Source organism: Apodemus sylvaticus, chromosome 1 (genome assembly GCF_947179515.1).
Source record: "Apodemus sylvaticus chromosome 1, mApoSyl1.1, whole genome shotgun sequence".
In the NCBI taxonomy this organism is placed as follows: domain Eukaryota; kingdom Metazoa; phylum Chordata; class Mammalia; order Rodentia; family Muridae; genus Apodemus; species Apodemus sylvaticus.
The window spans coordinates 199547591-199619679 of NC_067472.1; the positions used below are offsets into that span (position 1 = coordinate 199547591).

Consider the following 72089-nt stretch of genomic DNA (forward strand, 5'->3'; position numbering starts at 1 on the left):
TTATCTTTGTGTGTACAGGAATGTGCGTATGTTCTTGTGTACAAAATTTGTGTGTATGATTATAATGTGTGTTTATTACTTATGTGGAGGTTACCAAGAACAGTTTTTATTTTAAAAGCTCTAAAGTATTATAATTTCAATGGACGATAAATATGAAAGTTGTTGAATGGTGTGGATGCATTTTTATTGATACAAAATATTAAAAATCTAAAATTTGGAAATGTTTAACTTGTGAGAATTCCAACTGGATCAGGGATTCAAAAGCCACGTAGCTCCAATATATCACAAAAATCACTAGAAAGACATTTGTTAAAAAGAACATCTGGGCATCATATCAGGCACCAACTGCTCATTGACAACAGGTAATTTTCAGTATTGGTAGGGAAGAAATACACTGTAAAATAATTTTATTAGTGTTCATCCATAGAAATGTGCAGAGTGTAGGTTAAAGGACGCCATGATTGCAATCATTGCCCCCAAACTTAGTTCTTTCATGTGTGTAAAACTTGTCATAGAGAGTGGCCCTCCTACCAGATCACTAGGGAGTAAAAGTGGTCTTTAATAACAATAAAAACCACAGAAAGCCCACATACACATGGAAACTGAACAATACTCTACTCAATGATACCTTAGTCAAGGAAGAAATAAGGAAAAAAATCAAAGATTTTTTAGAATTTAATGAAAATGAAGGCACATCTGCCGCGGTGGCCCAGTGATGTCTGTAAAAATGGTATTTTACAGACAGAGGCGGAAAAGAAATGCCTCCTGGGGAATAACGGAACTCTCTGGAAGCTGTGGAAGCTGATTATCTCACCTGGCAATTTACTGTACTCTCTTACTTTCTGGCTATTTAAGATGGGCCCCTAGTTCTTAAGCAGCAGTTTGCCCTGACTTCCTCCTTTTCTCTCTTCACTGGGATTCCTAAAGCCTGGCTGATAATCCGGTCTTTGAAGTCGACTCACTGACTGCCAACCCCCGTTTTAGAATTTCAGTGCCTTGCCTCATAGTTGTTTACATAATTACTACCTTCCAACTACATGCAGGTTTTTATGGCTGTGCGTATGTATATGAGGATGGCTCGGGCACTCCGGTACTGAAAGCATTAATTTAGTCAAGAAGTTTATTGTTTTACAAGGTAAAAGGCTAAATGTTAGATAAGGATTTCTCACAAGAACTTGTTAAGACCCAGGTGGTATAAGAAACTTCAAACTCTTTGAAGGTTTGCTGTAAACTATGAGTGACTCTGTATTCTAATCAGGAAGTTTGATGGCATCTGTAAATTGATCCTCTGTATCTGTTACTTGAGAAACTTTGTTCCTGATTGATGTTACATTTCCTTGTACCAAATGGCTATGATAATTGTACCTGCCTCACTGGCTACATCTTTTGAAATGGTAATACCAACTCTTCCTGTATAAAAATCCTTGCCTTAGAGCTCCAAAATACATTCAGTTCAATCCGCCTCTGTGTGTGTGTGGTTTGTTCTGTCTGTCATCTCAGCCGGACTTGTGCCTTCCTGGACCAGAGGACCCTGGTTATCCCACAGCAGACCCACGGTCTGTAACACACATCATACCCAAATCTATGGGACACAAAGAAAGCAGTGCTAAGAGGAAAACTCCTAGCTTTGAGTGCCTCCAAAAAGAAGTTGGAGAGAGCATACACTACAAGCTTAACAGCACAACTGAAAGCCCTGGAACAAAAAGAAGCTTATTCCCCCAGGGGGAGAAGAAGACAGGAAATCATCAAACTCAGGGCTGAAATCAATCAAGTACAAACTGAGAGAACCATAGAAAAAATCAACAAAACCAGGAGCTGGTTCTTTGAAAAAATGAACAAGATAGATAAATCCCTAGCCAGACTAACCAAAGGGCACAGAGACAGTATCCAAATGAACAAAATTAGATATGAAAACGGAGATATAACAACAGAAACTGAGGAAATTAAAATATCATCAGATCCTACTACAAAAGCCTGTACTCAACACAACTGAAAAATCTGGAGGAAATGGACAATTTCTTAGATACCAAATACCAAAATTAAATCAGGATCAAATATATCTTCTAAACAGACCCCTAACCCCTAAAGAAATAGAAGGGGTCACAGAAAGTCTTCCCACAAAAAAAAAGCACAGGACCAGATGGTTTTAGTACAGAATTCTATCAGACCTTCAAAGAAGACTTAACACTAATACTCTTCAAACTATTCCACAAAATAGAAACAGAGGGAACACTACCCAACTCCTTCTATGAAGCCACAATTACACTGATACCAAAACCACACAAAGATCCAACTAAGAAAGAGAATTTTAGGCCAATTTCCCTTATGAATATTGATGCAAAAATACTAAATAAAATTCTTGCCCACCGAATCCAAGAAGACATCAAAACGATCATCCACCAGGATCAAGTAGGCTTCATCCCAGAAATGCAGGGATGGTTCATTCATTATACAGAAATCCATCAATGCTACCCACTACATAAACAAACTCAAAGAAAAAAACCACATGATCATTTCATTAGATGCTGGAAAAGCATTTGACAAAATTCAGCATCCTTTCATGCTAAAAGTCTTGGAAAGGACAGGAATTCAAGGCCCATACCTAAACATAGTAAAAGCAATATACAGCAAACCAGTAGCCAACATCAAACTAAATGGAGAGAAACTTGAAGCAATCCCACTAAAATCAGGGACTAGACAAGGCTGCCCCCTCTCTCCATGTCTTTTCAATATAGTTCTTGAAGTCCTAGCTAGAGCAATTAGACAACATAAGGAGGTGAAAGGAATACAAATTGGAAAGGAAGAAGTCAAACTATCACTATTTGCAGATGATATGATAGTATACTTAAGTGGCCCAAAAACCTCTACCAGAGAACTCCTACAGCTGATAAACAAATAACCCTATTAAAAAGTGGGGTACAGAGCTAAACAAAAATATCACATAAAGAACTTTGGATGGCTGAGAAGCACCTTAAGAAATATTCAACATCATTAATCATTAGGGGAATGCAAATCAAAACAACCCTAAGATTTCACCTCACACCAGTCAGAATGGCTAAGATCAAAAACTCAGCAGGTGTTGGCGAGGATGTGGAAAAAGAGGAAGACTCCTCCACTGCTGGTGGGATTGCAAGATGGTGCAACCACTTTGGAAATCAGTCTGGCAGTTCCTCAGAAATCTGGGCATGACAATTCCAGAGGACCCTGCTATACCACTCCTGGGCATATACCCAGAGGATTCCCCAGCATGCAATAAGGACACATGCTCCACTATGTTCATAGCAGCCCTATTTGTAGTAGCCAGAAGCTGGAAAGAACCAAGGTGTCCCTCAACGGAGGAATGGATACAAAAAAAGTGGTATATTTACACAATGGAGTACTATTCAGCCATTAGAAACAATGAATTCATGAAATTCTTAGACAAATGGATGGAGCTGGAAAACATCATACTAAGTGAGGTAACCCAGTCTCAGAAGATCAATCATGGTATGCACTCACTGATAAGTGGATATTAGCCTAGAAACTTTGAATACCCAAGACATAATCCACATATTAAATGATGTCCAAGAGGAACAGAGGAGTGGCCCCTGGTTCTGAAATGACTCAGTGCAGCAGTATAGGGGAATTCCAGAACAGGGAAGCGGGAAGGGGTAGATGGGGGAACAAGGGGAGAGAAGAGGGCTTATGGGACTTTCGGGGAGTGGGGAGCCAGAAAAGGGGAAATCATTTGAAATGTAAATAAAGAATATATCGAATATATATATATAAAAGTGGCAAAGTTCAGTACAGCAGTGTAGGGGAATAGCAGAACAGGGAAGTGGTAAGGGGTGGATGGGGGAACATGGGGAGGGAAGAGGGCTTATGGGAGTTTCGGGGAAGGGGGATCAAGGAAAGGGGAAATCATTTGAAATGTAAATAAAGAATATATCGAATAAAAAACTGAAAAAAAGAGTGGCAAAGTTGTTCATCAAATAAAAGAACACAAAGCAGTTTATAAGCAACAGGATTCTGTGAGTGGCTTTGAGTTCAGGAGACAACTGGGAGGAGAGGCTTGAGTTGCAGAGATGCTGGGCTTGCTTGTGGTGCCTGTAGAGGAGGGTCACCATGTAGAGGCTGGTCCATACCATGATGATAATACTCAGGAATAATCCTAGGTTTGGGTACTTGAGTGGAAGACTTCCACAGTAAACATGAGAATATCCATAATCAACATCAGTGTAATTGGTTTTTGCTATCATGGTCTCAATGAGGTGCACATAATATGACCATGTTGACAAGCCAAGAAAACAGGAAGGAGCAAAAAGTCCACTTAGAGAGTTTAGTCTTAAGCCACGCCCACTTAGGATTACTGAGAGTAATGGTGATGTAACCCCAGACAGCAGGCCCAGCATAGCTACATGCAATCACTGCTGTCTTGTTGATCCAGGGTCCTAACCACTAACACTGCAATTTGCTTTGAGACCTTCCCTCTCCTGGGTACTAGGTGCTATGAAGTCAGCTGACAGAAGCATCACATGTCTTGGACTGATGCCACTACTCAGTTTATTTATATGCAATTCGAGCCATTTAAAGACCAATAAAATTCCTTTTCTATTAAATAAAAAAAGAAGTGATAGAGATGGACATAATCCGGGTGACTCTGTAGATATACTCAACTGCCTTACAGCCAGCATCATCCAGAAAATTGGGCACTCCAAAGGATGACATGATAAATGGTATCATAGCAAATATGATTGTGGACATATTAACTATCATCAGGTGCATACAAATGGGATCAATGGGTCTGTTAATGCAAGCTTTGAGCAATAATTTGTACACATACAGCATGAAGAGCAATGAGTTCCCTATGACACCTACACAGAACTCAGATAAGAAGAAAACCCCTAAGAGGATGTTGCTTGGAAATGACATCTCAGGCCTTCAGTGAAAATGAATCAGATTGATGTATAAAGCTAGCTACATACTGAGGTTTGTGGGAAAATTTACTGAATGACACTTCAGGAGGAGGGGTTTAGAGAAATGTCCAACTCCCTGGTATTTCAGACCCAGATGCTGTACCACTGGGAACTGCATTCCAGGGAGCCTTGGGAACTTCAGAAGATAGAAAGTATTGAAGCAGGTGGATTCAAAGCAAAACTCTTCTAAGTGCTATTATATTAAGAAGAAGAATGTTAATGACCTGAAAGGCAAACTTGCATGTTATAAAGAGCTTTTATTCACTAGGTCACAGCATATAATTTTTTAAAGAATCATGTTTGTCTTTTATGTATAGAGTATACTGTAGCTGTCCTCAGACACACCAGAAGAGGGCATCAGTTCCCATTACAGATGGTTGTGAGCCACCAAGTGTTTGCTGGTTTTGAACTCAGGACCTCTGAAAGAACATCTAGTGCTCTTAATTTCTGAGCCATCTCTCTAGCCCACACTATATATTTTTAAAGTCCCATTTACATATCTGAACACTTTTGGAGAGTTCTAGTCTTAAACACTTCCAAGGTATTTATGTTTTATTTCACAACAGGGATGAGAGATGGTTCTGTGGTTAAGAGCACCAGCTGCTCTTCCAGAGAGCCCAGAGCAGAGTCCAGCACTCACGTGGAAGCTAACCACTGTGAGCACATTTCCAGGGGATCTGGAGCCTTCCTCCTGTGTCTGTGGCACCAACGTGCACACACTGCACAGACATACAAGCAAAACACTGTACGTGTGAGAGAAAAGAATGAATTAAAAACAATTCTCAATAAAGGATTGTTTCACTTGGGATTTGTTCCTGAGTCCAACCCTTGGGTTATTCTGGGGTCCCAATCCATGTATAGAGCTTCTGTTACTAAGAACACAAAGAGACAAGTTGCTACTATGCAAGGCCCAGTGTTCAGCACATTCTAGGAGAAATATATTTTTCTGTCACTCTTTTATTATTTGTACGAAAATTAACAGAATTGCAGATCATTGTATTATCTGAAATAAAGCAGTCTCACACAGATAAACATGATACATATATGGAATCTGGAGGAGAAATTCACAAACCCAATGGGGAGACTTAGCCATGTGTGAGAAATGGAAGTGGTAGAGTGCTACAGTAGGGAAATATGGGCAAATGTCATGAAAGTCATGCTTGTGCGTGCAATCAAATTCATAATACAATGTACAGATAGGATGTGTACCTGTCAATAAGACCTCATAAAGATTCAATGAATCAACAACAACGACAATAACAACAACAGCAAACCCGAAATTGGACTAAATACACTAAATGCATATGGTTTTCTATTATTATTTCAAATATGTCATAAATCATGACCAAAACATTACATTTCAGTTACCTAATAGTATGTCCATAATTTAACAAAAACACAAACATAACAGTGGTAATTGATGGGTAAAGTGTAAACACTAACGAGCATGTAGCTCCAGTGTTCAAAGGAACATTACAGATGTACTTTACTACACTGCATATGCCAAACGAGATTTAACTCTAATGAAAGTGGAGGTAGTTTAGGTGGAAACACAAGGACAAAGGGCATGGGGAGATGTCTTCAACAGATGCAAGTCAATTAACCAATCAATAAGCAAATAAAAGTAGGAAAATAGTGAGAATATTGTGAACTAAACACAAGGATTGGTAAGAAACACAAGAATGATATAATTTAGTTACTTGGAAAGAAAAATAGAAAAAAAAAGTAATCTGAAGGAAAAAAATGTCCAAAACCTAAGACAGGACAGATGTGGGAAGAGGATCAGTGTGGAACTTTCTCTGGCTCTGAGTGCTGAGCACTGGGAGCCCTTCAGGGCTGTGTGAATCCCACTGATAGGATGTCTTAGAAAGGCTGCCTAGCAAGAGGCACAGCTATACCAAGGACAGGATGACAGGACTCTTCCTTCCAGTGGAACAGCTTGTCACCCATGGGGGTCAATGAACTTGTTTACTGCACATTACTTAGATGTACCCAGAGGAAAACATCTCTCTCCCAGATAACTTTAACATGTTGAGTGTAAAATCTATTTCTGAAGCTGTGCGTTTTCCCAGGATGAACCATATCAAAAAGTAAACTTGAGGAGTGAGGAAGTCATTAAAAGTTTTAAGACAGTGGTGAGATGTATCACAGCTGTTAAAACAAAAGATGAACTCCAAGCAGGACCACAAGGAACACTCAAACTGTTCCATTGGAGACCACTGTGCCTTCCTCTCTTAAGGTTTTAAGGTTCCACAGAGAATACAACACCGTACTTGGAGTTTTAATTTGGTCACGTAGTACATGGATTAGTTATGGTTGTATTACATCTTGAGCTACATCTCTACTCACCAATAGAGTTTGACTCTAAGATTGCTCAGTTTTGCGAAACACACACTAGTCAATCTGCCTTCCAAGTATTTATGCTTATACCCACAGGCAAGTCTCAGTCCAGCCCAGATCACAGAAACTTCTTATTAGATGCCAATGTTTGATACAGAGATTTACAAGTGTTAAGTGCTTGAAATAACTTTAAGTCTGGATCCTAAACATGACATCTATTATATCTTCTTCCAGACCCAGGAACACTGGGAGGAGAGGGCAAAGATTGTAAGGTCCAAAGGAACAATGTCATGAAATACTGTCTCCTGGTTATGACATGGCTGTGACAACCATGAACACTCCATAGTGGTGTTCAACTACTCAAGACCTGAATACAAAAACAGAAAGCAAAAAAGTAGAAGTGGCTGGGTGTAATGGGTCACCTTATTCCCAGTACTTAGGAGGCCGATGCTGAGGCAAGGGCAGGGACATGCAGGGATGGGACAGGGGCAGAAACAGAGAGCTAAGTTCAAAGTCATACTGTTCTATATCAGCAAGTTGAAGGCCAGCCAATGCTGCAGTGAGACTCTGATTCAGAAAAAAAGGAATGGAAATAGGGGTCAATGCGGATGAGAAGAAAATTAGAGAAGGCAATAGGAAGTATACAAACACAATAATGATATATATGACAGAAAGACAGAAAAAACAAAAACACAAAATTTTAGCTGGGTGGTGGTGGCTCACACCTTTAATCCCAGTACTCCAGGGGCAGTGGCAGGTGGATCGCTGAAGCCAGGCTGGTCTACAGTGTGTGCCAGGGCTACCAGGGCTACACAGAAAAACCTTGTCATGAAAAGACAAAACAAAAAACAATGATCCCCAATTCATAAAAGTTTACCTGATTCAGGTGAATCACCAAGCTTTTGTTTTTTTAGTCAGTTTCTCTGTGGAGTCCTGGATGTCCATCCTTGATCTCACTCTGTAGACCAGGCTGGACTCCGACTCACAGGGATCTTGCTGCCTCTCTGCCTCTTCCTCCAAAGTCCTGGAATTAAAGTTGTATACCATCACACCTGGCTGCACCATTAAATTATTAATTTGATATTTCTCAAAATAGTTTTTGAACAAAGATAGGACACATTCTCAAACAATGTCAGAAAAGGTTCACTCAGACAGATTTGGTGGAGATCACTCTGTTCTCACACCCGTTTTCTCTTGAGTAATCACCTAGGTCAGCTTTGAGCACCTCACACAGGTGCCTTCTCCAAGTACCCACACCCCATCAAGGACGGTCTTTTTCTTTTATGGCAAGGTCAGTTTTGACTCTCAGCAGGATCCCAACCTCCATCCCGATTAATACTGATCTCTGCTGAGTTTCAGGGATCACAGAAATGCTTTTCTGGGTGAGGGAGTGGGTATAGGACACTGGGGGACTATGTGAGGATGTCTTGAACCTGGTGCACCACAGCTCCATACAATCCTCCACTCCTTTGACTGTGGTTCCATTTTTGCCTCTTCCCCTTGGGTTTCCGGGTACTCGCTGCTGCACACCAAGTGGGGAAAGATGGAGAGGAGCTGAGTTCTGGGGTCTGAGTCTTTTTTACACATCAGGAAGGAAAGGGTGAAAGTCTGGAATAAATGCTGGGGGTCAGATGGGGATGGAAGGTGGAGGCAATGTGTGTGGTTTGGGGATGTCCATGTTACAGCTTTCAGAAAACAGCTCTCTTAGACCGTAGTCAGCAAAACAGCTTGTGCTCTTTATTAGGGGTGAACAAGGACTACATAATCCTTGGAAAGTGGGAAGGGGTCCTTTTTAGGGTGGAGATTCATTAGCTAAGGTTGACGGTTCTGTGGATTCCTCATTTTCATGGAGAGGCTTTCCAGGAGGTTGAACTTGTAATTTTGCCAAGGATTATATGACATTCCTTAGGTAGAGTGTGAGGGTTGGGATTCCCTGTAAGGCAGAGAAGAGGAAGCCCTGCAGGGAAAGGCTGAGCTCAGGGGAGCTATCTGGACAGGATAGCTTCAACCTTAACTAGCAACACTTGATCTGTTGCAAATGAAGCATTCAAAGCTGCACGTGAAGGTCATATGAACCCACTTCTCTACCTCATCTATCCTGTCTCTCCCCAGGCCACTGGGAGAGCCTTCACCACCAGCAACCCCACCTTGTTCCCGGTGACATTAGCACTCTTTGCAATTCCTTCCAAAGAGAATGTTCATGTTCATCCATTTACCTGCATCTTTAAAAAAAAAAAATTCACTCATCAGTGTGTGGAAAACTAGTTTGATTCTATTTCATAGCTTTTGTGAATAAAGTGTATTGTTAAAATTGCATTAAATTTCCCCTAATCTTGGCTTTTTCTCAGTTGTATAAAACCAGTAACTAGTGACAATTCAATTCAAATGTTAAAAGAATCCAGCAACAGCCTGCTGGGTGTGGCTTCTGTCCAGTAGACAGCTGGAGGAGAGGCCTGAGAGAGACTTCTCATCAGTATTTTAAGAGATAATCCTCATGGTGGGACAAGTGGCTCAGCAGTTAAGAGCACTTGTCGCCTGTGCATTGGATATGATTCAACACTTAGCACTCACAAGGTAGTTCACAATCATCTGTAATTCCAGTTACAGGAGGACCTTGAGCCCTCTTCTGGCTTCTGTAGGTACAGCACAAAGTGGTAAAGGTAAACCGCTAATACAAGTTATGTCTAAAAATGGATATGCTGGATTGCTGTAAAATCAGTCTTCCTGGTTTCACAATAAACATGAGAACGTCCATGACCAGCACCAGTGGAGTTGCTTTTGGGTCTGTGTGTTCATATGCACATTCATGCATGGGCATGGGGGAGCCAGAAATCAATCTTGAATCCCGATTTTTTAAAAAAAATAACATTTGGCCTTCTGTCTCCAGCTCAGGACCATCCTCTGACACAGTGCACCATATCCAAGTGGCACAGGGAGGTAGCTGATCACCAGGAGTGCAGAGAGGCCTTACAGCACAGATAGAACCACCCCTGCTGTTCAGAGGATTACATCCAGAACCCTCAGCCTTGTGGTTTCTGTCTCCAGCTTGGTAACATCCTCTGCCATCCAGGTGGTACAGGGAGATAGCTAACCACCCAGAAGTGCACAGAGTTCAGACAGCACAGGCAGAACATCCCCTGCTGCTCAGAGCAAACAGCTGGAAACCCTGAGGTCACAAGAGCCTAGGAGCAGCCTGGAACAGGAGTCTTCTGATTTCCCTCCACAACCAGAGCTGACCGAGGGCCACAGAGCTACATACAAAAATACCACCATAAGAGAGCTGTTCTTCCAGGAGTACCTACATATCCGTGTACACAGAGAGAACAGGTCTCCTAGGAGCACAGAAAAAAAAGCTTGCAGGATAGTTAAGCCACGGTCAGAGACAGCAACACCAGCTAATACCAGAGATAAACAGATGGCAAAACGCAAATGCAAGTATATTACCAACAGAAACCAAGGCAACATGGCACCATCTGAACCAAGTTCTCCAACAACAGCAAGTTGTGGATACCCTAACACACCAGAAAAGCAAGATCTGGATTTAAAATCACACCTCATAATGCTGATAGAGGACTTCAAGAAAAACATAAATAACTCCCTTAAAGAAATACAGGAGAGGGCTGGAGAGATTTACTCAGTAGTTAAGAGCATGCACTGGGACAAAGCAGCCAGCTCAGCCAGGTATGCAGAGAACACCAGAGTGAAGGATTGCTCAGGACACAGCCCACCTGGGTTCCTTCTGCTCGAGGGAGCTGGACAGCTCTACAGCTGTCTGGGCACGTATCCTGCTGGGGAGCATCTGACCTGCAGGAAGTTCCATGGTTAAAGGGAGCCCTGCTGTCTGAGGTTGCCACCATCTTGGCTCCTGTGGCCGGGCAGCCAGCTGGGCTGGGTGCGCAGGAAACACCAGAGTGAGAGATCGCTTGGGACACAGTCTGCCTGGGTTCCTTCTGCATTCAGGAGCTGAGCAGCTCTACAGCTGTCTGGGCTCCTGTCCTGCAGGGGAGCACCTGACCTGCAGGGAGTCCTGCAGTTAGAGGGAACCCTGTGGTCTGAACTCTCCGCCATCTTGGCTCCTGTGACCAAGCAGCCAGCTCAGCCAGAGACCTGTGGCACATCTGACACAGGGAGGATACCACTTCCTGATACTCCCTGGAGAACCAGCAGGAGCAGGTTAATCACCACTTCCCCTTTCCATCAGATATGGTAGACCTGTGCCACATCTGACATGGGGAAGATTCTACTTCCTGATACTCTCTAGAGAATGGATGGGAGCAGGTTATTTGGTAGAAGCTGAGCATTCGAGAACCAGCATTAGCAGATCATTTGAAATCCAGAAGCAAACCCTATCCTGGGCTGTTTGCCATGCAGAGTGATCGGCACTTGGAGGGGGACCTCAAGGTGTCCACCATCTTTGCTATCGGGTGGACCAGACAGGCAACAAAAGGTACACAGAAACAACTCGAGTATAGCATTGCTTGGGACAAGGCATATCAGGGCTCCAATGGCACCCAAGAGTAGAGCAGCACATCAGCAATCTGTGCCAGGGGAAACACAGTCATCCAGTGGTGCGGAAATAGCCTTATAGGCTCACAGGAGGTTCAAGCACCACCCAGTGACAGCAGGACTGACTAACACCAGAGATAACCAGATGGCAAAAGGCAAATGTAGGAATGTTACTAACAGAAATCAAGGCAATATGGCAGCAACTGAACCGAATTCTCCAGCAACAAGTACTGGATACCCCAACACACCAGAAAAACAAGATTTGGATTTTAAATCACACCTCATAATGCTGATAGAGGAAAACAAAAGGACATAAATAAATCTCTTAAAGAAATACAGGGGAACATGAATAAGTTAGAAGCCCTTACAATGGAAACACAAAAATCACTTAAAGAAATTCAGGAGAATATGGGTGAACAGATAGAAGCCAATAAAGAGGAAATGCAAAAAAACACATAAAGAAATGCAAGAGAAATTGAGTCAACAGGCAGAAGTCATGAAAGAGGAAACACAAAAATCTCCTAAAGAAATACAGGAAAACACAAACAAGTGAAGGAACTGAGAAAAACCATTCAGGATCTAAAAACAGAAGTAGAAACAACTAAGAAATCACAAAGGGAGACAAATTTGGAGATAGAAAACCTTGGGAAATCAGGGGACATAGATGCAAATATCAACAACAGAATACAAGAGATAGAAGAAAGAATCTTAGATCTGAAGATTCCATAGAAACCATTGAATCAATAGTCAAAGAAAATACAAAAAGTAATAAGCTTGTAACCCAAAATATCCAGGAAATCCAGGACACAATGAGAAGACCAAACCTAAGGATTATAGGTATAGATGAGAGTGAAGATTTATGACTTAAAGGGCCAGCAAATATCCTCAACAAAATTATGGAGGAAAACTTCCATAACCTAAAGAGAGAGATGCCCATGAATATACAAGAAGCCTACAGAACTCCAAATAGACTGGACCAGAACAGAAATACTTCCCGTCACATAATAATCAAACCCCCAAATGTACAAAACAAAGAAAGAATATTAAAGGCAGTAAGAGAAAAAGGCCAAGAAACATGTAAAGGGAGACCTATTAGAATCACACCAGACTTCTCACCAGAGACGATGAAAGCTAGAAGATCCTGGGCAGATCTCATACAGACTCTAAGAGAACACAAATGCCCACCAAAACCAACAAAACTCTCAATCACCATAGACGGAGAAACCAAGATATTCAATGATAAAACCAAATTTAAACAATATCTTTCCAGAAACCCATCCCTACAAAGGATAATAGGTGGACAACACCAATACAAGGAGGGAAACTACACCCTGGAAAAATCAATATAGTAAACTTCTTTCATCAAACCCAAAAGATAACCATTCAAATATAAAAATAACATCAAAAATGACAGGAAGTAATAATCACTATTCCTTAATATCTCTTAACATCAATTGACTCAATTCCCCAATAAAAACACATAGACTAACAGACTGGATACATAAACAGGACCCTACATTTTGCTACATATAGGAAACACACCTCAGTATCAAAGACAAACAGTACCTCAGAGTGAAAGGCTGAAAAACAATTTTACAAGCAAATGCTCTCAGGAAACAAGCCAGAGTAGCCATTCTAATATCAGATAAAATTGACTTTCAACCTAAAGTCATCAAAAGAGACACGGAAGGACACTTCTTACTGGTCAAGGGAAAAATGTACCAAGAAGAACTCTCCATTCTGAACATCTATGCTCCAAATGCAAGGGCACCCTCATTCATAAAAGAAACTTTACTATAGCTCAAAGCACACATTGCACCTAACACAAAAATTGTGGGTGACTTCAACACTCCACTCTCCTCAATGGACCAATAAGGAAAACAGAAACTAAACAGGGACACAGTGAAACTAATTGAAGCTTGGGACCAATGTGGGAAGCTGTCCTGAGCTATTCAGATTTAATGCTTACTCACCGCCCTAAGGTGGTGGCTGCTAAAATATGAGAACAATTAACTAGAGCCTTCCCCATGAGCTGTCGGTGCGAGAAGATTCCAAGAATACCACAAGATGTTCCTGCCCTAACCGCGGAATGTTCCTGCCAGTGTTAACTCCAGGTGTCCCCACCGGATGACTTCTTCTCTTCCTGCTTCAATCGCCAGGGGTGTCTCCGCCCTTCTCTCCTTTGTTCTTTTGTGAAGGTTGTTTCTTCTCTGTAAGCCTTAAAACCTGTTAGCCTCCCCCACATTAAATGAGACCTTGACATAAAGACACCCCATTGCTTGGTCTCCCTTTCTTTCTCCCCCCCTTTTGACCCTCAGGTAGCACCTCTTCGGGATCCTGGAATAACTGGACCTGCCGGATGGGTCAAACCAATTGGATTTAAGATATATATATATATATATATATATATATATATATATATATATATATATATATATATATATATATAGAGAGAGAGAGAGAGAGAGAGAGAGAGAGAGAGAGAGAGAACCTTTCATCTCAAAGCAAAAGGATATACCTTTTTCTCAGCACCGCATGGTACCTAATCCAAAATCGACCATATAATTGGTCACAAGACAGACCTCAACAAATATAAGTAGATAGAACTAACCCCATGCCTCCTATCAGATCACTATGGATGGAGTAAGAGTGGTCTTCAATAGCAACAAAAACAACGGAAAAACCCACATACACATGGAGGCTAAACAACACTCTACTCAATGATACCTTTGCTAAAGAAAAAATAAAGAAAGAATTCAAAGGCTTTTTAGAATTTAATGAAAATGAAGGCACAACATACCCAAATCTAAGGGACACAATGAAAGCAGTGCTAAGAGGAAAACTCATAGCCCTGAGTGCCTCCAAAAAGAAACGGGAGAGAGCATATACTAGCATCTTAACAGCACACCTGAAAGCCCTGGAATAAAAAAGAAGCTAATTCACCCAGGAGGAGAAGTCAGGAAATCATCAAACTCAGTGCTGAAATCAATCAAGTAGAAACAAAGAGAACCATACAAAGAATCCAAAAAAAAAAAAAAAAAAAAAAAAAAAAACCAAAAAAACAGGAGCTGTTTCTTTAAGAAAATCAACAAAACAGATAAACCCTTAGCCAGACTAACCAAAGTGCACAGAGACAGTGTCCAAATTAACAAAATCAGAAATGAAAAGGGAGATATAACAACAGAAACTGAGGAAATTCAAAAAATCATCAGATCCTACTACAAAAGCCTACACTCAACACAACTGGAAAATCCAGACGAAATGTACAATTTCCTAGACAGATACCAAATGCCAAAATTAAATCAGGATCAAATAGATCATTTAAACAGTCCCATAACCCCTAAAGAAAGAGAAGGGGTCATAGAAAGCCTTCCAATGAAAAAAAGCACAGGACCAGATAGTTTTCATGCAGAATTCTGTCAGACCTTCAATGAAGACCTAACACCAATGCTCTTCACATTATTCCACAAAATAGAAACAGAAGGAACTCTACCAAACTCGTTCTACAAAGCCACAATTACACTGACACCAAAACCACACAAAGATCCAACAAAGAAAGAGAACTACAGGCCAATTTCCCTTATGAATATCGAGGCAAAAATATTCAATAAAATTGTTGCCAATCGAATTCAAGAACACATCAAAACGATCATTCACCATGATCAAGTAGGCTTCATCCCAGGGATGCAGGGATGGTTCAATGTACGGAAATCCATCAATGCAATCCACTATATAAACAAACTCAAAGAAAAAACCCACATGATCATTTCATTAGATGCTGAAAAAGCATTTGACAAAATTCAGCATCCTTTCATGCTAAAAGTCTTGGAAAGAACAGGAATTCAAGGCCCCTACCTAAACTTAGTAAAAGCAATATACAGCAAACCGGTAGCCAACATCAAACTAAATGGACAGAAACTTGAAGCAATCCCACTAAAATCAGGGACTAGACAGGGCTGCCCCCTCTCTCCATATCTTTTTAATATAGTACTTGAAGTTCTAGCTGGAGCAATTAGACAACATAAGGAGGTCAAAGGGATACAAATTGGAAAGGAAGAAGTCAAACTATCACTATTTGCAGTTGATATGATAGTCTACTTAAGTGACCAAAAAACTCCACCAGAGAACTCCTAAAGCAGATAAACAACTTCACCAAAGTGACTGGTTATAGAATCAACTCAAGCAAATCAGTACCCTTCCTATACTCAAAGGATAAACAGGCTAAGAAAGAAATTAGGGAAATGACATCCTTCACAATAGCCACAAACGATATAAAGTATCTTGGTGTGACTTTAACCAAACAAGTGAAAGATCTGTATGACCACAACTTCAGGTCTCTGCAGAAGGAAATCGAAGAAGACCTCAGAAAATGTGTAAAATTCTTTTTGTCATGGAATACCTTGGTTTCTCCATCTATGGTAATTGAGAGATTTGCTGAATATAGCAATGTTTGGGCTGGCATTTGTGCTCCATTAGGGTCTGCATGACATCTGCCCAGGCTCTTCTGGCTTTCATAGTTTCTGGTGAGAAGTCTGGTGTAGTTCTGATAGGTCTGCCTTTATATGTTCCTTGACCTTTTCCCCTTACTGCTTTTAATATTTTTCTTTGTTTTTACATTTTGTTTTACATTTATTATTACTTAATTAATTAATATACATTAATTATTATGTGATGGGAGGAATTTCTTTTCTGGTCAAATCTATTTGGAGTTCTGTAGGCTTCTTGTATGTTCAAGGGCATCTCTTTCTTTAGGTTAGGGAAGTTTTCTCCTATAATTTTGTTGAAGACATTTATTGGTCCATTCTCTTCTTTACCTGTAATCCTTACGTTTGGTCTTCTCATTTTGGCCTGGATTTCCTAGATATCTGGGGTCAGGAGCTTTTTGTATTTTTCATTTTTCTTTTACTGTTGTATCAATGCTTTCTATGGTATCTTCTGCACCTAAGATTCTCTCTCTTTTTTTTTTTCTTGTATTCGGTTGTTGATGCTTGGATCCATGACTACTGACTTCTTTCCTAGGTTTTCTGTGTCCTGAGTTGTTTCCCTTTGTAATTTCATTATTGTTTCAACCTCCATCTTTAGATCCTGGATGGCTTTGTTTAATTCCTTCACCTGTTTTGTTGTGTTTTCCCTTAGTTCTTCAAGGGCTTCTCCCTGTTTACTTGTGTTCTCTTGTATTTCTTTAAGAAAGTTATTTATGTCCTTCTTGAAGCCCTCCATGAAGCCCTCCATCAACATCATGACCTGTGATTTTAAATCCAAATCTCCTGCCCCTCCTGTTTGCCTGCAAGCCTATCTAAGCAACCTTGGGTGACCTGCTTTCCCCTGGCACAGATTTCTGTGGTGCTGCCAAGCTCCTGGGTACAGGCGGAGTCCTGGTGGGGGTGGGGTCCCATGTGATCCTCTACTCTGGTGATCCCTGCCTACCAGTCTGCCCCTCCACACTGTCATAGGAGCAAAGATGGTGGCACCTCGCCTCAAAGTGCAGGACTCCCTCTGACTGCCTCCCTGCAGAGCAGACAACCCACGGCAGGTTAGGTGCCCAGCTGGCTGACTGTGAATCTGCCGAGCTCCTGGGTGCAGGGGGAGTCCTGGTGGGCTGTGTCCAGAGCAAATTTTCACTCTGGTGTTCCCTGGGTACCTGGCTGAGCTGGCTGCTTGGTCACAGGAGCAAAGATGGTGGCAGCCTCACCTCTGAATGCAGGACTCCCTCTGACCATGGGACTCCCTGCAGGTCAGATGCTCCCTAGCAGGATAGGTGCCCAGACCGCTGTGGCGCTGCCAAGATCCTGGGTGCAGGTGGAGTCCTGGCAGGCAGTGTTTGAAGCGATCTTTCACTCTGGTGTTCCCTGCGTACCTGTCTGACCTGTCTGCTTGGTCACAGGAGCAAAGATGGCCAACACATTTCTTTCTTAACTTCATGTGCTTTCTTTTTTAAAACTTATAACTCATTTCACCTCTTCAGTGTGGTCATGTGCTCATGGGTCTGAAGCCATTCTCTGGGGCTTGAGCAGTCTGCTGGGGGCCAGAGGTCTAAACAAAATGACTCTCCTCTCATAGTAGCCATCAACTGCCAATGTACAACTGGGTCTTCAGGAGCCTCTCTCTCATCCCTGCTTGGGTTTTAAACATAATAATAATAATAATAATTAATAATAATATCATAATCATCATTATTTGGTTTATTGAGACAGAGTTTCTCTATGTAGCCTTTTTTCATACAATATGTATTCATTATTTTTTTCCTTTCCACCAACTCCAAGATTCTTCCTACATCCCTACCCACTCACCTTGATGCATACTTGCTCTTGCTCTCTCTTTCTGTCTCTGTCTCTGTCTGTCTCTGTCTGTCTCTGTCTCTGTCTCTGTCTCTGTCTCTCTCTCTCTCTCTCTCTCTCTCTCTCTCTCTCTCTCTCTCTCTCTCTCTCCAAAACAAAAACAAAGAACCAGAAGCAAACGTGGCTGCTGTGAGCCCGCACGTGGGTTCTGGGAACTGAACCTGCATCCTCTGAAGAGAGAAGGTGCTCTTAAAGGATGAGCCATCTATTGAGCCCCTTGGAACTCTTTTCTTTTCTTTTTTTGTGGAGGAAAGCGTTTATTTGGCTAACACTTCCACATCACTGTTGATCATCGAAGGAAGTCAGGACAGGAACTCAAGCGGGGCTGGAACCTGGAGGCAGAAGCTGATACAGAGGCCGTGGAATGTTTGCTACTCGTGACTTGCTCAGAGTGCTTTCTCCCAGAACTCAGGACCACCAGTCCAGGGATGCTTCTACTCACAGTGTGATGGGCCCTTCCCCATCACTCACTAAATAAGAAAATGCCTTAAAACTGGATCTTATAGAGATATTTTCTCTTGTTATTATTGAAAAAGGAAGTAAAAACATTTTATGATAAAATTTAAGATTTACATGGAAAATATTTGACAAAATTGAAAAAATATAAAGAAAAACATTTTAAAATTGACAATTTTCATGGAAAATTAAATAGTAAAATGATAGACATAAGTAGAAACATTTTATGATACAATTGAAGATTTATGTGGAAAATATTTCTGATAAAATTGCAGAAAAACATAAAATAATATGTTAAAATTGAAGATTATCATGGAGAATTACACAGATAAAATGGTAGGCATAAAAATATTTCTAAGTTGATTGAAAGTGGAAAAAACATTTTTCTGATAAAATTGAAGATCTACATGGAAAATATCCCTGATGAAATTCAAGAATATGTAGAAAAATGTTGAAATTGACTATTTCATGGAAATTATACAGATAAAATAGTAGGCATAAAAATATTTCTATGTTGATTGAAAGTGGAATTATAAACATTTTCTAATAAAATTGACAATTTGCATAGAAAATATTTCTGATAAAATTGAAGAATATATAGAAAACATGTTAAAATTGAAGATTATCATGGAAAATAATACAGATAAAATGGTAGACATAAAAACATTACTATATTAATTGGAAGAGGAATTACAAATATTTTTGATAAAATTGAAGATTTACATGAAAAATACTACTGTTAGTCTATGCCTTTTTATTGGTTAACTGAGTCAATTGATGTTAAGAGATATTAAGGAATAGTGATTGTTACTTCCTGTTATTTTTGGTGATATATTTGTGTGGTTACTTTATTTTGGGTTTTTTGGAAGAAGATTACTTTCTTGCTTTTTCTAGGAGGTAGTTTCCCTACTTGTGTTGGAATTTTCCATCCATTATCCTTTGTAGGGCTGGATTTGTGGAAAGATACTGTGTAAATTTGGTTTTATAGTGGAATAACTTGGTTTCTCCATATATGGTGATTGAGAGTTTTGCTGGGTATAGTAGTCTGGGTTGGCATTTGTGTTCTCTTAGGGTCTGTATGAGATCTGCCCAGGATCTTCTAGCTTTCATTGTCTTCGTTGAGAAGTCTGGTGTAATTCTGATAAGTTTGCCTTTATAAGTTACTTGACCTTTTTCCCTTACTGCTTTTAATATTCTTTCTTTGTTTAGTGCATTTAGTGTTTTGATTATTATGAGATGGGAAGAATTTCTGTTCTGGTCCAATCTGTTTGGAGTTCTGTAGGTTTCTTGTATGTTTGTAGGCATCTCTTTCCTTAGGTTAGGGAAGTTTTCTTCTATAATTTTTGGAAGATATTAACTGGTCCTTTAAGTTGTAAATCTTCACTCTCTTCTATACCTATAATCCTTAGATTTGGTCTTCTCATTGTGTGCGGGATTTCCTGGATGTTTTGGGTTACACGACTTTTGCATTTTGAATTTTCTTTGACTGTAGAGTCAATGTTTTCTTTGGTATCTTCAGCACCTGAGATTCTTTCTTCTGTCTCTTGTATTCTGTTATTGGTCTATGACTTCTGACTTCTTTCCAAAGCTTTCTGTCTCCACAGTTGTCTCCCTTTGTAATTTCTTCATTTTTTTCTACTTCCATTTTTAGATCCTGAATGGTTTTGTTCAGTTCCTTCACTTATTTGTTTGTGTTTTCCTATAATTCTTTTAGAGATTTTTGTGTTTCCTCTTTAAGTGCTTTTGCCTGTTTACCCATGTTCTCCTGTATTTCTTTAAGGGAGTTATTAATGTCCTTCTTGAAGTCCTCTATCAGCATCATAAGATATGATTTTAAATGTAGCTCTTGCTTTTCTAGTGTGTTGGGATATCCAGGACTTGCTGTGGTGAGAGAACTGGGTTCTGATGTTGCCAAATAGCCTTGGATTCTGTTGACAGGGTTCTTGTGCTTGCCTTTCACCATCTGGTTATCTCTGGTGTTAGTTGGTCTAGCTGCCTCTGGCTGGAGCTTGTCCCTCCTGTGGCCCTGTAAGCCTGTGTCTGTACTCCTGGGAAACCAACTCTCTTCTGACAGGGTCTGTGCACAGAAGGCTGTGGAAGTGCCTGGATCCCTACTACAAGTGGTGAATAGAAGACTCTTGTCCCAGCAACTCCACTGATCTTATGCCCTGGTATGCTCCTAGCTGTTCCCCTCCAGAGAGAAGGCGGAGATCTCATCTCTGTGCTCAGAAGTGAAAGCACTACTAGGAGATCCCTCTCTCCTGGCAGGCCTTGCACTGAAGGATGTGAAGCCACCTGGCTCCCTGGTGCAAAAGGCAGCCAGAAGAGAACTCTTTTCTTATGTTTGTTTTTTTTTTTATTTCCTGCATTTGAATATTTTGCCTGAATGAATGTATGTGTACCACATTTGTGGCTAGTGCCAGTAGAGGTGAGAAGAGAGGTCAGTAGCTTATTATTAAGGGATGGTAACACATGTGTAACCCCCATGCTGAAATTTTTCTTATTTATTTATTTATTTATTTATTTATTTATTTATTTATTGAGTTTACATTCTGATCTCAGCATCTTTGTCAGTCATACCCTCAAAAACCACTCCACCAATTATTCCTCCCCTTCTCCACAGAGAAGAAGAAACTCCCATGGATCCCAAACCACTCTGGCACATCATCTTGCACAACTTTTCCTACTGAGGTCTGACAAGCCAGTCCAGCTAAGGGAAGGGGATGGAAAGTCAGGGAACAGAGTCAGAGAGAGCCCTGCCCCAATTGTTAGGGAGCTCATGAAGACCAAGCTGCACATCTGCTACACATGTGACACAGGTCTAGATCCAGCACTTGCATGCTGCTCCCTTGGTGGTTCAGTCTCTGTGAGCCCCATGGGCTCCAGTTAGTTGACTCTGTCAGTCTTGTGGTGGCCTTGACCCCTTCCACTCCCTCAATCCTGTCCCTCACTCTTCCACAAGACTCTTAAACTCAGTCTAATGTTTACCTGTGGGTCTCTGCATTTGTTTCCATCAGCCATAGGATGCCATGCTGGGATTTTTTAGTGGCTTGATCTTGTGAAGGTCACTATAAGTACCGTGAGTTTCTGCTTGCACAGCGATGTCCTGTCCAGTAGTTCACGCTCACAGAGCTCTCCCTTGTTTTCCAGCCTTACATCCTTTATGAGCCCTCTTCCTTGTTCCCTCCCGAGACAAGATCTCCCGTGGGTCCTGAGTGTCATCAGTTAGTCTATGCTGACTGTCCTGGTAAAACCAGAAATCCTGCTGTCTTCACGTTCCTATAGCTGCAGCTAAAACACAAGCTCCAGTGGCTTGGTCTTTACCTGGGTGCTGGGGCTCACACTCAGGCTCTCCTGCGTGTGTAGAAACAACTGGAAGTTATTCTTTAAAATTCATGGCCTCTTTTTTCATTAATTGTTGCCACAATATAAAGAGTAGGAAGCATTTATGTGTTTAGGAATACCTCCACACTTGCATGCACACACACACACATACACACACACACACACACACACACACAAACACATACATAACAATTAAGGGAAAAGGCCATGAAATTGAAAGAGTGCAAGAACAAGCACACAGCAGAGTCTGCAAGAGGAAAAGGAAGAGGAAAATTATCTAACTATGCCATAATTTCAAAAATAAAAGAAATAACTAAAAATAATAAAATAGTATAAATAATTATTGATGACTCAAAGTCAGCTATGGTAAAAGGACAGCCATTGGATAACTACTATTTGTTACACATAAGAGTCCCACCCACAGCAATATTTCTGGTAGTTGGTACTTAAGAAACAGAAATTTGTTCAATGTTTAAAAGGTGTTTCATAGAACAAAAAACACCATAAAACACATAACCCAAGCTCCAAATGATATTTCCAAACTTTTATTATAAGTATTTAAATAGAAAAAAATCAGAAAAAAAATTGCTCAAAATATTTAAAATATGTTCATTTTGGACAAAGTGTCATAGTTGGAGTGAGTAATGAATATTAAAATTACTAAAATTATGCACATGGATATTCAAGAAAAATGTTAATTACCTGAATTTGTAATAGTGTACAGAATATCTGAATTATAACTAAGATCTGTTCGGGTATTCAAGGTCCACATTCAAATTTTTTATTCCATGAAAAATCATTAAGACAGTGTTTAAACGCCAAAAAAGTGTGGTGTTCAGTTCAGCCATGGGATGAACTTTGAAAACAGGTCATTCTCAGTACAGAAAATGAAGAAGTGAATTGCAAAATAACTTTGTTATTCCTCATGAGTAAAAAAGGGCAGATGGTTGGGTAGCATGTTGTAAAAATCGCATTAATCGACTCCAGTCTTGGAATTTTTTCTTTTGTATAAAACCCATAAAGGGTGATGGAGTTGTTCAACCAATAAATTAACACAAAGCAGCTCACCAGAGATAGGATGCTGTGAGTGGCCTTGCGCTCAGGAGATGGCTGGGAGGAAAGGCTTTGGCTGTGGAGATGCTGGGCTCTCTTGCGGTGTCTGTAGAGGAAAATCACCATGTAGAGGCTGGCCCACATCATGATGGCCACAAAGAAGAGATCGTGAGTGATAATAATGGTATTAAATGACCCTGAGTTTTGGTTCCCAAAGTGCTTGTTTTGACAGTAACCATCTGAATATCCATAGCCAACTTGAGTTTTATTGGTTTTGGCTATTACCATTTTAACCATATACCCATAGATAAGTAGGTTAATAAGCCAGGAACAAAGTAAGGAAGAAAGAATCCATGTGGAGAGTCGAGGCTTCAGCCAGGAGGCCCACTTAGAACTGCTGGGAGTGATGGTGATGACTTGGAATGTGCTTAGAACAGAGGTGGTGCAGATGGACAGACCCCGGCTGACTCTGAATGAAAACAAAACTGCCTTACAACCAATATCGTCCAGAAAATTGGGTACTCCAAAGGATAACATGATATCTTTAATCAATGTGAACATGATCGTTGACATATTAACTATTGTCAGGTGCATGAAAACTGAATCTATCAACTTTTTGGAATGAGGCCTGAGGAAGAAACTGTATATATATAACATTAACAGTAATGAGTTCCCTATGACACCAAGACAAAACTGGAATATCAGAAAGATCTGGAAGACGGTGTCATTTGGAACCATGATGTAAAAGTGGCTCAGGTTTGTTAGGTCTAGAGTACCAAATGAATGGTCTGTATTTTAAAACAATTTTAAAACGGCGTTTGTAGAAAAATATACTGAATGACAGCTCAGGAGCAAAGAGAAGTGATGAAATGTCCAACTCTTTTCTTTCCTTTCTTCCTCCTCCTCCTCTTCCTCTTCCTCCTCCTCTTATTTCTCTTTGCTTCTTCTTTTTGAAGTCAGGGATTCTCTGTGTTGCTCTGTACAGAACTTGCTCTGTAGTCCAGGCTGGCATTGAACTCACAGAGATCCAACTACCTCTACCTCCCAAGTACTGGGATCTAAGTTGTGCACCACAACTGACTGAAGAAATATACAATTCCTTTCTTTGTTAGGTCCAGAGATGACACTTTAGCAACTACAATCCTAGGATTCTTGAGCATCTTAGAAGTTAGAATTAGGTGTTGAGAGTAGTAAAGAGTCAAATCTACCCAAACATCCTTATTTCTGTTATGTCAGGCAGAAGGATGCATTGACCTATGTGAAAGTCAAATTTGCATGTTATGAGGAATTTAAAAATTATGTATTCTATGTGTATGACTGTTTTGTCTGCATGTCTACATTATATACATGCCTCTGAATCAGACCGTGAATCTCTGGAAGAGCAGCTATTGGTCTTTAACTGTTGAGCCATCCCTCCAGCTCCAATAAATTTCTATTCATCAGTCAATACTATTTCTTTAACCTAAGTATCAATGTTTTCATGTTTACAACATTTGCTTCTAACACATACAGAGTAATGTGTGTACTTGATTTTAGTATTTGGGCTGCACATACATTTCTATCAACTTAGTGATGACTAAATTCTTAGACTTTCCATATTGGACTCTTTGCCTCTCATTCTACTCTACATGCTGACTAGCAATGTTCTGAGGCATATCAATTCATTTTATCTATTTATTTTGCTCACAACTTAGAGTTGGGAACTCTAAGGCAGAACACAAAGGCCAGGGCAAGACTACATATCCCATTTTATTGGGCACATCTTCGCAAAAATGTGTTTTCTGTGATATTTGGTGACCAAATGAATCAAGCTGGTTTTGATTGATAAACCCACTCTAACAAAGCTTTGAATATTTTATTGTTACAAAGTCAGGATGCTATTTCTGCTTGAAGGTTCTTTTGTATTTGTGTTATAGAGGCAGAGTTCTCAAAGCCACAGTTACACAGAGAATGACAATGACACAAGATTCATGAACGCTGATCTTGAACTTCACAGTATTGTTATGCCACCCATGTTGTGTGGATTTGGGTGTATGTGTGTGAACTTGCTATATATTAACTTTAGACACATTCCTCCACTTATCTAATTATTTTTGTTACCTGAAATACAAACCTTTGTTCTTTGCTGGATATTTATGGATTCCCCAACAGTCTCTCTTATACTGACAAGGTCTGTTGGACTTTTTCCAATGTGCTGGTCTCAATTCTTGTTACATACCAATAATCACTATGAGTACCTAGTACAGTGTCAGGGAACAACATTTGAATTACTTAAGGAATGTGATGTATAGACACAATGCTTATCTAAGTAACAAAATTAATTTCAAATTTTGCATCGATATACAAAGATATATACCAGTGATATTTTAAACTTGTATCAATATATAAATTTTGCACCGATTTAAGAAAATATAACTTCAATTTTATGTCAAAATTTAGATATTTTCATTAATGTAAGATGATGGTTATAAAATGTTTTCTTTAAGTGTAAATTTAGTAATAGTAATACATTCCCACAAGTCATTCAAGAACACAAGGCTTAAACGCAGTCCTTCTAAAATTTACTATTACAAACTGTTTAATATGATTACATAATACAGGTCAGATAATAAATCATGGTGGTATAAGACTCTGATTTAATTACAATAAAGTGTTTTCAATATTATTCAAGGAGTAAATACATAGGAGTAATCATTATTTGACAATTCAGTTATGCTATATATGTAGATAGATGGCTTTCAAAAATGTCAGTGATCCACACAATGTAAGACTTACAATCATTTCTTTATTGATAAACCTTTTGACTAGGAGACAGGTCTGCTCTTCTGAGTACACCCATCCTACTTCAGAGGAGATATTGAACATCATTATTTCCATATAGAGTTACTCCGATTGTGACAAGCCAGCCACTGGGCAAAAATTGCTATAATTCATCTACAGACAAAAAATACTGTCCAGGAAAGGACATATAATGCGGGATAATCAACAGCTTAGCTCTGCAAAGACAGGATAAAATAGTTCTTCATAATTCCTACTTTGCATAAGGTCTGTTATATGTTTCTGGGCCAGAAGGCTAAGCACAGATGATGCAATGTTATGAGGAAATGGGAGACTGTCAAGGCAGTCAGCTATTTAAGTTGGAAGCTATGTCTTTGTGCTTCATACATAGTCAGGTAATATGTACTCTCAGATTTCTGGAGGGTTTGAAGACTAGGTATAGTATAGTCTCATAATCAAGCTTAACTTGTTTAGAATTAAAATAGATGTTCTAGATTTGAAAGAATGGTTTTCAGATGGTAATACAAGTTAAAAATCAACTTAACTCAGACACAAAATTATAATCTCACTAAGTTAGGATAGATAATAGAATACTATATTTAAATGGACAAAATTGATGGACGAGGTGTTAAGTGTATATCATAAGTTATAATTTACATAATTGTCATAGTTATGTTCAATTTATATCTGAGAGAAAAGAGTCTTTTAAAGTGGGCAAGACGGAGGGCTTCATACCCAGGTGGCACAGGGAGATAGCCAGATGGTTTTAGTGCAGAATTCTATCAGATCTTCAAAGAAGATTTAACATCAATACTCTTCAAACTATTCCACAAAATAGAAACAGAAGGAACACTACCCAACTTGTTCTACAAAGCCACAATTACGCTGATACCAAAACCACACAAAGATCCAACAAACAAAGAGAATTTCAGACCAATTTCCCTTATGAATATTGATGCAAAAATACTAAATAAAATTTTTGCCAACCGAATCCAAGAACACATCAAAATGATCATTCATCACACTAAAGTAGGCTTCATCCCAGGGATGCAGAGATGATTCAATACAAGGAAATCCATCAATCTAATCCACTACATAAACAAGCTCAAAAAACACATGGTCATTTTATTAGATGCTGAAAAAGCCTTTGACAAAATTCAGCATCCATTCACATTAAAAGTCTTGGAAAGATCAAGAATTCAAGGTTCATACATAAATATAGAAAAAGAAATATACAGTAAACAAGTACCCAACATCAAATGAAATGGAGAGAAACTTGAAACAATCCCACTAAAATAAGTGACTAGACAAGGCTGCCCTCTCTCTTCCTATCCATTCAGTATAATATTTGAAGTTCTAGCTAGAGAAATTAGACAACAAAAGGAGGTCAAAAGGATACAAATTGAAAAGGTAGAAATCAAAGTATCACTATTAGGAGATGATATGATAGTATACTTAAATAACCCCCCCCCCAAAAAAAAACTCCATCAGAGAACTCCTACAGCTAATAAACAACTTCAGCAAAGTGGCTGGATATAAAATTAGCTCAAAAAAAATAAGTAACCTTCCTTTATTCGAAGGATAAACAGGATAATAATGAGAGAAATGACACCCTTCACAATTGTCATGAACAATATAAAGTATCTCAGTGTTACCCTGACAAAACAAGTGAAAGATCTGTATGACAAGAACTTCAAGTCTTTGAAAAAAGAAATTAAAGAAGGCCTCAGAAGATGGAAAGATCTCCCATGTTCATGGATTGGTGGGATTAATATTATAAAAATGGCCATTTTGACAAAAGCAATCTACAGATTCAATGCAATCCCCATGAAAATTCCAACTCAATTCTTCACAGAGTTAGAAAGAGCAATTCCCATATTCATCTGGACTAACAAAAAACAGGATAGCTAAAACTATTCTCAACAATAAAAGAACTTCGGGAGGAATCAACATCCTGGCCCTCAAGAAATACTACAGAGCAATGGTAATAAAAACAGCATGATATTGGTACAATGACAGGCAGGTAGATCAATGGTCACACCTATGATCACTTGATCATTGACAAACGGGAGCTAAAAACATACCGTTGAAAAAAGATAACCTTTTCAACAAATAGCGCTTGTTGAACTGGTGGTTAGCATGCAGAAGAATGCAAATAGATACATTCTTATCTCCTCGTACAAAGCTCAAGCCCAAATGGATCAAGGACCTCCACATAAAACCAGACACACTGACACTAATAGAAGAGAAACTGGGGAAGAGCCTTGAGCACATGGGCACAGGGGGAAATTTCCTGAACAGAACACCAAGATTACTCTAAGATTAAGAATTGACAAATGGGACCTCATAAAATTACAAAGTTTCTGTAAGGCAAAGGACACTGTCAATAGGACAAAATGGCAACCAACAAATTGGGAAAAGATCTTTACCAACCCTACATCCAACAGAGGGCTAATATCCAATATACACAAAGAACTCAAGAAAGTAGACTACAGAGAACCAAATAACCCTATTAAAATGGGGTACAGAGCTAAACAAATAATTCTCAACTGAGGAATACTGAATGGCTGAGAAGCACCTAAAGAACTGTTCAACATTCTTAGTCACCAGGGAAATACAAACCAAAACAAGCCTGAGATTCCACCTCACACCAGTCAGAATGGCTAAGATCAAAAATTCATGGAACAGCAGATATTGGAGAGGATGTGGAGAAAGAGTAACAATCCTCTATTGCTGGTGGAATTGCACATGGTACAACCACTCTGGAAATCAGTTTGGAATTTTCTCAGAAAATTGGACATAGTACTGTACATAGTACATAGTACTACCTGAGGAGCCAGCTATACCATTCCTGGGAGTATACCCAGAATATTCTCCAACCTGTAAAAATGGCATATGCTCCACTATGTTCATAGAAGCCTTATTTATAACAGACAGAAGCTTTCAAGAATCCAGATGTCCCTCAACAGAAGAATGGATACAAAAAAATGTGGTACATTTACAAAATGTAGTACTACTTATGAAATGCTTAGGGAAATGGGTGGACTAGAAAAGATCATTCTGAGTGAGGTAACCCAATCACAAAGGAACACGCATGTTATGCACTCACTGGTAAGTGTACATTAGCCGAGAAGCTTGGAATACCCAAGATACAATTCACAGACTAAACAAAACTCAAGAAAATCGACCAGAGTATGGATACTGTGTGAGTTAGGGTTTTACTGCTGAGAACAGACACCATGACCAACAAGTTTTATAAAAGACATTTAATTGGGGGTGGCTAACAGTCTCAGAGATTCAGTCCATTGTCATTGAGCAGAAACATGGCAGCATCCAGACAGATATGGTGCAAGAGGAGCTGAGAGTTCTACATCTTCATCTAAATGCTGCTAGTGGAAGACTGACTTCCAGGCAACTAGGAGGAGGGTCTTAAGCCCACTCCCACAGTGACACACCTACTCTACCAAGGCCATACCTACTAATAGGGTCATTCTCTGGGTCAATCATATGTGAACCATCACAGATAGTTTGGTCCTTCTTAGAAGGAGGAACAAAACATTCATGGGAGGAGGTACATAAACAAGTGTGGAGCATATCCTGAAGAGAAGACCACCAAGAGACTTCCCCAACTGGGGATCCATCCCATATACAGTCACCAAACTCAGACAATATTGTGGATTCTAACAAGTGCTTCCTGACAGGAGCCTGATATAGCTGTCTCCTGAGATGCTCTGCCAGTACCTGGCAAATACAGAGGTGGATGCTTTCAGTCAACCATTGGACTGAGCACAGGGTCTCAAATGGAGGAGCTAGAGAAAGGACGGAAGGAGCTGAAGGAGCTGAAGGAGCTGAAGGAGCTTGCTGCTCCATAGGAGGAACAACAAAATGAACCAACCACTACCCCCCAGAGCTCCCAGGATCTAAACTACCAACCAAAGAGTACTCATGGAAGGACCCAGGTGCATATGTAGCAGACATCAAAGGGAGGAGAGGCCCATGGTCCTGAGAAGGCTCGATTCCCCAGTGTAGGGGAATGCCAGGGCCCAGAAGCAGGAGTGGGTGGGTTGGTGGACAGGGGTTTGGGGAATGGGATAGGGTGTTTTCAGAGGGAAAGCCAGGAAAAGTGATGACATTTGAAATGTAAATAAAGAAAATAATCTAATAAAAAAGAGTGGAAAATGGGCAAGACGTGGGAAATGTAGTAGGTTTGGCCTAATGCTCTTTATATTGTATTTATTTTGGTACCCAACTTTGTTTGCACAGAATCTGCAGGTCCCTACCTAAGACACTGAGGGACCCTGCCCCCAGTTAGTTGTGATTGATAAGTTAACGTGCTGGCAACCAGTGGCTGGGCAGGGCAGGCAGAGGCAAGACTGCTAGAATTCCCAGACTAGGGAGAGAGGGGAAGGGGGAAGGAGACCCACTATGCGTGGAGAAGGAATTTAAAGGAATCATGCCTGAGAATATGCAGGACAAAGAGCATAGCTACCATATCGGACCAGGAAGAGAGCAGCCCCCAAGAGGGGCTCAACTGGGTGCAGGGCAGCAAAGATGGAATAGAGAATTTAGTATGTAATAACTTGGGAATATCAGAGGGAGGCGGAGTAGCCATGTGGAGGTTAGGAAGTAGCACAGGCGTTGAGCTTTTGAGGCATATTAAAATAAAAAGGCTAACTGTCTTTCATTTGAGAACCTAGAACTTTGGGGCAGGTTGTGAGGAGTATGCCACCAGAGGGCCTGATTTGAGTGATTACTTGGGTACTGCTAATATACCTTATACAGTCAAACAGTGCCCACCGTCCTCTAAGCTTGGAAAACTCATCTCAGCTCTCCGTGCCTTATGGGGTTCTTAGACACACATTGATTTCTTTGGATTCACTCACAGCTTCCCAAGTTTTATCCCAGATTGATGTTTCCCTCCTCAGTGTTCAGCAGAAATTTGTTTTCACTCATCCTTTCTCCTTGTTCTGTATCTACCCTCAGATGTCCCAACTTTGCATTTGTTTGTCTTCTAGCACAATCCTGAAAATTCCCTCCACTAGCCATGTCTTTAGCATTTGCTTCTGCTAAGAATAAGAAGTATTGGATAGAATGCCAGACTATCATCTGAACAGAAATGGAACACACTCACTCTATGACCAGCACAGAAGATACCATCAAAGGACAATGAAATCACAGAAAATTAACATGCACTATTTTTGACAAGAAAATGGAATTTAAATACAGATAAACAGATAAAGAAAAAGAAAAAAGAAAAGAAAAAAAAGGAACTGACTTTCCACATGGCAAAAAAGTGATGAATTCAAATTAATATTATCATATTGTCATATTTAATTGTATGAATGTGTGAAATCCTCAAGCATAAAGAAAAATCACAAAAAAATTAAACCATAGCAAATATACAGATGTGGTCCAAAAAGTGAGTGATGAGCTATCCAGTTGTACAAAAACACATGTAGGTGTGGAAAATAAGGGTGAGAATTTCAATTCACTCACACTCGCAGTCCACAAAATACAGATGACACATATGATTTACAACAGGCTATTTAAAGTTTACTGAGAGCAAAATTGGAAATGTTCTTTTTTTCTGTAAATGAAACTTTCTGCATGTTGGCATGTTGGACAAAGAAGGAAAAAGATCCACATATTAGCTAAGTGCTGAAAGATTCACTGCTTGAGACCACTGCAAATACATCAAGATAAATTAAGAGGGGAAAGGTCCCTTTTGTATATGATCAGCAGCTGGAGTGTCCCAATGAATATCAGAAAAATTAGTCTATAACATCGCATACACTGTCTGTTATGAGATTCAACTCTCAGGAAAATGTAGAAAGATTCAAAATAAAAAAATGGAGGAAGAATTTTAACTTAAGTAACAGGAAATTTTCACCATAAATGAATTATATTTCACAAAACAAAGGTTAGAGAAACACATTTCCTGCATGTTAACAACCCTTTTTCTGCAGCAAGATAAAACTTAAATTTGAGCATAGAAATATGTGTAATATCATCTATACATAATCAATCTTAGAATATTATAGGAGGTATAACAATCATAACCAATATGACAGAATTTTTTGAGACAGGGTTTCACTATGTATGTAGCTTTAGCTGTCATGGAACTCACTATATAAACCAGGCTGTCCTTGAACTCACAGACATCTGCCCACCTCTGCATCCCTGGTGTTACAAGTGAAGGTATGTGCTGAAATGGTCACCTTGATGGAAAATCTTAAAGTCATCTAGCATCAAGATAAAAGAAACAATGGGGTGTAAAAACTTGAGCTAGAGAAAGCCCCAGTCACAGTAAAGCAGAAATCATTTGCCATCAGGCACGTATGCATTAAGGAATAAATGTGGCCATGAAACCAACATTAAAGAAAGGATCATCAATGGTTTAGTTTGTTGTAGACAAAATTCTATGACCACAATATTGTGTTATAAAAAACATCACAGGACTGGAAAGCCAACTCTGAGAATAAAGTGCTTCTCATGTAAGTTGCAGAAAGTGAGTTCAGCTATCAATCCCCAATGTAAGGTTGAATGTGTTGGGCTGGGCAGGATGGTGACAGGTGCAGCCCTGAAGGCCACTGACCAGCTAGTCTAGACAACTGATGTACTCCAGGTTGAGCAAGAGGTCCTGTCTCAAACAATTTGGAGGAGACAGAAGAAGACACATGATGCCAATGTCTATCCTTACACATGCATGAACAAGTGAGCACACACATACATGCACATGCCTCACACAAAAGAAAGTGAAAACCCTCCTGATTCCCAGCAAGGTAAAAATGAATGCAAATCTTGGCAATCACATAATGAAAATAATCCATTACTAAAATAACCTGCAGTGTGTCTCCTATAGGAATGTGTGTGTAAAATAGATACGAGATGTGAGAAAATAATAGCATATTTAAGAGGAAATTTAAAATGAAGTCTAAGGTGAAGGAGTTAAATAAATAAAAGTAGAACAATAGCAAGCAACAGACATACAGTAAAAACAAAACTGCAATAGCGTAGAGAATAAACTAACATTCCTCCGTGAGACTGCACTGTTGTCCCTAAGGAAAGACACAGCTCCAGGATCTAATGTTGTATACAGCAGCTGGGAAACTCCAAATGCCTGTTAAAAGATTACACTATGACCACCTGTGGCAATGTGGGGCTTTAAGAGAAATGTGCAAAATTCTATAAGAAAAAAATTCTTAAAAGATTTTTAGAATTGTAAAACTCCAGATGGGCGTTGTTCTCATGAGACTGAATCATTGGATCAGATGCAAAATTATTAACAAAGGAAAACATGGGGGTGTGAGATGGATCAGTGGTTAAGAGCACTGGCCGGTCTTCCAGAGAGCCTGGGCTCCATTCCCATCACCATAGGGAGGCTCTTACCTGTCTGTACGACCAATTCTAGAGGATCAGACACCTTCTGCTGGTCCTGGAGCACTGCACTCATGTGCTTCACAGACATACATGTAGGCAAACCAACATACACCTAAAATACATGAATCAAAACATTAAAGAAGAAAATACATTTATGGAGTCCAAGAGAAGTAGTGTACAAAAAAGTAAGAAAGGGACAGAAAATAGGAGAAAAGCATATCTGAAAAACAAAACCAAACCCCGAAAGTGTAAGGTACTGAAAGGTGTAGGAAATGGAATGGTAGACTAGAGGAGAAGAGAGACACAGTGGGAAGGTTGCCATACCTCCTCTCGCTCTGAGTGTGGAGTGCTACAAACCCTTGAACAGGGCAGGGTGAATCCCAGACATGAAGCGTCACAGGCACGAAGTGTCTTGGAAAGGCTGCCCAACAGGAGCCATGACTAAATAAGGGACGGGTAGGAGGACTCTCCCTCCCATGGCGTCAATGACCTTGTTTACTGTGCATCATTTTAATGCACTCCAAGGAAAACATTACTCTCCCAGATACAATGTGATTCTCACGGTAATTGATTAAGCCAAGTAAATAAGAGCTCATTCTCTGCCTGAAGATGTGCGTTTTCCCAAGTTGAACTACATCAGAAAGGAAACTTTACTATCTGGAAAATCATTAAAAGTTTTCAAGCAGATGTGGACATTATCACAGCCATTATCATCTGACACCAGAAATTTCTACATTTCCCTCTTGATTTCTGCAATGATGCACACTGTTCGTTCAAAATTGTATAATTCGATCTTCAGATCTTTGTGCAATTTCTCTTGCTATTTATTTCTACTTTTATTATACGATTATCTGAAAGGGTACAAGTGATTACACTGGTTCTTTAGTCTTCCTTTATATTATTAGAAGTAGTAATACTAGCATCATTACTATTAATATTGTGTGTGTCTGTTTAAATGCTGCCAGCATGTTATCTGTGCACCACATGCATGCAGTGCGCATGGATTCAGAAGAGGGCTTTGGATTCCCTGGAACTGGTTTCAGATGATTGGGAGCCACCATGTAGGTTCTGGGGATCAATCAAACCAAGGTCCTCTGGAAGAGCAGCCAGTGTTGTGAATCATTGGGCCATGTCTCCAGCACCCTTATATCTAATTTTATTAATTTGGATCTTCTCTTTACACGTTTTCATTGCTTTTTGTAAAAGTTGCAATGGTGAAACACACCTTTAACCCCAACACTCAGGAGGCAGAGGCAGGTGGATCTGAGTTTGAGACGAGCCTGGTCTGCAAAGCTACTTTTAGGAAAGCAAAGGCTAGGCCCGAGAAACCTATCTTCAAACAACAACAACACAAACAAACCAAAAACCAAAAAACGAAACAAAATAATTGTCAATGTTGATTGTTCTTAAAGAACTGACTCTTCATTTCAGTGATTCTTTGTATTCTTGCTCTTGTTCCTAGTTCATCATTTCAGCTCTGGGTTTGTTTTTTTCTTGCAGTATTCTCTTTTCTGGTGTTATTTCTTCTTTTTGTTCTAGAACTTTGAAGAGTGCTACTAAGTTACTTGTATGAGAAGACTCCAGGTTTTTTATTTAGGTACTTAGTGCTATGATCTTGTTTCTTAGAACTGCCTCCATTGTATCCCATAAGTTTGTGTTTGCTGAGTATTCATTTTTATTCAATTTTGAAACCTTTCAAATGTCTTGATTCCTGTATTGAGTCAGTTTTCATCTAGTTGTTCAGTTTCCCTCATCACCACCACCATCATCATCATCATTATTTTATTATTATTATTGTATTTTGAGACAAGACATTTTATATCATACTGTCTGCCCTGGAATTCATTCTGTAGACCAGGCTGACCTTGAACTCAAAGAGATCACCTTGCTTCTGCCTTCCAAGGTCTAGAATTAAAAGTGTGTACCACCATGGCTTGGCCCTAGTTTTCACTACTTTGTATTCTTTCTCTTGTTTATAGTTGTTCAGACAATATGGTAGTCAGATAGGATGCAGGGTATTATTTTGATTTTCTTATATCTGTTGTTTAGACTTGCTTTGTGTCCAGTCGATTTGTGTACGCAGTAAATTTTGGGGCATGTTCCATGAGCTGCTGAGAAGAATGTGTATTCTTTTGTGTTTGTGTAAAATGTTCTGTATGTTTCTGCTAGGTTTATTTGATTTATGACATTACTTCACTAATTTGTCTGGGTGACCATTTGCTTGGTATATCCTGTTCTATCTTTTTACTCTGAGGAGATGTCTATCTTTGACTGTGAGGTTCATGTCTTAAAAGTACCTGAAGGATGAATTCTGTTTCCTAATCTAGTTTGTTAATCTGAGTCTTTTTTAATTGAGGAATAATTGAGATCATTAATATTGACAGTTATCAATGAACAGTGCAAATTGATTACTGTTTTTTGGTGTTGTGGTGTGCCCCCTCCTTTGATGTGGTGAACAGGTATAATGTGTGCCCCCACTTTGATGTCCTGAACAAGTATTATTTATTTCTTGTGTCTTCTTGGGTGTGACTAAACTTGTCAGGTTAAAGCTTAATTTGTAGGTAGAAAATGTTTAAATTTTTATTGTGAATTGTTTTTCCTTTTTTCTATTGTACCTGAGAGTTTTTCTCAGTAAAGTAGTCTAAGCCAACATCTGTGGTCTCTTACAGTTTGTAGAACATCCATTTAAGCCCTTCTGGTTTTGAGAGTGTCCATTGAGAAGTCAGGTGTTATTCTAATAGGCAGTATTCATATGTTACTTGGTCTTTCCCCCTTACAACTTAAAGAACTTAATATTCTTTATTTGTTTTGCACACTTAGTGTTTTGAATATATCCTGTGGGGAATTTCTTTTCTGGTGCTGCATTTTTGGATTTTGTGATTCTTGTATCTTGAAAGGAACTTCCTTCTTTAGACTTGAAATTTTTATGATTTTGTTAAAAATATTTTCTGTAATGCTGAGCTGGGTTTCTTCTCCATCCCTATCCCTATCATTCACAGATTTGGTCTTTTCATAGTGTCCTGGATTCCTGGATATTTTATGCCTGCACGTTTTTCTTTTTTTTTTTTAAATTAAAGATTTACATGGAAAATATTTCAGATAAACATGTTAAAATTAACAATTTTCATGTAAAATTAAGGAGTAAAGTGGTAGACATGTATAACATTGCAAAATGAATTGAAATATGGGATAAAAACATTTTATGATAGAATTGAAAATTTGCGTGCAAAGTATGTCTGATAAAATTGTAGAAAATGTAGAAAAACATTAGAATTGAAGATTATCATGGAATTATATATATATAATTATATGTATAATTATATATTATATAATATATTGTATAATATTATATATTATATATAAAAATATTATATATAACATATATAATATTTTTATGCCTACCATATATATATGGTAGGCATAAAAATATTCCTAAATTGATTAAAAGTGGAATTATAAACATTTTCTGAAAAACTTGAAGATTTACATGGAAAATATTTCTGATAAAATTGTAGAAATATATAGAAAAACATGCTAAAATTAAAGATTATCATGGAAATTATATAGATAAAATGGTAGGCATAAAGATAATTCTAAGTTGATTGAAGGTGGAATTATAAACTTTTTCAGATAACATTGAAGATTTACAAGGAAAATATTTCTGGTAAAATTCAAGAAATAAACAGACAAACACATTAAAATTGACTATTTCATGAAAAGAATTTACATAAAAATGGTTGATGTAAAAACTCTTTCTAAATTAATTGAAGGTGGAATTAGAAACATTTGTGATAAAATCAAAGATTTACATTGGAAACATTTCTGATAAAATGTAGAAAGTATATAGAAAGACATTAAAATTGAAGATTATGATGAAAAATAATGCAGATAAAATGGTAGACATAAAAGAAATTACTAAATTAATTAAAGGGGGAATTAGAAACATTTTCTGATAAAATTGAAGATTTACATGAGAAATATTTCGTTAGTCTATATCTTTTTATTGGGGAGTTGAGTCCGTTGTTGTTAAGAGATATTAAGGAATAGTGATTGTTGCTCTTGTTATTTTTAATGTTATTTTTATGTTTGTGTGGGTATCTTCTTTTGGGTTTGTTGAAAGAAGATTGCTTTCTTGTTTTTTCTAGGGTGTAGTTTCCCTCCTTGTGTTGGCATTTTTTATCAATTATCCTTTGTAGGGCTGGATTTGTGGACAGATATTGTACAAATTTGGTTTTATCATGGAATATCTTGGTTTCTCCGCCTATGATGAAGGAGACTTTTGCTGAGCATAGTAGCCCAGCCTGGCATTTGTGTTCTCTTAGGGTCTGTATGAGGTCTGCCCAGGATCTTCTAGCTTTCATCATCTCTGGTGAGAAGTCTGGTGTGATTCTGATAGGTCTGCCTTTATAAGTTACTTGACCTTTTTTCCTTACTGCTTTTAATATTCTTTCTTTGTTTAGTGAATTTGGTGTTTTGATTATTATGTGTCGAAAGATTTTCTGTTCTGTTCCAGTCTGTTTGGAGTTCTGAAGGCTTCTTGTATGTTCATGGGCATCTCTTTCTCTAGGTTAGGGACGTTTTCTTCTACAATTTTTTTGAAGATATTTACTGGGTCTTTAAGATGTAAATCCTCACTCTTGTCTATACCTATAATCCTTAGGTTTGGTCTTCTCATTGTGTCCTGGAGTTCCTGGATGTTTTGGGTTACTAGCTTTATGCATTTTGCATTTTCTTTGACTGTTGATTCAATGTTTTCTATGGTATCTTCAGCACCTGAGGTTCTTTCTTCTATCTCTCATATTCTGTTGTTGACTCCTGGATTCTTTCCAAGGTTTTATTTTATTTTATTTTATTTTTATTGAGTATCTTCTTTATTTACATTGCCAATGGTAAAACCTTTCCCAATTTCTCCCTCCCAAAAGCCCTCCTCCCCAAAGATTCCCTACCCCTCCTCCCACCCCCTGCCTCTGTGTATATGCTCCTCTACCTGACACACTCCCACTTCCTCCCCCTCTCCCCATCCTTATGAAATATTATTTGGGACTATTGTGAAGGGTGTCATTTCCCTAATTTCTTTCTCATCTTGTTTATCCTTTGAGTAGAGGAAGGCTACTGATTTGCTTGAGTTAATTTTTTATTCAGCCACTTTGCTGAAGTTGTTTATCAGCTTTAGGAGTTCTCTGGTGGAAGTCTTGGGGTCGCTTAAGTATACTATCATATCATCTCCAAATAGTGATAGCTTGACTTCTTCCTTTCCAATTTGTATACAGTTTCCCTTTGTTGGGGCCTCTATTGAGCCTTTACCTGACCAAAGACCACTCCTCCTCCCACTAATGCCCAACAAGGCATTCCTCTGCCACATTTTTGGCTAGAACCATGTGTACCCCTTGGTTAATGGTTCAATCCCTGGGAGTCTTGGGGTGTCTGGGTGTCCAAAAACATTGCTCTTCCCATGGGGCTGAAAACCCCTTCAGCTCCTCCAGGCCACCCTCCAGATCCCCCATTGGGGACCCCAAACCCAGTCCAATAGTTGGTTGCTAGTTTCTGTCTCTGTATTTGTAGGGTTCTGGTAGGGCCCCTTTGGAGACAGCCATGGCATGCTCCTTTTGGTACATGCTTTTTGTCATAGTGTTGGGTTTTGGTGACTGTTAATAGGATGAATCCGCAGGTAGGGCAGTCTCTGGGTGGCCTTTACTTCAGTCCCACTTTGTGATTTCTTTATTGTTTCTACTTCCACTTTTAGATCCTGGATGGTTTTGTTCAGTTCCTTCACTTGATTGTATTTTCCTGTAATTTTTTAAGGGATCTTTGTGTTTCTTCTTTAAGGGCTTCTGCCTGTTGACCCATGACCTCCTGTATTTCTTTAAGGGATTTTTGTGTTTCCTCTTTAAGGGCTTTTACCTGTTGACCGATGTTCTTCTGTATTTCTTTAAGGGAGTTATTTAAGTCTTTCTTAAAGCCCTCTATCAGCATCATGTGATATGATTTTAAATCCAAATCTTGCTTTTTCTGTGTGTTGGGGTATCTGTGACTTGCTGTGGTGGGAGAACTGGGTTCTGATGTTGCCATGTGGCCTTGGTTTCTGGTGGTAGGGTTCTTGTGCTTGCCTTTCACCATCTGGTGCTAGTGGGTATTGTTGCCTCTGGCTGGCGTTTGTTCCTCCTGTGCGCCTGTAAGCATGTGTCCTTACTCCTCTGAACTCAAAAGTGAAAGCACTGCTGGGGGAATCTCTCTCTCTCCTGGTGGGCTATGCACAGAAGACTGTGGAGTTTCCCGGCTCCCCAGTGTAAATGGCGGCAGGCAGAAAGACTTCCTTCCCAGCTGCTCCACTGATCTTAGGCCCTGTGTGCTCCTAGATGGGTCCCCTCCAGAGAGAAGGTGGAGATCTCACCTCTGTTCTCTAAAGTGAAAGCCTGCTTGGAGATCACTCGCTCCTAGCGGGCTAAGCACAAAAGGCTGTGGAGTTTCCTGGCTCTCCCTGGTGCAAATGGCGGCAGGAAGACTTCTGTCCCAGCTGCTCCACTGTTCACAGAAGGTTGTGGAGTCTACCAGATTTCTGGTGCAAATGGCAGCAGAAAGACTGACCTGCACGTTTTTCATTAACTAATTTATTTATTCATAAATCAGGTACCCTAATCACTGCCTCCTCCTGACCCCTTCTCACACAATCCTTTCCCCTTCCACTCCCCTTCTCTGCTGTGAATGTGAGGACTCCACTGCATATCTCCCTGTTCTAGTCCATCAAGTCTCTGCAGGGTTAATGCCTGTGTTTTTAAAGGACTTAATATAGTTTTTGACTGAGCTATCCATTTCTTCTGTCTTCAACTCCCAAGATTCTATCTTCTCTGCCTTGTACTCTGTTGGTGAGGTTAATGTGTGAGATTTTTCCTTGAAATCCTTAATTTTTCATTTGCACTTTTACTTCAGTTTGGATTTTCTTTAGTGATTCCATTTCTACCTTTATATCTTGAATTGTTTTCATTATTTTATTCAACTATTTCTTTGTGTTTTCACGGACTTAATTAAGGGAATTATTTATATTCTCTTCAAATTCCTTGAACATATCCATCATAGTTATTTTGAATTCCTTGTCTACTGCTTACACTATATTGCAAATCTCAGGCCTACTATACTGGGTCATAGTGGGAACGTATTGTTTTGTTAATTCATGTTTGTATTTTGAGCATGTGGATTTATGATGTTTGAGGTCTTTCTTGATGTTGACATCTGGTCTTGTCTTTGTTGGGAGGGTTTTCTGCTCTTTGATTTCTATTGCCCTCTCTAGATCCTAGGCAGCTATAGAGGCTGTGGAGGCCTTGCTAGAGAATGCTTCTGTAGGTCAGTGTGAGGCAGAAAGAGAGTGAGATGAGTTAGGAGGAAATGCTAAGAAGTGCTGTGGAAAAGAGGCATGGGTATCAAGTCTGCACCAAGAAGTGGAGTACACAGGGAGTGGGCCTGTGGTGGGAAGAGGGGATCCTGCAAGCAGCCTGCTACAGGATCGGGACACAGTGTGATGGAGAATGGAGAGAATAGTGAGAATCTCCTTTCTGAATCCCAGTCCAGTGTGGCCCTGAGTTTTCCTGAAAGTGTTTCTGCAGATCAGTGGCTGACAGAAAGAAATGAAGATGGCAGGAAGGCAAGGCTGAGAGGCTCAGCAGGAAAGAGCTAAGGTGGGACTGACAGGTATTTTACTCTCAGGTTACCATGATTGGGAGTTTTCTCCTAGCTTGATTCTGAGCATGCTCGTTACTATTGCATATAAAGGTTACTAACTTTTGTTTCTTGATATTGTACCTTATTACCTTAAAGTTATCAAAAACAAGGAGTTTTCTAGTAACCTCATTAAGGCATTTTAATTATAAAGTCATGTCATCTGTAAACAGGGATCATTTGCCTTCTTTTTCTATTTGTGTTTCTTATTTTTTCCTCATTTCTTATTACTTTGTCAAAGACTTCAAACACGACATCCTGTAAGAGCTAAATGGTCACTCTTGACTCACTCCTGATATTATTTTTTTTAATTTTATTTCTATTTTATATATTAATCATTCCATTTGTATTCCTCACAAATGATATCCCACTTCCCAGTTACCCCTCCACAAAATGCACATCAAATATCTGCTGTCTGCTCCCCTCCCCTTTGCCTCTATGAGTGTGCTATTCCAGACACCCACCCTCTCCAGCCCCATCACTACAACATCCCCTTACACTGGAGCAGAAACCTCCACAGGAGCAATGGCCTCCACACTCATTGCTGTCAGGCAAGGCCATCTTCTGCTACTACATATCTGGAGTCATGGATCCCTCACTGCACACTTCTTGGTTGATGGTCTAGTCTCTGGGAGCACTGGGTGGTCCTGCCAGACATTGTTCTTCCTATAAGTTTGCAATCCTCCTCCACTCCTACAGTCCTTCTGCTAGCTTCCTGACTGGGGTCCTTGAGCTCAGTCTTATGGTTGGTGACATGCATCCACATCTGCATTGGTCAGTGGCTGGCTGGACTTCCCAAGGAATAGCCATGCCAGGTTCTTGTCAGAAAGTGCCTCTTGGCAAAGGCAACAGTATAAGGTTTGGTGTCTGCAGACAGGATAGATATCCAGGTGGTGCAGTCCCTGGATGGTCCTCCCTTCAGCCTCCATTTTTTTGTCCCTGGTCTTCCTTCGGACAGAAACATTTCTGGGTTTAAAACTTTGAAATGGGTGGGTGGGCCCATCCCACCACTGGGGTCCATGCCTATCTATTGGAGGTGGTCTTTATAGGTTCTATCTCACACTTTCTGTGCATTTTGACAAAAGTCATCCCCTTTGGGTCCTGGGAGTCTCTCATTTCCCTGGTGTCTGGGATCCTCCAGTGCCCATCTCCAATGTGACAGAGGATTGCCTTGTCAGGCATCAGAGGGAGGAGAGGTCCTTGGTCCTGTGAATGCTCAATAGATGTCCCAACAAAGGAAAAGGGGGGAGAAATGGGAGTGGGTAGTGGAGAGGGGTATATACTTGGAGGCAGGGAGTGGGAGGAAGGTTTGAGAGTTTCAGGGAGGGGGAAAACTGGGAAAGGTTTTAGCATTTGAACTGTTAATGAAGATTATATTCAATAAAAAAGAAAGACCTCAAACATCATAATTCCATATGCTCAGAAATACAAACATGAATTAGCAAAACATATGTTTCCACCACAACTCAGTTATAGTAGGCCCTGAAATTTGTAATATAGTAGAAGTAGACAAGGACTTCAAAATATCTATTATGGATATGTTCAATGAAGAGAATATGAATGAAGTCTGTGAAAACACAAAGAAATAGTTGAGTAAAATAATGAAAGTAATTCAGGGTATAAAGGTAGAAATAGAATCACTGAAGAAATCCAAACTGAAATAGAAGTGTAAATGAAAAATCTAGGATTTCAAACAAATAATCTTCAAAGTTAACGTCATCAACAGAGTATAAGGCAGAGTACAAGAAAGAATCTTGGGGGCTGAGGACAGAAAAAATGGATAGCTTAGTCAAAGAAATTGTTAAGTCTTTTAAAAATACAGACATTAACCCTGTGTTGACTTGATATGCTTGGATAGGGAGATAGACAGTGGATGCCCCAAACTCATAGAAGTGAAGGGGAAAGGATTGTGTGAGGAGGAGCCAGGAGGAAGCTGTGATCAGGGTGTAAAATGAATAAATAAATTAGTTAATGGAAAACATTCAGGCATAAAATATCCAGGACACCATGAAAAGACCACCTCTGTGAATAATAGGGATAGGGAAGGAAAAGAAACACAACTCAACATTACAGAAAATATTTTTAACAAAACCATAAAAAAATTCCAAGTCTAAAGAAGGAGGTTCCTATCAAGATACAAGAAGCACAAAACTTGAAATATGTAGCACCAGAAAAGAAATTCCCCACAGGACATAATCAAAACACTAAGTGTGCAAAACAAATAAAGAATATTAAAAGTTGTAAGGGGAAAGACTGCAAAACATATGAGAACAACCTATTAGAATAACACCTGACTTCTCAATGGACACTCTAAAAACCAGAAGAGCTTAAATGGATGTTCTACAAACTGTAAGAAACCACACATGTTGGCCTAGACTACTTTACTCAGAAAACTGTGAGTTACAATAGACAGAGAAAGAAAAACAATACACAATAAAAACAAATTAAGCAATTTCTAGCTTTAACCTGACAAGTTTAGTCACACCCAAGAAGACACAAGAAGTAAATAATACTAGTTCAGGACCTCGAAGGGGAGCACACAACATATCCACTCACCACATCAAAGGAAGGGGCACACCACCACAGCGGAAAAACAGGAATCAATGCACAGTGATCATTGATAACTGTTAATGTTAATGATCTCAATTCCCCAATTAAAAAAAGATTAATAAACTAGATTAGGAAACAGAATTCATCCTTCAGCTACTTTCAAGAAATGAAACTCACCACCAGGAATAGTCATCACCTCAGAGTAAAAAGATAGAAAAGGATATACCAAGCAAATGGACCCTAAAAGCAAGCAGGTATAGCCATTTTAATACCTGACAAAATTGACTTCAAACCAAAATTAATCAGGAGAGATAGGGAAGGATACTACAAGCTCATCCTAGAAAAGTCCACCAAAAGGACAATTATAAACATTAATGCATCAAGCACAAAGGCACCCAAGGCCATAAAAGAAAAAATAAACTGACAGCTTAAATCACATATTACAGGTTTCCGCCTATGGATCGGGAACACCCTTGACAACAGCACATCATCTCCAAGCAGTGAAGGAATCCAGCTATACACCCACAGTCAGGGAGGAAAAGGTAGCCTGCACAGGTGAGTCCAGCCCTGCAGAGCAGAGGATCCAGTCCAGAGGCCTCTGGCAAGAGCCTTCCAGTCTCCGACTCTAGATCGGGAACAGCCCAGGCCACAGCATGGCCCCTCTAAGCAGTGCAGGAAGCCAGCTATACACCCAGCAGACAGTGAGGAGGAGACAGCCAGCACAGCCTGCATCCAGAGCTGATCATGGCCCAAACACAACTACAAGAGAGTGGATCTTAACTGCCATCTTTGCTTCTGTGACTGTGCAACAGATTGGTAGGCAGGTTTCACTAGAGTAGAGGATCATTTGGGACACACCGCACCAGGACTCCACCTGCACCCAGGAACTCTGCAGCACCATAGCAATTTGTGTCAGGAGAAAGCAGCTCACCCAGGGTTGCTGAGATAGGCCTGCAGGCACACACACAGGAGGGGCAAACACCAGCCAGTAACAGCAGGCCCAACTAACACCAGAGATAACTAGATGGCAAAAGGCAAATGTAGGAACATTGCTAACAGAAATCAAAGCAATATGGCACCATCTGAACCCAATTCTCCCACAACAGCAAGTCCTGGATATCCCAACACACCAGGAAAGCAAGATTTGGATGTAAAATCACAGGTCATGATGCTGATGGAGGGCATCATGGAGGGCTTCAAGAAGGACATAAATAACTCCCTTAAAGAAATACAAGAGAATACAAGGAAACATAGAGAAGCCCTTGAAGAACTAAGGGAAAACACAACAAAACAGGTGAAGGAATTAAACAAAGCCATCCAGGATCTAAAGAAGGAGGTAGAAACAATAATGAAATCACAAAGGGAGACAACTCGGGACATAGAAAACCTAGGAAAGATGTCAGGAGTGATGGATCCAAGCATCAACAACAGAATACAAGAGAATGCCAGAGGCCTCCAGACTGGATCCTTGATCTGCAGGGCAAGTCGCCTGTGCAGGCTGCCTCCTCCTCGCTGGCTTCTGGGTCAAAGAGCTAGTTCTTGAGAACAATCAACAATATTGTCAATATTGTTTGGTTTGGTTTGGTTTTTGGTTTTGGTTTGTTTGTGTTGTTGTTGTTGTTGTTGTTGATGATGATGATGATGATGATGATGATGATGATGATGTTTCAAGACATTCTCTGGTTGGTCCTTGCTCTCCTAGAACTAGCTCTGTTGACCAGGTCAGTCTCAAACTCAGATCCACCTGCCTCTGACTTTCTCAGTGGTGGGGTTAAAGGCATATTTCACTACTACCAGGGTAAGATGGACAAACTTTTACCCAAAGTAATAAAAAGATGTGAAGAGAAGATCCAAATTAATAATTAGAGATGAGGGGGCTGAGACATAGCCCAATAGTTCCCAACACTGGCTGCTCTTCCAGAGGACCCTGGTTTGATTATTTTCCAGAACATACATGGTGGCTTACAACCATCTGTTACATCTTCTAGGGAATCTAAAACCCTCTTCTGAACTCCATAAGCACTGCATGCACGTGGTGCACATATAGCATGCTGGCAACATTTAAGCAGACACACACAATATTAATAATAATAATGCTAGTAATACTGCTAATAATAATATAAAGGGAGACAAAAGATCCAATGTAATCACTTGTACCTTTTCAGATAAAGATTTGAAGACTAAACAATACAATTTTGAATGAACAGTGTGGATCATTGCACAAATCAAGAGGGAAATGTAGAAATTTCTGGTGTCAGATGATAATGGCTGTGATAATTTCCACATCTGCGTGAAAACTTTTAATGATTTTCTAGATAGTAAAGTTTCCTTTCTGATGTAGTTCAACTTGGGAAAACGCACATCTTCAGGCAGAGAATGAGCTCTTATTTACTTGGCTTAATCAATTACCGTGAGAATCACATTGTATCTGGTAGAGTAATGTTTTCCTTGGAGTGCATTAAAATGATGCACAGTAAACAAGGTCATTGACGCCATGGGAGGGAGAGTCCTCCTACCCCGTCCCTTATTTAGTCATGGCTCCTGTTGGGCAGCCTTTCCAAGACACTTCGTGCCTGTGACGCTTCATGTCTGGGATTCACCCTGCCCTGTACAAGGGTTTGTAGCACTCCACACTCAGAGCGAGAGGAGGTATGGCAACCTTCCCACTGTGTCTCTCTTCTCCTCTAGTCTACCATTCCATTTCCTACACCTTTCAGTACCTTACACTTTCAGGGTTTGGTTTTGTATTTCAGATATGCTTTTCTCCTATTTTTTTGTTCCTTTCTTACTTTTTTGTACACTACTTCTCTTGGACTCCATAAATGTATTTTCTTCTTTAATGTTTTTATTCATGTATTTTATGTGTATGTTGGTTTGCCTACATGTATGTCTGTGAATCACATGAGTGCAGTGCTCCAGGACCAGCAGAAGTTGTCTGATCCTCGAGAATTGGTTTTACAGAGTGGTAAGAGGCTCCCTATGGTGATGGGAATGGAGCCCAGGCTCTCTGGAAGACCGGCCAGTGCTCTTAGCCACTGATCCACTTCATGCTTTTCTTTGTTAATAATTTTGCATCTTATCCAATGATTCAGTCTCATGAGAACAATGCCCATCTGGAGTTTTACAGTTCTAAACTCCTTTGAAGGGTGTTTTATCTTATAAAATTTTGCACATTTCTAATGTAATCTTCTAACAGACATTAACTCCAAGAGTTTCCCAGCTGTTGTAAACAACATTAAATCCTGGTGCTGTGTTTTTCCTTCTGGACAACAGTGCAGTCTCTACTGTTAGCATATTCTATACATGATAGTGGCTTTGGCTTTATTGTTACTGTATATGTCTGTTGCTTGCTATTGTTCTACTTTTATTTAACTCCTTCATCTTAGACTTCATTTTAAATTTCCTCTTAAATATGCTGTGATTTTCTCACATCTCTTATCTATTTTACACGCACATTCCTATAGGAGACACACTGCAGTTTATTTCAGTAATGGATTTTTTCATTATGTGATTGCCAAGATTTGCATTCATTTTTAACTTGCTGGGAATCAGGAGGGTTTTCACTTTCTTTTGTGTGAGGCATGTGCATGTATGTGTGTGCTCACTTGTTCATGCATGTGTAAGGATAGACATTGGCATCATGTGTCTTCTTCTGTCTCCTCCAAATTGTTTGAGACAGGACCTCTCACTCAACCTGAAGTACATCAGTTGGCTACACTAGCTGGTCAGTGGGCTTCAGGGCTGCACCTGTCACCACCCTGCCCAGCCCAACACATTCAACCTTACATTGGGGATTGATAGCTTAACTCACTTTCTGCAACTTACATGACAAGCACTTTATTCTCAGAGTTGGCTTTCCAGTCCTGTGATGTTTTGTTATAACACAATATTATGGTCATAGAATTTTATTGAAAAGCAAACTGAACCATTGGTGGTAATTTCTTTAATGTTAGTTACATGGCCACATTTATTACCTAATGCACAGGTGCCTGATGGCAAATGATTGTTGCTTTACTGTGACTGTCCATGATTTCCTTGCACTGGGCCTATCTCTAACTCAAATTTTTCCAATCTGGAAATCCTATCCTACACACAAGCCAAAATCCATGTAACAACTATTTATGACTCTCAAACTAGTTCCAGTAGCATTTTTAGGATTTTGTTTATTCCTTGAAAATTTTACACATGTATACAATGTATGTCGGGCATATCTAACCCAAGTAACCACTCCCACTGCTATTCCCAGACCCCTACCAAGACATCTGTTTTCCAACCTCATGTCTTTTGTGTTTTTTATTTGAATAAATTCATTGTATATATTTCAAATGTTATTCCCTTTTCCAGTTTCCTCCCACTCCCAGAAAACCCCTAATGCATCTTCCCTACCCCTACTTATATGAGGATATTCGTCCACCCAGCCCACACCCACCTACCCCTCCTCGCTTTCTCTATGCTGGGTAGAGTAGCCTGTGCTAGCATTTGTGTTCTCTTAGGGTCTGTATGACATCTACCCAGGATCTTCTAGCTTCATAGTCTCGGGCAAGAAGTCTGGTGTAATTCTGATAGAAAAGCATTTATATGTTATTTGACCTTTTTCTGTTACTGCTTTTAATATTCTTTCTTTCTTTAATGCATTTGCTGTTTTGATTATTATGTGACAGGAGGTCTCTGAAGAAGGAAATCAAAGAAGACTTCAGAAAATGGGAAAATCTTTCATGTTTTTTGCATTTTCATTGACTATTATTTCAATGGTCTCTATGGTATCTTTTGCACCTGAGATTCTTTCTTCTGTCTCTTGTATTCTGTTGTTGTTTCTTGCATCTATGACCCCTGACATCTTTCCTAGGTTTTCTAGCTCCAGTATTAGTCTCGTTTTGTGATTTCTTTATTGTTTCGGTTCCATTTTTAAATCCTGGATGGTTTTGTTCATTTCCTTCACCTGTTTATGTTTCCCTGTAATTCTTTAGGGATTTTTGTCTTTCCTCTTTAAGTGTTTCTAGCTGCTTACCTGTGTTCTCCTATATTTCTTTAAGGGAGTTATTTGTTTCTTTCTTAAAGTCCTCTATCATTCTCATTAGAAGGGATGTTAGATCTGAATCTTGCTTTTCCAATGTGATGGTATATCCAGGACTTGCTGTGGTGGAAGAATTGGGTTCTGATGATGCCAAGTAACCTTGCTTTCTGTTGCTTGTGTTCTTATGCTTGCCTCCCACCATCTGGTTCTCTCTAGTGCTACCTGCCCTTGCTATATCTGACTGAAGCCTCCTGTTATGCTGGCTGTGTCAAAACTCCTCAAAGTCAAGCTGTCTCTGTGATTCTGTGATTCTGTGATCCTGAGATCCTGGGTGTGTCTGAGCTCCTGGGAGTCAAGCTGCCTTTGGGACCCTGATAACCTGGTGTGACCAAGCTCCTGGAATCCTGTGATCTTGTGAGCCTGGGCATATAAAAGTGCCTGGGAGTAGAGATTCCTCTGGATGTTGGGGGATTGGCTGAGGAGTTTGCACCCAAAGTCTGCTCAGGGCACCAGCCCAGACAGACCGGATTGAACCCATGCCACTGGTCTGGCTAAGTTCCTGCTTGCCTGGGTCCAGCTCTTCCCAACTACTCCCAGTGTGGGACAGATGATGCATCCTCCTCACCTCTGGTCCTATGATTCTGCTAAATTTACTCTTGAACAAAACACTTTATAGACATAATCTTACATTGGTAAAAATCTCTAAATTTTGATACAAAACTGAATTATGTGTTCATACATTTGTGCAAAATTTATATATTGGTATAAGTTTAAACCTTGCATTGGTGTAAATCTTTATATATTGATACAAAATTAACAATTAATTTTATTACTCGTAGGTAGCCATTGTGCCAACACAGCTCATTCTTTAAGTAACTCAAATGTTGGTCCCCTGCATTAGAATATCTTGCCTTTACTAGGGAATGGTGCTGAAGCAGAGATTCATGGTGTGAAATAAGAATTTCAGACTGGCACACTGGAATAAGTCTAATAGACCTTGTCACGATAAAAAAAAAAAAAAACTGTTGAATCCATAGATGTCCTACAAAGAATAAAGGTTTGTATTTCAGGTCACAAAATAATAATATAAGTAGAAGAATGAGTTTGAAGTTAATATCCAGCAGCTTCACACACATACACCCAAATCCACAGAACATGGGTGACATAACAATGTTGTGAGGTTCAAAGTCAAAGTTCATGAATCTTGTGTCATTGTCATTCTCTGTGTAACTGTGGCCCTGAGAACTCTACCTCTATAACACAAATACAAAAGCACCTTCAAGTGGAAATAGCATCCAGATATTGCAAGAACAAAATATACAAATCTTTGTTAGAGTGGGTTTATCAATCAAAACCAGCCTGATTGATCTGGTCACCAAATACCACAGAAAACACATGTTTGTGAAGATGTGCTCAGTACTGTGGGATATGTAGTCTCACCCTGGCCTTGGTGTTCTGCCTGTTGGCTGCTCAGCTCTAAGTGGTGAGCAAAATAAATAGGTAAAATTAAATGAAATGCCTCAGAACATTGCTGGTCAGCCTGCAGAGTAGAATGAGGGGCAAAGAGTCCCACATGGAAAGTCTAAGAATTTAGTCATCACTGAGCTAACAGAAATGTGTGTGCAGGCCAAACACTAAAGTCAAGTACACACATTACTACATATGTGATAGAAGCAAATGTTGTGGTAAACATGAAACCATTGATACTTAGGTTAAAGAAATAGTATTGACTGATTAATGGAAATTCATTGGGGCTGGAGGGATGGCTCAACAGTTAAAGACTGTTTAAGTAAAAACTGCTCTTCCAGACATCTAGGGTCTGATTCCAAGGTATGTATATAATGCTCAGACATTGCAGGCAAAGCACTCATAGACATAGAATAAATACTTTTTAAATCCCTCATAACATGAAATTTTTGCTTTCACATAGGTCGACATATCCTCCTGCCTGACATAACAGAATTCACAGAGTTTGGGTGGATTTAATCCTTTCTTATTCTCAACACTTTATTCTATCCTCTAAGATGATCAAGAATCACAGGAATGAAGTGGCTAACATGTCAGTTCTGTACCTAACATTGAAAGGAGTTATACATTTCTCCAGTCAGTCATGGTGCATACCTTTGATACCAACACTTGGGAAATAGAAGTAGATGGATCGTTGTGAGTTCGAGGCCAGCATGGTCTACAGAGCAAGTTCCATACATGGTTATATAGAGAATCTCTGACTTGAAAAACCAAAAGAAGAAGCAAAAAGAAAGAGGAGGAGGAAAAGGAGGAGGAGGAGGAAGAAGAGGAGGAAGAGGTGGAGGTGGGGAGAAAAGGAAAGAAAAGTGTTGGAAATTTCATCATTTCTCTCTGCTCCTAAGCTGTCAATCAGTATATTTTCCTACAAACGTCATTTTTAAAATACAGTCCATTTATTTGGTACTCCAGAACTAACCTGACCCACATTATCATAATGCTTCCGAGTGACACCATCGTCCAGATCTTTCTCATATTCCAGTTTTGTCTTGGTGTCATAGGGAACTCATCACTGTTAATGTTATATATATACACTTTCTTCTTCAGACCTCATGTTAAGAAGTTAATAGATTCAGTTTTCATGCATCTGACAATAGTTAATATGTCAACAATCATGTTCACAATGATTAAAGATATCATGTTTTCCTTTGGAGTACCCAATTTTCTGGACGATGTTGGTTGTAAGGCAGTTTTGTTTTCATTCAGAGTCAGCCGGGGTCTGTCCATCTGCACCACCTCTGTTCTAAGCACATTCCAAGTCATCACCATCACTCCCAGCAGTTCTAAGTGGGCCTCCTGGCTGAAGCCTAGACTCTCCACATGGATTCTTTCTTCCTTACTTTGCTCCTGGCTTATTAACCTAGTCATCTACGGGTATATGCTTGACTTGGTAATAGCCAAAACCAATTATACTTTCGTTGGCCATGGATATTCACATGGTTACTGTCAAAACAAGAGATTTGGGAGCCACGATTCAGGATCATTTTTTAGCCTAATTATCACTCACGATCTTTTCTATGTGGCCATCATGATGTGGGCCAGTCTCTACATGGTGATTTTCCTATACAGACACCGCAAGAAAGCACAGCATCTCCACAGCCCAAGCCTTTCCTCCCAGTCATCTCCTGAGCGCAATGCCACTCACAGCATCCTGTCTCTGGTGAGCTGCTTTGTGTTAACATATTGGTTGAACAACTCCATCACCCTTTATGGCTTTTATACAAAAGAAAAAATTCCAAGATTGGAAGTAATTGATACAATTTTAACAACAAGCTATCCAACCATCTGCCCTTTTTTACTCATGAAGAATAATAAAGTTATTTTGCAATTCACTTTTTCATTTTCTGTACTGAGAATGACCTGTTTTCAAAGTTCACTCCATGGCTGAACTGAAACCCACACATTCTTCACATTAAAACAGTGTCTTTTTTTATATTTTTATTTTCTATATTCTTTGTTTACATTCCAAATGATTTCCCCTTTCCCGTATCCCCCCTCCCCATATGTCCCATAAACCTTCTTCTCTCCATCCATTCTACAATCACCTCCCTCCTTTTTTTCTCTGTCCTTATATTCCCCTCCAATGCTAGATCAATCCTTTCCAGGATCAGGACCCTCTCCATACTTCTTCATGGGAGTCATTTGTTATGCAATTTGTGCCTTGGGTATTCAGGGCTTCTGGGCTAATTAATATCCACTTATCAGAGATTGCATTCCATGTGTATTCTTTTGTGACTGGGTTACCTGACTTAGGATGATATTTTCCAGATCAAACCATTTGCCTAAAAGTTTTGTGAATTCATTGTTTCTAATTGCTGAGTAGTATTCCATTGTGTAAATATACCACATTTTCTGTATCTATTCCTCCTTTGAGGGGCATCTGGGTTCTTTCCAGCTTCTGGCTATTATAAATAAGGCTGCTATGAACATAATGGAGCATGTGTCTTTATTGCATGCGGGGGAATCCTTTGGGTATATGCCCAGGAGAGGTATAGTGGGGTCCTCTGGAAGTGTCATGTCCAGTTTTCTGAAGAACCGCCAGACTGATTTCCAAAGTGGTTGTACCATCTTACAGCCCCACCAGCAGTGAGGGCTAATATCCAATATATACAAGGAACTCAAGAAGTTAGACCCCAGGGAACCAAATAACCCTATTAAAAAATGGGGCACAGATCTAAACAAAGAATTTTCACCTGAAGAAATTCAGATGGCCGAGAGGCACCTTAAGAAGTGCTCAACATCATTAGTCATTAGGGAAATGCAAATCAAAACAACCCTGAGATTTCACCTTACACCAGTCAGAATGGCTAAGGTCAAAAACTCAGGAGACAGCAGGTGTTGGCGAGGATGTGGAGAAAGAGGAAAACAGTGTCTTGATGATTTTCATGGGATAAAGAATTTGAATGTGGACTTGAATACCTAAAATGATATTAGTTATAATTCAAACACTCTGTACACTATTAAAAATTTAGGTAGTTAACATTTTTCTTGAATACAACTCCATATACCTAAATTTAATAATTTTAATATTTATTACCTACTCAAACTATGACATTTTGTCCAAAATGAATATATATTAAATATTTTTTTTTACTTTTTTCATTGGATATATTTTTTATTTACATTTCAAATGATTTCCCCTTTTCTGGTCCCCCACTCCCCAAAAGTCACATAAGCCCACTTCCTTCCCCCTATTCTCCCACCCACCACTTCCCACTTCCCTGTTCTGGTTTTGCCTTATACTGCTACACTGAGTCCAGTACCAGGGGCCACTCCTCCGTTCTTCCTGTACCTCATTTGATGTGTGGATTATGTTTTGGGAAGTCCAGTTTTCCAGGCTAATATCCACTTATTAGTGAGTGTATACCATGATTGATCTTTTGAGACTGGCTTACCTCACTTAGTGTATGATGTTATCCAGCTCCATTCATTTGCCTAAGAATTTCATGTATTCATTGTTTCTAATGGCTGAATAGTACTCCATTGTGTATATATACCACATTTTTTGCATCCATTCTTCTGTTGAGGGATACCTGGGTTCTTTCCAGCTCCTGGCTATTATAAAAAGGGCTGCTATAAACATAGTGGAGCATATATCCTTATTACATGCTGGGGAATCCTCTGGGTATATGCCCAGGAGTGGTATAGTAGGATCTTTCAGAAGTGGCATGCCCAGTTTTCTGATGAACCACCAGACTGATTTGTTAAATATTTTGAACAATATTTTCTTTCATAATTTTTCTTCCTCTCAGTACCTCACGGTACCTTCTCCAAAACTGACTACACACTCAGTCACAAAACAGACCTCAGCAGATATAGGAAGATTTTTCTCAATTAACAATCTTCTAGATCTTCACTCCTAGGTGGACAGGACAAGCAGCCCCAGGTACCGAGAAAACCTGAGTCTAAGATCTCTGGGGACACAGACCGGCAAACTGCAATCTGCCACCTGCGCCCAAGACCTGGGTAGATCGGCGATTTGTCTGTATACCAGCCAGGCGTGGGTCCTGTGCTCTGAGGGGTGCCTGTGAGATTCCCCACACACACACCATCTTCTCTTCCTGACAGAACAGACAGGCAGCACCAGGTTCGGTTCACACAGACAACCCAAGTGTAACATTGCTTGGGGCAGGACACACCAGGGCTCCAACAGCACCCAAGAGGAGGGCATCACATTACCAATCTGTGCCAGGGGAAACCCAGTGATCCAGTGGTGCAGAAATAGCCTTATAGGCTAACAGGAGGTTCAGACACCAGCCAGTGACAAGAGAACCAACTAACACCAGAGATAACCAGATGGCAAAAGGCAAATGTAGGAATGTTACCAACAGAAATCAAGGCAATATGGCAGCATCTTAACCCAATTATCCAACAACAGCAAGTCCTAGATACCCCAATACACCAGAAAAACAATGTTTGGATTTAAAATCACTAGTCATGATGCTGTTAGAGGAACACAAGAAGGACTTAAATAAATCTCTTAAAGAAATGCAGGAGAAAATGGATCAAAAGTTAGAAGCCCTTAAAAGGGAAACACAAAAATCATTTTGAGAAATTCAGGAGAATATGAGCCAAAAGATAGAAGCCAATAAGGAGAAAATGCAAAAATTACTTAAAGAAATGCAGGAGAACTTGAGTCAACAGGCAGAAGTCATGAAAGAGGGAACACAAAAATCTCTTAAAGAATTACAGGAAAACACAAACAAGCACGTGAAGGAACTGAGAGAAACCATCTAGGATCTAAAAACAGGAGTAGAAACAACTAAGAAATCACAAAGGGAGACAACTTTGGAGGTAGGAAACCTTGGGAAGAAATCAGGGACCATAGATGCAAATATCAACAGAATACAAGAGATAGAAGAAAGAATCTCAGATGCCAAAGAGACCATAGAAACCATGGACTCAACAGTCAAAGAAAATGCAAAATGTAAAAAGTTTGTAACCCAAAACATCTAGGAAATCCAGAACACAATGAGAAGGCCAAACCTAAGGATTATAGGCATAGATGGGAGTGAAGATTTAAAATTTAAAGGGCCAGCAAACATCTTCAACAAAATTATGGAAGAAAAATTCCCTAACCTAGAGAGAGAGATAGATGCCCATGAATATACAAGAAGCCTACAGAACTTCAAACAGACTGGACCAGAACAGAAATACCTCCTGTCACATAAAAATCAAAACCCCAAATGTAATAAACAAAAAAAAGAATATTAAAGGCAGTAAGAGAAAAAGGCCAAGTAACATATAAAGGAAGACCTATCAGAATCACAGCAGACTTTTCACCAGAGACAATGAAAGCTAGAAGATCCTGGGCAGATCTCATGCAGACTCTAAGAGAACACAAATGCCAGCCAAGACTACTATACCCAGCAAAACTCTCAATCACCATAGATGGGGAAACCAAGATATTCCATGATGAAACCAAATTTAAACAATATCTTTCCAGAAACCCAGCCCTACAAAAGATAATAGAGAGAAAATACAAATACAAGGAGGGAATGTACACCCTGAAAAAGAAAGATAATAACCTTCTTTCATCAAAACCAAAAGATAACCAATCAAATATAAAAAAATAACACCAAAAATGACAGGAAGTAATAATCCCTACTCCTTAATATCTCTTAACATCAGTTGACTCAATTCCCCAATAAAAAGACATAGACTAACAGACTGGATATGTAAACAGGAACCTACATTTTGCTGCATATAGGAAACACACCTCAGTGTCAAAGACAAACACTACCTTAGAGTAAAAGGCTGGAAGACAATTTTACAAGCAAATGGTCTCAGGAAACAAGTCAGAGTTGCCACTCTAATATCAGATAAAATTTACTTTGAACCTAGAGTCATCAAAAGAGACATGAAAAGACACTACTTGCTGATCAAAGGAAAAATCCACCAAAAAGAACTCTCAATCCTGAACATCTATGCACCAAATGCAAGGGCTCCCTCATTCGTAAAAGAAACTTTACTAAAGCTCAAAGCACAAATTGCACCTAACACAATAATTGTGAGTGACTTCAACACCCCACTCTCCTGAATTGACTGAATAGGAAAAAAGAAACTAAACAGGGATACAGTGAAACTAATTGAAGCTTTGGACCAATTGGATTTAATAGTTACATATAGAACATTTCATCCTAAAGTAAAAGAATATACCTTTTTCTCAGGACCTCATGGTACCTTCTCCAAAATCAATCATATAATTGGTCACAAGACAGCCCTCAACAAATATAAGAAGATCAAAATAATCCCATGCCTACTATCAGATCACTATAAAGTAAAAATGATTCAATAGCAACAAAAATAACACAAAGGCCAAATACACAGGGAAACTGAACAATACTTTTCTCAATGATACCTGGGTCAAGGAAGAAATAAAGAAAGAAATCAAAGACATTTTAGAAGTCAATGAAAATGAAGATACAACATACCCAAATCTATGGTACACAATGAAAGCAGTGCTAATAACAAAACTCATAGCCCTGAGTGCCTCCAAAAAGAAAATGGAGAGAGCATACACTAGCAGCTTAATGACACACCTGAAAGCCCTGGAACAAAAAGAAGCTAATTCACCCAGGAGGAGTAGAAGGCAGGAAATCATCAAACTCAGGGCTGAAATCAATCAAGTAGAAACAAAGAGAACCATACAAAGAATCAACAAAACCAGGAGCCGGTTCTTTGAGAAAATCAACAAGATAGATAAACCCTTAGCCCGACTAACCAAAGGGCACAGAGACAGTATTCAAATTAACAAAATTAGAAATGGGAAGTGAGATATAACAACAGAAACTGAGGAAATTCAAAAAATCATCAGGTCCTACTACAAAAATCTATACTCAACACAACTGGAGAATCTGAAGAAAATGGACAGTTTCCTAGACAGAGATCCAACACCAAAATTAAATCAGAAACATATAGATCATCTAAACAGTCCCATAACCCCTAAAGAAATACAAGAGGTCATAGAAAGTTTCCCAACCAAGAAAAGCACAGGATCAGATGGTTTTAGTGCAAAATTCTATCACACCTTCAAAGAAGACCTAACATCAATACTCTTCAAACTATTCCACAAAATAGAAACAGAAGGAACACAACCGAACTCCTTCTACGAAGCCACAATTACACTGATAACAAAACCACACAAAGATCCAACTAAGAAAGAGAACTTCAGGCCAATTTCCCTTATGAATATCGATGCAAAAATACTCAACAAGATTCTTGCCCACTGAATCCAAGAACACATCAAAATGATCATCCACCCTGATCAAGTAGGCTTCATCCCAGGGATGCAGGGATGGTTCAATATAAGGAAATCCATCAATGCTATCCTCTATGTAAAAAAACAAAAAGAATAAAACCACATGATCATTTCATTAGATGCTGAAAAATCATTCAACAAAATTCAGCATCCTTTCATGCTAAAAGACTTGGAAAGAACAGGAATTCAGGGCTCATATCTAAACATAGTTAAAGTAATATACAGCAAACCAGTAGCCAACATCAAACTAAATAAAGAGAAACTTGAAGTGATCTCACTAAAATCAGAGACTAGACAATCTACCCTATCTCTCCATATCTTTTCAATATAGTACTTGAAGTCCTAGATAGGGCAATTAGACAACATAAGGAGGTCAAAGTGATACAAATTGAAAAAGAAGAACTCAAACTATCGCTATTTTCAGATGATATGTTAGTATACTTAAGTGACCCGAAAACCTCCACCAGAGAACTCCTACAGATGATAAACAACTTCAGCAAAGTGGCTGGTTATAAAATCAACACAAACAAATCAGTTGCCTTCCTACACTCAAGGATAAGCAGACTGAGAAAGAAGTTAGGGAAATGACACCCTTCACAATAGCCACAAACAATATAAAATATCTTGATGTGACTCTAACCAAACAAATAAAAGATCTGTATGAGAAGAACTTCAGGTCTCTGAAGAAGAAAAACCAAGAAGACCTCAGAAAAAAGGAAAAATCTTCCATGCTCGAGGGTTGGTAGGATTAATATAGTAAAAATGGCCATCTTGCCAAAAGCAAAATATAGACTCAATGCAATCCCCATCAAAATCCCAACTCAGTTCTTCATAGAGTTAGAAAAAGCAATTCTCAAATTCATCTGGAATAACAAAAAACCCAGGATAGCTAAAACTATTCTCAACAGTAAAAGAACTTCTGGCGGAATCAGTATCCTGGACCTCAAGCAATACTACAGAGCAATAGTGTTAAAACCTGCATGGTATTGGTACAGTGACAGGCAAGTGGACCAATGGAATAGGATTGAAAACCCAGAAATGAACTCACACACCTATGATCACTTGACAAAGGAGCAGAAAACATCCGGTGGAAAAAGATAGCCTTTTCAACAAATGGTGCTGGTTCAACTGGAGGGCAGCATGCAGAAGAATGCGAATGGATCCATTCTTATCTCCTTGTACTAAGCTCACCTCTAAGTGGATCAACGACCTCCACATAAAACCTGATACACTGAAACTAATAGAAAAGAAACTGGGGAAGACCCTTGAGGACATGGGCACAGGGGAAAAGTTCCTGAACATATCACCAATAGCTTATGCTCTAAGATCAAGAATTGACAAATGGGACCTCATAAAATTACAAAGCTTCTGTAAGGCAACTGACACCATCAAAAGGACAAAAGTGGCAACCAACAAATTGGGAAAAGATCTTCACAACCCTAAATCCGACAGAGGGCTAATATCGAATATATACAAAGAACTCAAGAAGTTAGACCTCAGAGACCCAAATAACCCTAATAAAAAAGGAGTACAGAGCTAAACAAAGAATTTTCACCTGAAGAAATTCAGATGGTCCAGAAGCACCTTAAGAAATGTTCAACATCATAAGTCATTAGGGAAATGCAAATCAAAACAACCCTGAGATTTCACCTCACACTAGTCAGAATGGCTAAGGTTAAAAACTCAGGAGACAGCAGGTATTGGCCAGGAGGTGGAGAAAGTAGAACACTCCTCCACTGCTGGTGGGATTGTAAGATGGTACAACCACTCTGGAAATCAGTCTGGTGATTCCTCAGAAAACTGGGCATAACACTTCTGGAGGACCCTGCTATACCTCTCCTGGGCATATACCCAGAGGATTCCCCGGCATGCAATAAAGACACATGTTCCACTATGTTCATAGCAGCCCTATTTATAATAGCCAGAAGCTGGAAAGAACCCGGATGTCCCTCAATGGAGGAATGGATAACAGAAAATATGGTGTGTTTGCACAATGGAAGACTACTCATCAATTAAAAACAATGAATTCATGAAAATTTTAGGCAAAAGGTTGAAACTGGAAAATATCATCCTAAGTGAGGTAACCCAATCACAAAAGAATATACATGGAATGTAGTCACTGATAAGTGGATATTAATTAGCCCAGAAGTTCTGAATACTCAAGACACAAGTAGCGTAACAGATGACTCCCATGAAGAAATAATGAGATGGACCTGATCCTGGAAAGGCTTGATCCAGCATTGTAGGGGAGTACCAGGACAGAGAAAACAGAGGGGGGTCATTGGAGAATGGGTGGAGATGAGAGGACTTATGGAACATATGGGGAAACAGGGAAAGGGGAAAGCATTTGGAATGTAAACAAAGAATATAGAAAATAAAAAATTAAATTAAATTAAAAAATAATAAAAAATTCTGATTGAGAGAAAATCTAGTATAAAATGCTAAGATAAAGGGCCAAAGTGAAAAACTGCAAGGCGGAGGTGTGTATGTAACAGGAAGAGTGAGACTTGCCATGTGCATGGATTCTCTCCCTTTCCAGTAGGCAGATGACCATTGTTAAACTACCCAGCCTCTGTCAACCTAAAAAATATCCATTTTATAATAAATATACTCTGTTGGTTATGTTACTCTAGAGAACCCATGAACATGAATGAACTACATATATAGCATATTTATATTGTGTTTCTAAGTAAGCTGAAGTTCATTAAAGTTTACAGAAGAAAAACATACTTCAATCAAATTTTTGAAATACCATTTGGAATTTGGGTTATGCACTTTATAGTGGTTTCTGTTCTAAGGAACACCTTTTAAATACTGAATAAATGAATTTCCTTTTCTTAACTTCCAACTGCCACAAATACTGCTGTGGATGGGATTCTTATGTGAAAAAATTGGCAGTTATCCTTGTACCATAGCTAACTTTGAGTCACCAATAATTATTTTTACTATTTTAGTATGGTTTTAGTTATTTCTTCAATATCTGAAATTATGGCATAGTTAGATCATCTCCCCTTCCTTTTCCTCCCTCCAGACCCTGCTCTGTATGGTTCCTCTTGCTATCTTTCAAATTCATGGCTTCTTCTCTCATTAATTGTTGTTATACATATGGGGGGCAGGTATTCCTAAATTCATAAATGCTGTCCACTCTTTATGACGTGACTCATTATTGGTACTGGTATTGAATAACCAATTGTAACTGAAACAATTGGTATGCTCTTCCCTGGGATAGATCATTTCTCCTACTCTCAATATTCCTTAATTACCCATAGTTCTATGTGTAGGGTTGAAGCCCCCTTAAGGGTCCACGCTGCATAAAGAAAACTTCTCTTTGCAATAGATGGAGACCATACCCAAAAAAGACACGACCAAACAAAATGCAGAATAGTGAATCCCAATCCCAACAGATGTACCAACAACACAAATCCTGCACCTAAAGCTCAAGGAAGGAAAACAGAAAGATTTTAAGAGTCAGAGGATCAGAGAATTTGCTGTGCAATTCATCTGGTAATGTCAGAAGTTACACCCATAGATTATCCCCCAACATAGCTGTTTTTGTTTGGTTTAGTTTGGTTTGGTTTAGTTTGGTTTTTTAAGATAGAGTTTTTCTGTGTGGCCATGGGTGTCCTGAAACTCACTTTATAGACTAGGCTTGCCTTGAACTTACAGAGATCTATCTGCCTCCTTCTCCCACATCCTGGGATAAAGGCATGAGCCACCAATAGAATTACATCATATTACCAACTCCTTTTCCTTCCTCTAGACCCTCCCAACAACATTCCCTCAAACCCCTCTATCTCATATCCCCCACATTCACTCACAAGTTGATAGCACTTTTTCTCTCATTATGATTGTTACATACACACATATATGTGTCTGTATGTATGTATATGCACCAATATATAGAAATACAATCTGCTGAATCTGTTTATGTTGTGTATATAATGACCACTCTGCATTGGACAACCAATAATCAAGTTCATTCCTGGAAGATGGTAATTCTCCTTCTTCAAGCAGTCCTTAGTTGCTTGTAAGTTTTTGGGTAGGAGGGTACCCCGTGAGAATGCCCCCCATGTTACTGTGTCCATTGATATTTTCATTGTGTCCATCTTGATTATATAGACATATATAGATGAGTCTCTTTCACAGCAGACTTACTGGTATTCTGGCTCTTACAATCTTTTACCTCCTCTTCTGCAATGTTCCCTAAACCATAAATGCAGGAGCTATGATGTAATTGTAGCCATTGGAGCAGGGCTCCCCACAATCTGTTGATTTCTACACTGTGATCAGTTGTGGCTTTCTGTGATGGTCTCTATTTGATCTGAGGATTTGGAACTAGGAACATGCATTTGTCTTTCTGGGTCTGCTCACCCATACTTTTGCAATGAATCCAAATAAAACATTTTCAACAATCTCTTCTTGGCTGAAATCCTTTGACCTCTTATAGCCTCCTTATTTAGCTGAATGTTTCCTTACATAACCCAAATTAAGGTTATCTGCAACCACTGGCAACTAAACACAACTTTAGGTATTCAAACTTGAATTGGGGTACAGTGTCTGCCAAGAAAATCCTAGTAATACATTTACAGCATTCCCACCTCCCCCTTGGGCCCTCACAGTCTCCTATTCAACCTACTCTTTCTCAAATTCGTGACCTCTTCCTTTATAATTATCACTAATATATAAATATATTTATACATACATATTACACATTGCATTTATATGTAAACTACTAAATCCAGTTAGTGTTGCTTGTCTGTATATGTTTCTAAGACTGATTAGTTAAGATTGGATAAAGTATTAGGAGCCTTATACTGATTCCTCTTTTCTCAGTAGCCATTGATTACCTGTAGCTCTTCATTTGGGAGTGAGGTCTTGTCCAACTGCCCCCACTGTGTTGTCATTTCAACTGGTGTTGGCATTATACAGGTCTCATTAGGATAATCATATTGTTGAGATTTCATAGGTGCAGCTTCTCTGTCATACATTGCAATAACTATTCCAGTCTTCTGGCTCTTACAATCTTTCAGATCCCTCTTCCAAAGTGATCTCTGAGACTTAGAAGTAAGGACTTTTGTAGATGTTTAAATTGATAATGGATATCCTAAGGTCAATTGCTCTCTGCATTTTGACATGTTGTAGATCTCTTCAGTAGCCTCCATCTACTGCAAAACAATCTTCTTTGATAAGGCATGAGAATTTTACTGTAGCTGTAAATATAGTATTTAGAATACAGTTAAAACTATAGAGTTTGTGGAAAAATAGCAATGGTATTAAAAAATGAAGTGTGGCTCTGAAAACAGAGGTTTCAAAACATGAGATGAAATGGCTAAGAAATATGTTTAAAAGGTTTGTCATCCATATACTGGTGAGATGACTCATTGGTTAAGAGCATTGGCTGCTCTTCCAGAGGTCCTGAGTTTAATTGCCAGAAACTGCATGGTGGCTCATGGCCATCCACAAAAGGATTTGATGCTGATATCAAAACCACACAAAGATCCAACAAAGAAAGAGAACTTCAGGCCAGTTTCCCTTATGAATATCAATGTAAAAAATACTCAATAAAAATCTTGCAAACCAAATCCAAGAACACATCAAAATTATCATTCACCATGATCAAGTAGGCTTCATCCCAGGGATGCAGGGATGGTTCAATATATAGAAACCCATCAATGTAATCCACTCCATAAACAATCTCAAAGAAAAAACACATTGTCACTTCATTAGATGCTGATAAAGCATTTGACAAATTTCAGCATACTTTCATGTTAAAAGTCTTGGAAAGAACAGAAATTCAAGGCCCATACCTAAAAATAGTAAAAAGCAATATACAGTATACTGGTAGCCAACATCAAACTAAATGGAGAAAAACTTGAAGCAATCCCACTGAAATCACCAACTAGACAAGGCTGACCACTCTCTCCATATTTATTTAATATAATACTTAAAGTTGTAGCTAGAGCATTTAGACAACAAAAGGAGGTCAAAGGGATACAAAATGGAAAGGAAGAAATTTAATTATCACTATTTTCAGATGATGATAGTATACGTAAGGGACCCCAAAAACTCCACCAGAGAACTCCTACACCTGATAAACAACTTCAGCAAAGTGACTGGTTATAAAATTAACACAAGCAAATCAGTAACCTTCCTATACTCAAAGGATAAACAGGTTGAGAAAGAAATTAGGGAAATGACGCCCTTCACAATAGCCACAAGCAATATAAAGTATCTTGGTGTGACTCTAACCAAACAAGTGAAAGATATGCATGATAGGAACTTCAAATCTTTGAAGAAAGAATTCAAAGAAGACCTCAGAATATGGAAAAATCTTCCATGCTCTTGGATTGGCAGGATTAATATAGTAAAAATGACCATCTTGCCAAAAGCAATCTACAGATTCAATGCAATCCCCATCAAAATCCCAACTCAGTTCTTCATAGAAGTAGAAGGAGCAATTCTCAAATTTATCTGGAATAACAAAAAACCCAGGATAACTAAAACTATTCTCAACAATAAAAGAACTTCTGGGGGAATCAGCATCCTGGACCTCAAATAGTACTACAGAGCAATAGTGTTAAAAACTGCATGGTATTGGTACAGTGACGTGCAATAGATCAATGGAATAGAATTGAAGACCCAAACATGAACCCACACACCTATGGTCACTTGATCTTTGACAAAGAACCTGAAAGCATCCAGTGGAAAAAGATAGCCTTTTCAATACCTGGTGCTACTTCAACTGGCAGCTAGCATGCAGAAGAAAAACACAAATGGATCCATTCTTATCTCCTTGTACTAAGCTCAAGTCCAAGTGGATCAAGGACCTCTACATAAAACCAGACACACTGAAACTAATAGAAATGAAACTGGAGAAGAGCCTTGAGCACATGGGCACAGGGGGAAATTTCCTGAACAGAGCATCAATAGCTTATGCTCTAAGATAAAGAATTGAAGAATGGGACCTCATAAAATTGCAACATTTCTGTAAGGCAAAGGACACTGTCAAAAGGACAAAACACCAACCAACAAAAGATCTTGGGAAAAGATCTTTACCAACCCTACATCCTATAGAGGGATAATATCCTATATATATATATATATAAAGAACTCAAGAAGTTACACTCCAGAGAGCTAAATAACCCTATTAAAAATGGGGTACAGAACTAAACAAAGAATTTTCACCTGAGGAATATCGAATGGCTGAGAAGTACCTAAAAAAATGTTCAACACCCTTAGTAATCAGGGAAATGCAAAGCAAAACAACCCTGAGATTTCACCTCACACAAGTCACAATGGCTACGATCAAAAACTCAGGAGAGAGCAGGTGCTGGTGAGGGTATGGAGAAAGAGGAACACTCCTCCACTGCTGGTGGGATTGTAAGATGGTACAACCACTCTGGGAGTCAGTCTTGTGGTTCCTCAGAAAACTGGGCATAATACTGCCCGAAGACCCTTATTATACCACTCCTGGGCATATACCCAGAGGATTCCTCAGCATGTAATAAGGACACATGCTCCACTATGTTCATAGCAGCCCTATTTATAATAGCCAGAAACTGCAAACAACCCAGATGTCCCTCAACAGAGGAACAGATACAGAAATTATGGTATATTTACACATTGTAATACTACTCACCTCTTAAAAACAATGAATTCATGAAATTCTTAGGCAAATGGGTGGAATTGGAAAATGTCATCCTAAGTGAGGTAGCCAAATCACAAAAGAACACACTAGGTATGCACTCACTGATACGTGGATATTAGCCCAGAAGCTTGGAATATCCAAGACACAATTCACAGATCAAATGATGCCCAAGAAGGAGGAAGAACAAAGTATGAGTACACTGGTCCTTCTTAGAAAGAGAAAAAAACTCCCACAGAAGGAGATACAGAGACAAAGTGTGGAGCAGAATCTGAGGAAAAGGCCATCCAGAGACTGCCCCACCTAGTGATCCATCCCATATACAGTTACAAAACCCAGACACTATTATCAATTTCCACAAGTTCTTGCTGACTGGAGCCAGATATAGCTGTCACCTGAGAGGCTCTGCTAGTGCATGGCAAATACAGAGGGGGGCAGTCTCAACCAGCCATTGAACTAAGCACAGAGTCTCCAATGGGGGAGCTAAAGGACCCAAGGAGCTGAAGGGCTTTGCAGTGCCATAGGAGGAACAATAATATGAGCTACCCAGTACTCCCAGAGCTCCCAGGGACAAAACCATCAACCAGAGAGTACACAAGGAGTTACCCATGGCTCCAAATGCATAGGCAGCAAAGGGTGGCCTTGTTAGACATCAAAAGGAGGAGAGGCCCTTGATTCTGGAAAGGCTTGATGTGGCAGTGTAGGGGAATACAAGGACAGGGAAGCAGGAGAGGGTTGACTGGGGAACAGGGGGAGGGGAGATGGCTTATGATATTTTAGAGGTAGGGGGGAACCAGGAAAGGGGAAATCATTTGAAATGTAAATAAAAATATATCTAATAAGAATAATAAAAACAAAAAAGATATCTGACACTCTCTTCTGGCATGCCGGTGCAGGTGTACATGCAGACAAATCACTCATATTTCAAAAAAAAAAAAAAGGTGTTTACCATCCTTTATGATGAGAGAAATGCCAATAAAACTACATTCAGAATTTCTTTTGTTGTTGAGAATAGTTTTAGCTATCCTGGGTTTTTTGTTATTCCTGATGAATTTGAAAATTGCTCTTTCTAACTCTATGAAGAACTGAGTTGGGATTTTGATGAGTATTGCCTTGAATCTGTTTATTGCTTTTGGCAAAATGGCCATTTTAACTATATTAATCCTGCCGATCCATGAGCATGGGAGGTTTTTCCATTTTTTGAGGTCTTCTTCCATTTCCTTCTTCAGAGTCTTGAAGTTATTGTCATACAGATCTTTCACATATTTGGTAAGAGTCACCCCAAGGTACTTTATACTGTTTGTGGCTATTGTGAAGGGGGTCATTTCCCTAATTTCTTTCTCAGCCTGTTTATCCTTTGAGTATAGGAAGGCTACTGATTTGCTTAAGTTGATTTTATAACCAGCCACTTTGCTGAAGCTGTTTATCAGCTGTAGGAGTTCTCTAGTGGAGTTTTTTGTGTCACTTAGGTAGACTATCATATCATCTGCAAATAATGATAGTTTGACTTTTTCCTTTCCAATTTGTATCCCTTTGACCTCCTTATGTTGTCGAATTGCCCAAGCTAGTACCTCAAATACAATATTGAAAAGATAAGGAGAAAGGGAGAAGCCCTGTCTAGTCCCTGATTTTAGTGGGATTGCTTCAAGTTTCTCTCCATTTAGTTTGATGCTGGCTACTGGTTTGCTGTATATTCCTTTTACTGTGTTTAGGTATGGACCTTGAATTCCTGTTCTTTCCAAGACTTTAAGCATGAAAGGATGCTGAATTTTATCAAATGATTTTTCAGCATCCAATGAAATGACCATGTGGTTTTTTTCTTTGAGTTTGTTTATGTAGTGGATTGCATTGATGGATTTCCGTATATTCAACCATCCCTGCATCCCTGGGATGAAGCCTACTTGCTCATGGTGGATGATCATTTTTGATGTGTTCTTGGATTGGGTGGGCAAGAATTTTATTGAGTATTTTTGCATCAGTGTTCATAAGGGAAATTGCTACAGGGGGAAAGTTCCAGAACAGAACACCAATAGCTTATGCTCTAAGATCAAGAATTGACAAATGGGATCTCATAAAATTACAAAGTTTCTGTAAGGCAAAGGACACCATCAAAAGGACAAATCGGCAACCAACAAATTGGGAAAAGATCTTCACCAACCCTACATCAGATAGAGGGCTAATATCCAATATATACAAAGAACTCAAGAAGTTAGACCCCAGAAAACCAGATAACCCTATTAAAAATGGGGTACAGAGGGCTGGAGAGATGACTCAGTGGTTAAGAGCACTGACTGCTCTTCCAAAGGTCCTGAGTTCAAATCCCGGCAACCACATGGTGGCTCACAACCACCTGTAACTAGATCTTTCTGGTGCATCTGAAGACAGCTACAGTGTACTTGCATATAATAAATACATAAATCTTTTAAAAAATGGGGTACAGAGCTAAACAAAGAATTTTCACCTGAAGAACTTCGGATGGCTGAGAAGCATCTTAAAAAATGCTCAACTTCATTAGTCATTAGGGAAATGCAAATCAAAACAACCCTAAGATTTCACCTTACACCAGTCAGAATGGCTAAGATTAAAAATTCAGGAGGCAGCAGGTGTTGGCAAGGATGTGGAAAAGAGGAACACTCCTCCACTGCTGGTGGGGTTTCAAATTGGTACAACCACTCTGGAAATCAGTCTAGTGGTTCTTCAGAAAACTTGGCATATCACTTCTGGAGGATCCTGCTATACCACTCCTGAGCATATAACCAGAGGATTCCCCAGCATGTAATAAGGATACCTGCTCCACTATGTTCATAGCAGCCCTATTTATAATAGCCAGAAGCTGGAAAGGGCCCAGGTATCCCTCAACGGAAGAATGGATGCAAAATGTGGTATATATACAATGGCATACTATTCAGCCATAAGAAACAATGAATTCATGAAATTCTTAGACAAATGGATAAAGCTGGAGAACATCATACTAAGTGAGGCAACCCAGTCTCAAAAGATCAATTATGGTATGCACTCACTAATAAGTGGATATTAGCCTAGAAAACTGGAATACCCAAAACATAATCCACACATCAAATGAGGTACAAGAAAAACAGAGGAGAGGCCCCTAGTTCTGAAAAGACTCAGTGTAGCAGTATAGGGCAAAACCAGAACAGGGAATTGGGAAGAAATGGATGGGAGAACAGGGTGAGGGAAGGGGGCTCATGTAACTTTTGGGGAGTGGAGGGCCAGAAAAGGGGAAATCATTTGAAATGTAAATAAAAAATATATCTAATAAAAAATAAATAAAATAAAAACTACATTCAGCTGTTAAAAACCAGTGACATCTTTAAATTTGCAAGAAAATGAACAGAACTAGAAAAAATCATTCTGCATGATGTAATCCAGATCTTAAAAAACAAACATGGTGTGTACTTACTTACTTTCTTACTTATAAGTAGATATTAGCCATAAATAAAGGATAACCATGCTACAGTCCACAGACCCAAAGATGCTAAGTTACAGGAGGGCTCAAGGGGGAGGATAATGTATGGATCTTCCTGGGTAAGGGGAGTAGAATAGAAATAAAGATGGATGGGCAAAGGGACAGGGAGTGGAGTTGGGGATGGGAACAGGAGGGATCCGGCATGGGAGAAGGAAGGAGAGAGTCCTGAGAAAGACTACTGGAGTAGAGGACCCTCTCTGTGATAGTGGAAACTCCCAGGTGACCAAACCTAAGACTTCTAGAATTAGGGAATATAGTGCCTGAAATGACCATCTCATGTAACCCAGCAAGACTTCCAATGAGGGATTGGGATATCAGCCAAGACACAAAACCTTTGACTTACAATTTGTATGGCTTACAAGATGTGCAGGAGCAGACAATAAGGGCATAGCCCACCAATGACTGGTGCAGCTTGAGACCTATGCCATGAGAGGAAGCCCACCTTGACACTGTTGCTAATATTCTACTGTCTAGCAGATAGAAGCTGAGCATAACCATCATAAAAGAAGCCTTACCTAGCAACTGAAGGAAACAGATGCAGAGACCTACAGTCAAACATTAGGAGGAGCTTGGGGAATCCTGAGGAAGAGGGGGAGGAAGGATCATAGGAGCAGGAGAGGTTAAGAACACCAAAAGAAAACCTACAGAATCAGAACTAATCTGGGCCCATAGGAGCTCCCAGAGACTGAACCACCAATCAGGGAATATGCATCGGACTGACCTAGGCCTTATACACATATGTAACAAATGTGCAGTTCAGTCATCATGTGGGACTCCTAACAGGAGAAGCATGGCATGTCTCTCACTCTTTTGCCTGCCTTTGTAACCCTTTCCCCTAACTGGGCTGCCTCATTTAGCCTCAGTAAGAGATGTCCCTAGTCTTGCTGCAACTTGATATATCAAGGTCAGTAGATATCCATGGGAGACCTCCCCTTTCCTGAAGAGAAAGAAAGAAGGAGTGTATAGTGGGGGGAAGATGAGGATGGGAAATTGGTCTGGATGTAAAGTAAATAGATAAATTAATTACTAAAAAACAAAACAAAAAGCTAAAAAATAAACCTACCACATGACCTACCTAACCACTTTCTGGCATATACCCAAAGGACTCAATATCCTATTACAGAGTTACTGAGCCATGTTCAGCGTTGCTGTATTCAAAATAAGTAGAAAATGGAAGCAACCAATATGTCCTTTAACTGATGAGTGGATACTGAAAATGTGGTACATACATAATAGAATTCTAATCAGCTGACTTTTAAAAAACCTTGACAATGGGGATTAAGTGGGTAGACCTAGAAAATATTATATTGAGTTAATCTAGACCCAGAAACACAAATGTTGTGTGTTCTCTCTTACTTGTGGAATTTTGTGCAGATATTTAGATGTGAATACCTAACCAGAGGAAAGTGAACAATCCAGGATAGAATGTTGCCAAGTCCTGAAGGAAGGAGGAGAAGATCATGAGGGAGAAATGGTGGGACACAGGTACTGAGGAGGAAAATGGATGGAGTGGAGGGGGAGACTAACTTAGAGGAGAAGGAGAGTAATGTAAGGAGAGGAGGACTGATAAATAAGTAATGCTAAGAATGTTTGAAAAAAGCAGGGGGATTATATTCTTCCCCAGAAACAAAAGAATGGGGAAGACTCTAGTCTTATTCAACAAAGACTCTAGTTCCAGACTGGGAAAACTTCCTTCCAGTTGTTGGCCAAGGAACATGCAAAAAAAGTTCCCAAACAACAAAGGCTTTTCAAAGAGCGTATTCCCAGCAAAGGCTCTGTTGCTTTTCAAAACTTGAAGGTAAGACCCTATTGCTGAAGGCACAATACAATTCAGACCAAGGACCTAGGCTGGGACTAGCTTGGACGCCTCTTCCCAGAAGACTGGTTTTCATAGTATCAGAAGATGCCATGCAAACTGACAAGAGAGAAAAGTAATCAAAGTCCTACCCAACTGTAATGTGTACAGGCCACAGCAAAAGGTCAGGCCCAAGCATAGATGTATTTGAACTTTCATGGCTTTGAAACAGATCCAAGAAGAACTGACTGACTTACAGAAGGACCTTCTTCTTCTTCTTCTTCTTCTTCTTCTTCTTCTTCTTCTTCTTCTTCTTCTTCTTCTTCTTCTTCTTCTTCTTCTTCTTCTTCTTCTGCAGTGCTTTTTTCCTGACCAGCCACTTCTCCACAGATTATCCTTTCAAACCCCCAAAGGTTGCTTTCACTACCAAAATTTATCACCCTAATATCAACAGCAATGATTCCATTTGCCTGGAATCCTGAGTTCCAGGATTCCACTGGTTCCAGGCATTGACTGTGAACAAACACAGAGACACTCAGCGTGCTTGTCTCACATACCTCCCTGCTGACTAATGGACATGGAAGCTCAGGAAATACAGACAGCTTCCCAAGGACATGGAGCCCTGCCCAGCCCTGTGACTACCTCATTCTCCACACTATATGGCAAAGCATAGTACCTATGACCTAGTAATCCTCAGTAGTCAGTTGCTATGTGATGCCTCAAGTGGGTACAGAAGGCAGTACCAACTTTACTCACGTTTTTGACTGAAGGTCAGAAGGCAAATATTAAACTTTGGTCATCCGTCATTCACTCCTCTGAAGAGGACCAGCACAGACTGTGAATCGTCTCTGAAAGGTCAGATACACAGCCTGCTCTCCATAGTCTGTAAAGAAACTTTCCTTTTCCAAAAGAAGAAATAATGAGCATATCCATGGGTGATATCAGTTCAGCTGGCCATGGTGGCACACACCTCTGATCACAGCACTCAGGAGACTGAGGAGGGAAGATCAGGGACAGCCTAGGAGAGACCTCTGTCTCAAAAACTCCAATGTAAACATGCTATAGGACTATAGGTCCTCTGGAACTAAGACTGAGTATGGGTAAGGGCTAGGGGGACAACAAGCCACCCACTCCCAGCTGAGTGAACCATAAGACTTTGGGCATTGGGACAATGGCAGGACAGGCTTTGGAATGCTTAAAAAGGTCTGCAGAGGAGGATATGGTAAATCCAGAAAGACAGAACACCTGTACTGTACAGGGTCACAGTGTTCTCTATCAGGGTTACGCATCTAGGAAACAGGTCAATAATCTGCCAAGCTGGCTCTTTTCTGGGCTATACCTTAGGTAGGCAGCCTTATCCCACTGCCCAGGAAAGGCAGGTGTAGCCATCAGAAACTGCCAGTCTCCAGGACCAGTAGCGTCTTAGGCAAGGAAAAGATGGAGGAAATGGGAATAGCAGCAAGAGCACTTGAGAAAGGACAGGCAGCCCTGAGTGGTGTGGAGGGATGTCCACAGCCCTGGAGCTTCAGGCTTCAGAACATCAGAAGAGTTGAGTGCCTTTGTTAATAGAACCCGCACATGCCATGGGTAGTTTTACCTGTAGGAAACTATGGTCAGGACTTTGGGCTACTAGAGCCAGTTCTTTTTTGAGTCATGGTGGATTTATGGAAAAGCACAAATACAGTTTCAATGTTTCATCTGTTGCTCAGCAAGTCCTGGTAAATCACTTCCTTTGTCCAAGTCCTCTGACATTGTCCTGAACACAGGAGATCACAGAAGCATGGTGTAGGAGGATGTACTGGCCATGCAGTCCTGGTTCAGAGTCTCTAACTTCAGCATTCTGAATTCTTGCCAGTAAACAAACTCTTCCAGGCCATGAAAGATGTGTGCTGTGGGCACAGACTGGGACTTTGGAAAAGTGTGAAAGCTAAGACCACAGAGGTTTCAGTGAA

General features: G+C 39.6%; 2 protein-coding genes and 1 pseudogene across 2 annotated transcripts; 1 reads left to right on the forward strand and 2 right to left on the reverse strand.

The window, feature by feature from the left end:
* Window positions 1-349: 349 nt before the first annotated feature.
* On the reverse strand, window positions 350-4911 carry LOC127670975 (vomeronasal type-1 receptor 4-like; annotated as a pseudogene).
* Window positions 4912-22780: 17869 nt separating this feature from the next.
* On the reverse strand, window positions 22781-23731 carry LOC127683662 (vomeronasal type-1 receptor 4-like). Its single transcript, XM_052180959.1, has one exon. It carries the CDS (start codon window positions 23729-23731, stop codon window positions 22781-22783), a length of 951 nt encoding a protein of 316 aa, XP_052036919.1.
* Window positions 23732-50883: 27152 nt separating this feature from the next.
* LOC127683673 (vomeronasal type-1 receptor 4-like) lies at window positions 50884-51837 on the forward strand. Its single transcript, XM_052180962.1, has one exon. It carries the CDS (start codon window positions 50887-50889, stop codon window positions 51835-51837), a length of 951 nt encoding a protein of 316 aa, XP_052036922.1. The 5' UTR covers window positions 50884-50886.
* Window positions 51838-72089: the final 20252 nt, after the last annotated feature.

Coding starts and splice junctions, on each gene's coding strand:
- LOC127683673 (XM_052180962.1), top strand. CDS start 50,887: ATGCTTCCGAGTGACACCATCGTCCAGATCTTTCTCATATTCCAGTTT.
- LOC127683662 (XM_052180959.1), bottom strand. CDS start 23,731: ATGGTTCCAAATGACACCGTCTTCCAGATCTTTCTGATATTCCAGTTT.